The 71,701-nt window shown below is 39.2% G+C and overlaps 4 protein-coding genes across 5 annotated transcripts; all 4 read left to right on the forward strand.

Annotated features, from left to right (window-relative positions):
- Positions 1-16,907: 16,907 nt before the first annotated feature.
- LOC126603319 (uncharacterized) lies at positions 16,908-23,081 on the forward strand. 2 transcript variants are annotated; one of them, XM_050270129.1, is made up of 9 exons: positions 16,910-17,601; positions 19,315-19,521; positions 19,643-19,894; positions 20,865-20,931; positions 21,017-21,199; positions 21,349-21,440; positions 22,003-22,185; positions 22,267-22,403; positions 22,615-23,081. In XM_050270129.1, exons 1-9 carry the CDS (start codon positions 17,092-17,094, stop codon positions 22,799-22,801), a joined length of 1,818 nt encoding a protein of 605 aa, XP_050126086.1. In that variant the 5' UTR covers positions 16,910-17,091; the 3' UTR covers positions 22,802-23,081. The 2 variants fall into 2 exon arrangements, 1 of the variants encoding a protein (XP_050126086.1); XR_007616237.1 differs by lacking the exon at positions 22,615-23,081 and having other exon boundaries at positions 16,908-17,601; positions 21,349-21,444.
- A 3,717-nt stretch (positions 23,082-26,798) lies between these two features.
- LOC126603326 (histone H3.3) lies at positions 26,799-28,432 on the forward strand. The gene is made up of 4 exons (XM_050270137.1): positions 26,799-26,963; positions 27,481-27,629; positions 27,748-27,838; positions 27,929-28,432. Exons 2-4 carry the CDS (start codon positions 27,481-27,483, stop codon positions 28,097-28,099), a joined length of 411 nt encoding a protein of 136 aa, XP_050126094.1. The 5' UTR covers positions 26,799-26,963; the 3' UTR covers positions 28,100-28,432.
- Positions 28,433-37,226: 8,794 nt separating this feature from the next.
- LOC126603435 (pentatricopeptide repeat-containing protein At4g02750-like) lies at positions 37,227-39,658 on the forward strand. The gene is made up of 2 exons (XM_050270280.1): positions 37,227-38,180; positions 38,476-39,658. The coding sequence occupies exons 1-2, from the start codon at positions 37,385-37,387 to the stop codon at positions 39,429-39,431; spliced, it is 1,752 nt and encodes a 583-aa protein (XP_050126237.1). The 5' UTR covers positions 37,227-37,384; the 3' UTR covers positions 39,432-39,658.
- A 2,759-nt stretch (positions 39,659-42,417) lies between these two features.
- LOC126603436 (lanC-like protein GCL1) lies at positions 42,418-48,666 on the forward strand. Its single transcript, XM_050270281.1, has 5 exons — positions 42,418-42,746; positions 42,982-43,181; positions 43,708-43,819; positions 46,959-47,429; positions 48,030-48,666. The coding sequence occupies exons 1-5, from the start codon at positions 42,600-42,602 to the stop codon at positions 48,369-48,371; spliced, it is 1,272 nt and encodes a 423-aa protein (XP_050126238.1). The 5' UTR covers positions 42,418-42,599; the 3' UTR covers positions 48,372-48,666.
- The last annotated feature ends 23,035 nt before the right edge of the window (positions 48,667-71,701 follow it).

A 71,701-nucleotide genomic window follows, 5' to 3' on the forward strand; every position in this document is an offset into this window, starting at 1 on the left:
CTATTAAAATGTAACACAAAATATTGACGTGACTTAACCGTAACCGTTTAAATATTAGAAGAGGGATAAGAAAGATTAAAAAGGGAGATAATCCTACTCTGTCATTTTTACATGCAACCAACAACCTGAAATCGATGTCCATATTCTTTTTCTTTCTTTTTTTGGTTAAACTGGCTATATTATTAACCAGGGCAAAAAGCCAATTTTACAAAGAAAGTCCACAACCAGACTAACAAATGAGAGAAACCAACCACTCCTCAAAATACATAGGGTGAAAATGGGTTATAAAGATAAAGACGATGAAACAAAGCAGAATCATCTCCCATAAACACCCATTAAAACACTATACAGAGGGAGGGCATGGCAAACCATCTTTGTCAAGGATATGAACTAGCGAAGATGGGGGTCTGTTCACCCAAGTATCAACGCTTATCTTTGCTATCCTAGGCGACGCCATATATTCTGCCACCATATTCGTTGATCTAGGAACCTTAATTTTTCTGATTTTCCTCAGAGCAGGTAAGGCTTCCCAACTTCCATTTTTAATGGAGCTTTGCAAACATGATATTGTTTCTTTTGAGTCAAATTCTATCACTACATCCTTTATACCCAATTGCTTTGCCAACATACATCCTTCAAGAACAGCTATGGTTTCGGCAACAGAAACTTTTGGAGCTTTGAGAGGAGATTTTCTTGCTACTACAAACTTTCCACGAGCATCCCTTATCACAATACTTACACAAGAGATTGCATGAATAACCTGCATTGGAGAGATATTTTTATGATTGAAAACTATATTATATCTTGCCTTCCAAATATGCCAACATGTGAAAGCAATCTAGGCCATAGTAATTGCTTTCTCCCGTTTATTCCCCATTTCTATATTAATTAATGTGTTTAACCATTCGCTAAAAGTGGTGATTTCATTCTTATTCACCTTATAATTTAATTGACCTCCAAACCAAATCTGATATACCCATGGGCACAGGAGGATCATATGTTCTATAGATTCCTCATATTCCTTGCAGATAGGGCATATTGGAGAGTCTGAAATGTGTTTTTTTAAAAGATTAGCCTTTGTAGCAATCGCTCCTTTTAACAGTCTCCAAATAAAATTTCTAATTTTAGGAGGGGCCTCTAATTTCCAAATGTATTTCCATACCTGATTGCTGATTTGTAATGATGATGTGGGATGTTGAATTCTGCTTCTGATGTCTTTGCAATGTATCCAATAATATTCAGATATCACCGTATAATTTCCTCTATTTTTTCCCATAGGCCAAACAAGTCGATCATTGCTTTGGGGATCTCCAATTTGTAACTCCTTTATTTGAGAAAGTTCATGAATTGAAATCTTTGAACTTATATTTTCCAAGTTCCAAACTCCTGTATCTTCACATATTATTGAAGCCACACGCTGATTCCGATCAATGACTTCACCTTCATTTGGATTCGGATGCCTTGCAGGCAATGACGGTATCCATCTGTCCTCCCATAATTTGATAGAGTTCTCATCTATCACCTGCCAATGAGCTCCATTTAGTAACAATTCTCTTCCCTCCAATAAACTTGTCCATGCCCATGAGGCTCTACTTCCTTTCTTTGCTTCTAAGAACGAAGTGTTGGGAAAAGATCTTTCTTTCAGCACCTTAACCCATAGAGAACTTGGTTCATGGATGATGCGCCAACATTGATTTGCAATCAATGCCAGATTAAATTCCTGAACATTCCTAAAACCCATCTCTCCTAGTTGTTTTGGCAGACCAAAAGAGTCCCAATTTACCCAATGTATTTTCCTTTCATAATTTTTTTGATCCCACCAGAATTTAGCTAGCATGGAATCGAATTCCCTGTAGATTGAATTAGGGAATCTAAAAATATTCATTGGATAAATTGGGACCACTTGAGCAACTGCTTTAATAAGAACTTCTCTACATGTCTGTGAAAACAGACTTTGTTTCCACCCTTGTAGTTTCCTCATTAATTTCTTTTTCACAAATGTTAGAGCTTCATGTTTCAACTTCCCCCATATTGTTGGCATGCCCAGGTATTTCCCAGGATCAACCGTTCTTGGCATTTCCAAAATTCCACATAATTATTCGCCAAAATTATTCAAAGTATTTGCACTGAAATAAACACTGGACTTTTGTAAGTTCACCTTTTGTCCCGATGCAACGCAATATGCATTCAACAATTGTATAAAATTCCTGCAATTTTGTTGAGTTGCCTGTAAAAAAAATGAATTGTGTCATCAACAAAAAGTGTGATGCATGGTCCATTTGCACTGATTCGGATTCCTTGGATGTAATCTGTTTCAATGGCTTTTTGAATCAACGAAGATAACACTTCACTTACAATTAAGAACAGATACGGAGACAATGGATCCCCTTACCTCAATCCCCGAGATGGTTCAAATTTCCGGCATGGCTGCCCATTAACTATTACTGAGAAATTTATTGATCTGATACACTTCATCACCAATTGTATCCAATCTCTATGAAAACTCATTCTTGCGATCACAGCCTCCAAAAAGTCCCACTCTATTCGATCGTATGCCTTGCTCATATCCAGCTTTATCCCCAATTCAAATTTTCTTTTAGTTTTCTTCAATTCAAGAAAATGGAAAACTTCATGAGCAATTATCTTGAATTTGTCGCCCAATGATAAAAGCATTTGCATTGGGGAGATGATCTTCTGCAACCAAGGCTTAATTCGGTTTGCAAGAACTTTAGAAAGAACTTTATATGAATAATTGCAAAGGCTTATTGGCCTGAATTGATCCGCCCTCTCCGGATTTTGAACTTTTGGAACTAAAACTATGTGAGTCGAATTGACACTCTTAGGGCTTGAAATTCCGTTCACGAACTCCTTAATCATTCCTCGAACTTCTTCATTAATGATTCTCCAAAACGATTGATAAAAAAAACTCCTTGAAAACCATCCGACCCCAGTGCTTTAAGACCCCCCATTTGATAAACTGCCTCTTTTATTTCTTCATTTGAAATCTAACTGAGAAGACAAGCATTCATCTCCGTTGTAACAGATGGCTCAACACAGTCCAGGATTGCACCCCAATCTTTCGGCCCTTGAGTGGTAAAAAGACATTTAAAGTGATCTTCCAAAGTACTTCTAATCAGCCTTGGGTTTTCAACCCATTGTCCATTATTATTTTTTATCTTCACAATCCTATTTTGCCTTCTTCTTTGTACTGTTGACTAGTCGAAAAAAGACGTATTTGCATCTCTTACATGCAACCACTTAATTCTGGATCGTTGTTGCCAAAACTTTTCCTCTTGTTCCCTTAATCTGTCGATTTGTATAGAAAGGGAATTAATTTGTGCAACTTTTGCCTCCCAATATTCATGCAGTGCATCAAGTTGTTGAATTAAAGCTTCAATTTCTTCCATTTTCCTTCTGAACTTCATTTTACTCCATATCTTTAATTGCCCCTAACAAGCATTTAACTTTTTTTGCCATCTTTTCAACCAATTTCCATCACCATTTAACTTCCAGCAATTCATGATAATTTCTTCGCATTCTGCTTCCTTGGCCCAAAATGCCTCAAACCTAAACAAACTTCTTCCTTTTATCGCAAGAGGTTCCCAATCAACCAGAACTGGGTAATGATCCGACCCCATTACTATACAATGGGTAACAATAGTGTTTGGCTAGCATTCTTGCCATCTTTCATTCACCAATCCACGATCAAGTCCTTCCTCCACCAACTTTCCAATCCTTGTTCCCCACCAAGTTAAGCAAGGACCTTTAAACCCCAAATCAATCAGTCCCGCCTTATTTATGAAGTTCTGAAGATACCGTGGTCTTCCATGAAAAACTTCTCTACCTCATTTTGTCTCATAATCCCATAAAAACTCGTTAAAATCTCCTCCACAGAACCATGGCATGTCTCTGGGCCTGAAAGTAGTCTTCATCCATGTCCAAAAATTCGCATTTTCATTACGATAAGGGGTACCATACACCTAAGTAGCTTTAGTCCAGATTTGTGTTCCAATACGTTTATACTGGAATTAATAACAGATTTTGAAAAGAAAATTACTTGAATCTCTATAGAGTTATCCCACCAAAGGCTCAACCTTCCAGCACTTCCTTCCAAAGATATATCGAAACCGTAATTATAACCCATTCTTCGACAAATTCTTTCAATTCTGCGATTTCTCATCTTTGTTTCTAATAGAAAAATCACAGAGGGTCTATACTTTTTGACAAGCCCATATAAGGCTCAAACAGCCGTATCCAACCCAAGACCATGGTAGTTCCATAATAAGTAACTTATGGCGATCTTGCAGCTGTTTGAGGCCAGCCGCCACCGCCTTCATTTCTAACTTGTATCTCTGCTCCTTCTGCATTAGTTGCCATATCAAGATAAGCATATACCCCTTCTTGTTGTATAGGAACCTCATGCAAGTTTTCCTCTGAGAATAAATAATTGCCACCTTCCAAACATCCTTCTCGCAAGCTTTGTCTCATAACTCTCTTCATTTCACTTTTCCTTTGTGATGAACTACCTTCCCCTTTCTTAGCTTTCTTTTATTGAAAGCTGCACTTTTTCTTTCTCTCTGCTCCCCTTTTTAGACCCATTCTTGCAAAAATATTGTGATGTTCATCCCTTAATTGCTGTAACTCAACACTTGTTATATTGCCACTATAAGAACTCCGTAGTGGCCCAAAGGTTCTATCCCCAGCTTCTCTGCCTTCTTCAGATGTAGGGAGATTTCCCAAGCTACCCCAATTAGCTGAATCATTGGGCTTGGATTGACCCGTTCATAATCATTCATGTCCTCAATCATCTCCTCAATCTTGATTCCTCCTGATTATGTCCGTATTTTATTTGAAACATAAACCGAATAATAGGAGCTGGCATTGGTCCATGGGCATACCCACCACTCACAAAAATGTCAAGTGTTGAAGCTTTTTTGCTTCCCTCGTTTCATCATTATTTGGAATTTTGGATTCCTTTATTCAGTAGGCTTTTAGGGTCATTTCCTCTCTTAACCTTCACTTCCTGCTGCTAAGGGGTGCAACTCAAGCGGGTTGGGGGGATTGAAAGGTCAACTCAATCCTAATCCAATTTTTACGATTCGAGTTCGGGTTTGGGTTCAGGTTGGGTTTTATTCGGGTTCATTTGGGCTCGGGTTTAATTGGGTTAGGATTTACTTGGGTTAGGTTCAGGTTACCCAACTTTTTCAAGTTTAATCTTGTAACAACTTAGTCTCCACGAATTCCTAAAAAAATTAAGTCAAGTAGCATCAAAGCTAGCTAACTTTACATAAATCAATCTACTATAAAGCTTTAGGATTTAGAGACTACGAATATGGGCTGACTAATTAAAGCCTCTTATTCCCTAAAAGTTTAAGTAATTATAAAGGATTATTTATTAAAAAAAATATTAGAAAGGGCGTTGGTTTTTGGACTTGGCTCACTTGGGTGTAGTATTAGCATTAATTGATATTGATTACAATATGGTTAGATTGGGTTTAGTTAGTCGAGTTGGTTTGGGTAGGGGATGGACGGGCAAATGATCAACCCAACTCAACTCAATCAATGAACGGGTTGAAATTTGGTTGGGTTTTAAAGGATTATAACTAAAAAAAACCCCCAGGTTTAAAGTCGGGTTGGACATGGGCAGGTTCAGATTGGCCCAACTCAAGTTGCATCCCTACTGCTGCTGGCTGCTTTTCAATGCTTTAGAAGATACTTGATGTGCGCGTCACTGAATTATTTTTTGTTTGTGTTAGTGAATATGGTTTTTCTGTTCATACTATTGTTCCGGGTTCAAATCCGAACCCCTCCTCGTAAGCCTAAGATCCATCTTTTGTCGTTCAATATGTAGGTAGATGCAAATCCGAACTTTCTAGATATGTGTAATCCAATTTACTAAGCTTATGTGAATATATCACATAAGCCTAATAATTGGTATTAGAAAACCTCCTTTTATCAATGTCGTACAAAGGGACTTAATTTACTTTTCATTCAAACTTCCAACAAAAATGGTGATCGACAATTAGATGATTTTTCTGTCAACTGAGAAATATAAACTCATATTCAGGGTAATTTCAGGTAACACAAAAGGAAAAAAAAAATGTAAATAGTAATAGTTTATCATTTCGATAAATTAACAAACAAAAAAACCATGGCGTATATTAAAGTTTAGTGCGAGAATTAACTGTGGTGTACATGAAAGTAAAACTTAGATGCCCATGCTGCATGACAAGATATGTCCCCAAAAAGATGAATGATCGAACGTTAGTGTGTAAGGAAATCTTGAAAGAGTTCGCCTAATAAAGCGAAAGAAGATTACTACCATTGAAAATTGGAATGATTTTCTTAAAAGTGATACTTTTTATAAATTTTATGTCACTTTACAATTTAACGTTAATTTTCGTAATAACATTATAGAATATTGTATCAAAAACATAATGTGCCAAAGAGTCTATTAAAAGTCTCACTTTTAAAATAATTCCCTTTACATTTCTCTTTATAAATATAAAGCCATACAATGAGTTATAAGACCTAAAGACTAAGAGCTCGTTTGGATGTGCTTTTAAAATGACTAAAATCACTTTTAGAGAAAATGTTTATGGGTTCCAAATGCACTTTAAGTGCTTTCTACGAGAAGCATCAGTTATTTGCTTCTTCCAGAAAGCACTTTTAGAGAAAATGTTTTTGGGTTCCAAAAGTACTTTAAGTGCTTTCTACGAGAAACATCAGTTATGTGCTTCTTCCAGGAAGCACTTTAAGTGTTTTTCCAAGATTTATTAGCATTTTTACCAAGATTGTTTTCAAAAATATTTTCATCAAAAGCACTTTCAGTCATTTTAAAAGCACATCCAAACGAGTTCTAAAGGAAGAGGAGGAGAAGCTTGATATTTATGCATTTCATATCATTTTAATACAAGTCTAAATTTATATTTATCACAATTTAATCAAACTACCATTTAACTGATCATCTCCCTCTTGATTATGATGCCATATAATAGCACGTACTACTAACAAGATCAAAATTTCAAACCAAATAATGTGTCATCAATAGGGAATAAATGCGTTAATCAACGCTTAAGTAATAATCTAATCATTAATAACCACATTATTTAGTTTACAAATTTGATTTAAAAATGTGATTCTCTTAACATTATTCAAAGAATGTCAGCTAGACAATATGTATCATGCCGATGTTGCTTGCTATGCGTGAAGCCACATGTCCATCTAACAAGTATGTGGTTGAGACCACAAGACCAAGGCCAACCCTGAGGGGGTGCAAAGGGTGCGATCGCACTATAAGTGTCACAATGCTTTCTTAGCAGAGTTGTCAACCGGCGGTAGTGTCATTTATTTGGGTACGGGTTCGACTCCACATCTACTCATGTTTATTAATTTTGATTTTTTTTTTCCAGCTATGCTTGGTTTTCTTTCCTATTGGGCATTGTCCGGGTACCCATTTTGGGCCTTTTTTTAAGTTAGACTATTTGTTTCTTTTTTTTAATATTTGTAATTTAATTTTTTCCATTGTTTGTTTAAAAAAAAAACCATTTCTTTCATTATATAACATAACTTTTGCAAATAAATCTGCAATTAGTAATATCATAATAAATTAAAATTCTTAAAAGTTTAAACATATAACCTTTAAAAGCCCTTTTCTTAAAGCTTCAATTTTCCTGCAGTGCATCAAGTTGTCGAATTAAAGCTTCAATTTCTTCCCTTCTCCTTCTGAACTTCCTTTTACTCCATATCTTTAATTGCCCCTAACAAGCGTTTAATTCTTTTTGCCATCTTTCCAACCAATTTCCATCACAATTTAACTTCCAGCAATTCATGATAATTTCTTTGCATTCTGCTTCCTTGGCCCAAAATGCCTCAAACCTAAACAAACTTCTTCCTTTTATCGCAAGAGGTTCCCAATTAACCAGAACTAGGTAATGATCTGACCCCATTACTGTACAATGGGTAACAATGGTGTTTGGCCAACATTTTTGCCATCTTTCATTCACCAATCCATGATCAAGTCTCTCCTCCACCAACTCTCCATTCCTTATTCCCCGCCAAGTGAAGCAAGGACCTTTAAACCCCAAATCAATCAGTCCCGCCTTATTTATGAAGTTCTGAAGATACCGTGGTCTTCCATGGAAAACTTCTCTACCTCTTTTTTCTCATAATCCCATAAAAACTCGTTAAAATCTCCTCCATAGAACCATGGCATGTCTCTAGGCCCGAAAGTAGTCTCCATCCATGTCCAAAAATTCACCTTTTCATTACGATAAGGGGTACCATAAACCCAAGTAGCTTTAGTCCAGATTTGTGTTCCAATACGTTTTATACAGGAATCAATAACATATTTTGAAAAGAAACTTACTTGAATCTCTATAGAGTTATCCTACCAAAGGCTCAACCCTTCAGCACTTCCTTCTGGAGATACATCGAAACCGTAATTATAACCCATTCTTTGAAGAATTCCTTCAATTATGCGATTTCTCATCTTTGTTTCTGATAGAAAAATCACAGAGGGTCTATACTTTTTGACAAGCCCATATAAGGCTTGAACCGCCGTGTCCGACCCAAAACCATGGTAGTTCCATAATAAGTAACTCATGGCGATCTTGTGGCTGTTTGAGGCCAGCCACCACTGCCTTCATTTCTAACTTGTATCTTTGCTCCTTCTGCATTATTTGCCATATCAAGATAAGCATGTACCCCCTCTTGTTGTACAGGAACATCCTGCAAGTTTTCCTCTGAGAATAAATAATTGCCACCTTCCAAACATCTTTCTCGCAAGCTTTGTCTCATAACTCTCTCCCTTCCATTTTTCCTTTGTGATGAATTACCTTCCCCTTTCTTAGCTTTCTTTTCTGGTGATTGAAAGTTGCACTTTTTCTTTCTCTCTACTCCCCTTTTCATACCCATTCTTGCAAAAATATTGTGATGTTCCTCCCTTGATTGTTGCAACTCAACACTTGTTATATTGCCACTATTAGAACTTTGTATTGGCCCAAAGGTTCTATCCCTAGCTTATCTGCCTTCTTCAGATGTAGGGATTTGATTTCCCAAGCTACCCCAATTAGCTTTAATCATTGGGCTTGGAATGGCCCATTCATAATCATTTTTGTCCTCAATCATCTCCTCAATCCTGATTCCTCCTGATTATGTCCGTATTCTATTTGAAACATAAACCGAATACTAGGAGTGGGCATTGGTCCACGGGCATACCCACCACTCACAAAAATGTCAAGTGTTGAAGCTTTTTTGCTTCCCTCGTTTCATCATTATTTGGAATTTTGGATTCCTTTATTCAGTAGGCTTTTGGGGTCATTTCCTCTCTTGACCTTCACTTCCTGCTGCTTAGGGGTGCAACTCAGGCGGGTTAGGCAGATTGGAAGGTCAACTCAATCCTAATCCATTTTTTACGATTCGGGTTCGACTTCAGTTTTATTCGGGTTCATTTGGGCTTGGGTTTAATTAGGTTAGGGTTTACTTGGGTTAGGTTCGGGTTACTCAACTTTTTCAAGTTTAATCTTGTAACAACTTAGTCTCCACGAATTCCTAAAAAAATTAAGTCAAGTAGCATCAAAGCTAGCTAACTTTACATAAGTCAATCTACTATAAAGCTTTAGGATTTAGAGACTACGAATATGGGCTGACTAATTAAAGCTTCTTATTCCCTAAAAGTTTAAGTAATTATAAAGGATTATTTATTAAAAAAATATTAGAAAGGGCGTTGGTTTTTGGACTTGGCTCACTTGGGTGTAGTATTAGCATTAATTGATATTGATTACAATATGGTTAGATTGGGTTTAGTTAGTCGGGTTGGTTTGGGTAGGGGATGGACGGGCAAATGATCAACCCAACTCAACTCAATCAATGAACGAGTTGAAATTTGGTTGGGTTTGAACAGGTTATAACTAAAAAAAACTCGGGTTTAAAGTCGGGTTAGACATGGGCAGGTTCAGATTGGCCCAACTCAAGTTGCACCCCTACTGCTGCTGGGTGCTTTTCAATGCTTTAGAAGATATTTGATGTGCGCGTCACTGAATTATTTTTTGTTTGTGTTAGTGAATATGATTTTTCTCTTCATACTATTGTTCCGTGTTCAAATCTGAACCCCTCCTTGTTGGCCCAAGACCTATCTTTTGACATTCAATATGTAGATAGACGCAAATCCGAACTTTCTAGATATGTGTAATCCAATTTACTAAGCTTATGTGAATATATCACATAAGACTAATAATTGGTATTAGAAAACCTCCTTTTATCAATGTAGTACAAAAGGACTTAATTTACTTTTCATTCAAACTTCCAACAAAAATGGTGATTGACAATTAGATGAATTTTCTGTCAATCGAGAAATATAAACTCATATTTAGGGTAATTTCAGGTAACACAAAAGAAAGAAAAAATGTAAATAGTAATAGTTTATCATTTCGATAAATTAACAAACAAAAAAACCATGGCGTATATTAAAGTTTTGTGCGAGAATTAACTGTGGTGTGAACATGAAAGTAAAACTTAGATGCCCATACTGCATGACAAGATATGTCCCCAAAAAGATGAATGATCGAGCGTTAATGTGTAAGGAAATCTTGAAAGAGTTCGCCTAATAAAGCGAAAGAAGATTACCAGCATTGAAAATTGGAATGATTTTCTTAAAAGTGATACTTTTTATAGATTTTATGTCACTTCACAATTTAATGTTAATTTTCGAACTAATATTATAAAACATTATGTCAAAAACATAATGTGACAGATAGTCTATTAAAAGTCTCACTTTTAAAATAATTCCCTTTACATTTCTCTTTATAAATATAAAGCCATGCAATGAGTTATAAGACCTAAAGACTAAGAGCTCGTTTGGATGTACTTTTAAAATGACTGAAATCACTTTTAGAGAAAATATTTTTGGGTTCCAAACGCACTTTAAGTGATTTCTACGAGAAGCATCAGTAATTTGCTTTTTCCATGAAGCACTTTTAGAGAAAATGTTTTTAAGTTCCAAAAGCACTTTAAGTGCTTTCTACGAGAAGCATCGTTATGTGCTTCTTCTAGAAAGCACTTTAAGTGTTTTTTCAGGATTTATTAGCATTTTTACCAAGGATTGTTTCCAAAAATATTTTCACCAAAAACACTTTCAGTCATTTTAAAAGCATATCCAAACGAGCTCTAAAGGAAGAGGAGGAGAAGCTTGATCTTTATGCATTTCATATCATCTTAATACAAGTCTAAATATATATTTATCACAATTTAATCAATCTACCATTTAACTGATCATCTCCCTCTTGATTATGATGCCATATAATAGCAGGTACTACTAACAAGATCAAAATTTTAAACCAAATAATGTGTCATCAATAGGAAATAAGTACGTTAATCAATGCTTAAGTAATAATCTAATCATTAATAACCACATTATTTAGTTTATAAATTTGATTTAAAAAATGTGATTCTTTGAATGTGATAGCCCGTCCCTAAAAATTATGGTTTTTGTAATTTTAAAAATGTGAATTTGCGAAAATGCCCTAGAGGTGAAGGTGTTGTCTTTCATTGACCAATGTGTAGTGAGACGTACTAAATATTCTTTTAGCGTATTCCTAAAGTACTCGACGATATGAACGAGTTAGCACAAGCAAAATTGAATTTGGAATTACGAACCGAAAGTATTTTGAAGAAATAACTATTCTATTTATATTATATCAATGTATGCTAAATTAGGAGTACATGTGTGTGTGTGTGTATGTGACCGAAAGGGGGAAGAAAAAGAAAAGGAATGGGGGGAGAAAAAGAAAGGAGGATAAGGGAAGGGTTGCTGCCCAATCAGGAAGATGAGAGAAGTGAGGGACCAACCAGAGAAGAGAGCAAGGAGGAGAAATGTGGGAGAAAAGAAAAAGGGGAAACCAGGTTTCCCTCAACCCGTGACCCGACCCGGTGGATTCTCCCATCTCCGGCCACCTTGGACGACAACGTTAGTGTCAAAATGACTTTTACCACGAGGCCAACCGATCCCTCTTCCATTTACATGTGAAAATTGGATGGAAATTGGTGAATTTTGGGTAAAACCGTGCAAAAAGGGGGGCACACGGGTTAGGTTTCATTCCGCCATGATTGGAAGCTACCTCCTCCAAACCACTACAAACAAACTCCCCTCAACCTCAGGAACAAAGCCCAAGCACTTGTGGAGGTGTTGGAGTGAGCATGGAGGTCGAATTGAAGCACATCATTTTCTAGGGTTCCGGCGAGTTTGAGCAAAATTGGAGCTTTTCCCGGCCAAATTGGACTTGGTCACATGTATGAAAGTTACTCAACTCATTGAGATCTTCATTCCTGTAAATTTTGGTAATTTTTGGAAATAGTTAGATTTTCCGACGAGTCGGGGCGGCCAACCGCCATGTGCGGCGGCGCGTGGCCAAGAGACTCTCGATGCTAAATTAAATGCCCTAAATTCAGTTTTGATATCTGAATGTCATAGGTTGATCGTTTAAATCAAATTTTGTTACGATACTTGGTTTGGCCAAAATATGAATCGATTATCCGACCGTTGGATCGTCACCAAACTTGGATGCATTATAATACGTAATGTTTAAGGATCATAAGAACTTACAGATCAGGAATCCGAAGTACGGATCTTCCCAAATTGGATTTGTAAGTTCAAAAAATAAATGTTAACCACCACTTGGTTTTGGGCAATTGGCGGAAATCCGACCGTTGAATCATAATGACATTTTAGGATGTTGTTCTAGAAGCATAATGTGGATCTTTAGAAGTAATCGGAAATCTGTAATGCAGATCTTCCAAATCAAATCTTAGGGGTGTGTTTTATGTAAATTATGTATTTTATCGGTCAAAACTCTGAGATGTGATTTAATAATTGGTCATAGGCGATAATGGTTTGTGATGTTTCGACATGCGCACTAAGGAGTCGTAGCGCGGACCTCAAGTGAGTGGGCCTTTTCCTTTCCATCGTATATTATATATATATATATATATATAATTCCATAAACGTTTATAAATTGATTATGACTTACGATTACTGTGAATGCTTTGAAGTAATTATTGTGAACTACGAATGGCTTGATCCCTATTTAGGGTATGTAGGCAGTCTAACTACAATAAATGAGACTAAATAATTGAGGCAATAGCCTTGTTTAGGGAATTGAGTAATGTGAGGGACATTGGTGGAAAATATAAGATTTAACCTTATGTTTTGGTGGTTAAATATTGGTCATAAATCAGTTTGGGAAGAATCAGGAATGTGAAGTAAGGAAACGTAAGTAATGATAGTTAATTAAAGTAGTATCTAGTTGGGCTTATCATCGATAATTATTTCCGAAAATAAGTAGTTCGGGAGTAGGGCGTTACGGATTATGCATTTTATGCCATATTATATATATATTTGGGAATACTATGTTATGGTTGAATTTTGATTGCATCATGGCATATTCATATGTATATTACCTGCACATAATCATTGTAAATGCTTGGAAGCGCGAAGGTGAACTCAGGACACCTAGGTAAGTTCATGTGAATTTATGGTATTAGTTGACATTATGGGGTTATTGCATGACTATATTATGTCTTAAGCAACCCCGAGTTTATGGTATTAGTTGACATTATGGGGTTATTGCATGACTATATTATGTCTTAAGCAACCCCGACACGGTTGTACGGGTTGCCCATGAATCGTACATGTTATGTTGAGATGCATTGAGAGCTCATAAACCTCCACCCCGGTGTTAGTGCTCCCGCCCTTGGCCAGGGCACAGTCCTTCACGTGATGTTCACCTCCCGCACCTTACGCTCACCTTGGATCCAAGGTAGGTGCACAGTCCTATCGTACAGACCACTATAGGTGGTTCCGACTCGTAGGTGACCTGCGATTATTCGCACAGTCTTCACGTGATCGTAGCACTTGAGCGTATTTATTTATACCCAGTCATGTCGTACATACCACTTTAGGTGGTTCCGAATCGTGTGCAGATATACTTATTAAGCTATGGATAAAGTCGTATAAGTCACTGGAAGTGACTTCGACTTATGAGCTAGCATATATGATGAGATGCTAGCATATATGATGAAATGCTAGCATATATGATGAGATATGTTATGAGCTAGCATATATGATGAGATATGTTATGAGCTAGCATCATATGTCATACATGTCACTAGAGGTGACTTCGGACTTATGAGCTAGCCTTGATTGATGAGAAATTGATAAGTCGTACAGGTCACGTGAGGTGACTTCGGCTAGTATGTAATGAGATATTGATTCAACCGTACTTGATAGGTGGATCCGGCTAACATGCCATTTCACATTGGTTTATCTCACCTGGGTTACTTATTCTTGTTGAGATATTTGACGTGGCATAACTGTAAGACTATTATTTTGGTTATATTTTTCATTTATAGTCACGCCTGTTATTTTCTGGGAAATTATACAGGTATCACGACGAGGGGCTATTAATTTTGGTAGTTGGAATTGGTTTGAAAAGTTTTGTTTCACTCACTCACATTTTCTATTTTTGTACCCCTCCAGGTTCTAGCAGCAAATTTCCATATCGACGAGGATTCATGGCACTTTTCAGCACATATGTCTTTTTATGATGGTATAATCATTATATCACCTTACTATACTATACCTATGCTCTGTATCACGCATGAAATGGGTCCAAATCCGCTCACCGCGCACTCGTGTACCTAGGCACTCTTAGGTTTTAATTTATTCACATTTTATACATTATCACACTTTATGGCTTCGTCACCTTCCAGGTGTCGGCCAGGACGGCCCGATTCGGGGTCCTAGTGGACATTTCGGGTCGGGGTGTGTCACTTAACATTATCCAAAGAATGCTAGCGAGACAATATGTATCATGCCGATGTTGCTTGCTATGCATGAAGCCACATGTCTATCTAACAAGTATGTGGCTGAGACCCCAAGACCAGGGTCGGCCCTGAGGGGGTGCAAAGTGTGCGATCGCATAGGGCCTCGATTTTTTGGGGTCCCCAAATTCTAAAACCTCTATATATATATATATATATATATGCGTGAACATGATCACAATGCTTTCTTAGCAGAGTTGTCAACAAGTGGTTGTGTCATTTACTTGGGCACGGGTTCGACTCCACATTTACTTATGTTTATTAATTTTGATTTTTTTTCCGGCTATGCTTGGTTTTCTTTCCTATTGGGCATTGTCGGTAACCATTTTGGGCCCTTTTTTTTAACTAGACTATTTGTTTCTTTTTTTGAATATTTGTAATTTAATTTTTTTCATTGTTTGTTAAAAAAAAACATTTCTTTCATTATATAACATAACTTTTGCAAATAAATCTGCAATTAGTAATATCATACTAAATTAAAATTCTTAAAAGTTTAAACATATAACCTTTAAAAGCCTTATTCTTATATGACACCATTTAATAGAATACATGTAATAATAAGAATTGTTCATTCTTTTGATCACCGTTTAAACCATATAAGGGATCCCGTTTGAGTCCCACATAGGGCCTCCAAAATCTCAAGACCGGCCTACCCACGACAGTTGTGAAAAATTATTGAATTAATAATAACATTCATTGCCTCTCACTCATTGAGCAATTAGATACATAATAATTAATGACAACACTTTTCGATATGATTAATCACATTATGCAGAGTGTTTGTTTGATCTACTTTTTCCATTTTATATTAATATGGTTTAAAATGTTTGCATTCATGTTCATGCCAGATCAGTTTTCTTTTTCTAATTACAAGCGGTGATGTATATCAAATTCATATAAATTATAACAACGAAGATTCGACATGAGTGCTGAGATAGGATCCTCGCCGGATCCTCTTTGTGAGGATTTCGAAAATCCTTTAATTATGTTCATTCATCGTATCTTGTGCGGTCAATTTTCGTCAGGTACTGTTTGTGTTCAATTTTAAATAAAATAATTTAAAATGATTTCTGACCGTACATAGAATGAAAAGATATGATTAAAGGATCATTGGGATCTTCACAAAGAGGATCTGACGGGGATCTTATCTCATGAGTGCAGAGAAATGAGCACATTATTTAGTTAACTTGGCTAAGTCAAAATATGTAGTTGTTGGATGGCTCTGGCCAGCATCGACACCTCTCCATTTTTTTCCAGCAAACCCTATTGAAGTTTGAAAAACCATTGATGCTCTCCATTTGATTACTCATTTCTCTCTTGTTTTCTCTTTGCAAACGTAGATCCAATCAATGGGAAAGAGAGGGCGGTGTGAAGTGGAGTTTTATAGGGTTCTAGTGTGTTTATTTGAAACGGGCTTGAGCTATTGGACAGTTTTGAGTACTTTTTTCTTTTAAATAACGAGCGATAACGTATGCAGTTACTCAACTCGTTTGGACCGCTTTGCGGGTTCTCCTCGTCTCGGGGCCATTGGCCTTGAAGTTTCTTTTCTTTTCTTTCGTGTGGAGCCGGTTAATACTCGGGTAATCTAATCAGCTTTCTTATTTAAACACAAGATTGGTTGTATAATTGTTTTTGATAAAATGATATTGACATGTGAGACATGGGCTAAGGTCTGGTTTGGTACGGAGGTGAATCTGAAAAAAATGGCTATAAAAAAAAGCTGGGAGCTTTTTTATGTTTGGTAAACATTTAGCTTCAGCTTTTTTTCACAGTTTTGGGTAAAAAAAGCCAAAAACACAAAGCTGCAAAACCCAGCTTTGAAAAACCAACTTTTTCACATTTATTTTTCATAAAAGTTTACCAAACACTATAATACTGTTTTTTTCTTCAAAAGCACTTTTATAAAAAAGTTTTCCAAATACTCTGCTGCTTTATTTCACAGCTACTTATTCTAACATGACAGCAAAACAATTGTTTTTTTTCAAATGAGAGCAATATCAAACCAGCCCTAAGTATTCCTGGGAAGTCCACCTAACCACTCCCTCTCTCTCTGTCTCTCTCTCTCTCTCTCTAGCCCGTCTGTCTGTCTCTCTCTCTCTCTCTCTAGCCCGTCTATCTATCGTCTATAAACACTACTACACCATTTCCGATGACTTCTGGGGACCGTAATTACTGAAACTCAGGCTGCTTCCACTGCCGCTTAAACCCTGCCACATGTCCGAAAACGACGTCGTGACGCGGACGTTCCGGGCCCTGGTGGAGGGCGCCGACCGGAAGTTTGCTAGGGTTCGCGACGTGCCGGCTTACGGACGCCTCCACAACCAGCACTACTTCCACAAGGTCTTCAAGGCCTACATGCGCCTGTGGAAGTACCAGCAGGAGAACCGCTCTAAGCTCGTCGCCGACGGCCTCAACCGCTGGGAAATCGGCGAGATCGCCAGCCGGATCGGCCAGCTCTACTTCGGCCAGTACATGCGCACCAGCGAGGCTCGATTCCTCCTCGAGGCATACGTCTTCTACGAGGCCATTCTCAGCCGCAGCTACTTCGACGGCTCCACCGGTTCCAGAGGTTTCGGGAAGAAGGATATCGGAGTCCGCTTCAAGGAGTTGAGATTCTACGCCCGGTTTTTGCTCGTTTCCTTGATTTTGAACCGGACCGAGACGGTTCATCTTCTCGCCGAGCGGTTCAAATCGCTTGTTGATGACTGCAAAGCCAATTTTCGGGTAATTTCTCGTTGTTTTCTGGGCATTAGGATTTGTTTGGTGTCTGAGAAAGTGAGAAGTGAGAACCAATTAATCATACAAGTTATTAGAATATTTTGACTGGGTTCTTAATATTCTAGGAAATACAGTGCACTAACAAGTCCAAGATAAAATCTTTCTCAAATTTAAGGACAAATTTTCATGGTGGTTGCTGTGATTGGATCAATTGTGTGATTTATAGTTGCACTTCTGAATTTTGTTTCACATTTTAGATATATGCAATCTAGGGTCTTCTGTCTTCGGTTTTCAAGCTAAGATTCATTTCCATGTGTTAATTGTCATTTTATTAAGTGAAAAGGACCTGTCACGTAAAGTCGAGTGTTTCCATGCTGTTATGAAACTTATTAAAGAGATGTGAATTCCTCCTTAATGAAAGTGGTACCGCCAGCTGAGTTGTTCCGTGAGGAAGGCAGCTCACCAGCTCAGGTGGGTCTGAAATCCACATCATGTTGATGGGGAGATAAGGGAGAACATCTAGAAAAACCCAGTCGCCAATAGAAAGTCTCTTTTGCAATATACTCATGAGCTGGTTATTTTTTTGTAATTTAGAACAACTGCAAGCACATCGGGTAGCTAATTTTAAACATATGAGAATTTTGGTGGTGTATGATTGAAGCGCAGATCAAGTACAAATTGGCTAGATTTAAAATTTTATAAGTTGAGACTAAATTTAGCATCTCATGCGTACGGAGATGGAAATACTTTGTTGGATGTGTGGGCACATGAGAAAGGACAAGATTAGGAGCGAGGATATCAGAGTTAAATTAGGAGTAGCCGAAATTGAAGATAAGATGGGAGAAAATCGGTTAAGGTGGTTTGGACATGTGAAACGAAGACCTACAAATGCTCAGGTTAGAAGATGTGATTACGAGACAAAGGCTCAAGCCAAAGGGGTAAAAGAAGACCTAGGAAGACTTGGAAAGAGACTCTAAGAAAAGACTTGGACTACCTGGTTCTAACGGAAGACATGACGGGGGCAAGGCCTTCTAGGATTCATATAGCCGACCCCACTTAGTGAGATAAGACTTTGTTGTTGTTGTATGCATGCGGAGGATGATTTGGGGATTATGATGGAAGTGAAAATAATCAGGGACAAACCTGGAATGAAGTCAAATGATGTGTACACAGTATGGTGGGCTTGCCTCAAAATAGTGACATGTGATTTCTGGATATGTATGCATTGCTTAAAATGCACTGTGATCTATAGGAATGGTGCCAGTAGTTCAGATACAAGTGGGCAAAGTGACTGAGAGAAGCAGGTGGATTAGGGTGAAGTCAGTGGAATTATGCAGATGCACAGGGACTCTTCAGGTTTAGGGGTGGTTGATCTTGAGGTCCAACGCGTGTCTCTGGAGTTACTAAGTTGTTGGGTGAAGCAATTTGAAGTTGCGAGTCACCGAAACCCATTTGTTTTCTGCTTGGACTCTTTGAAAAATTTTGGAATGAAATAATTGAAAACCACATGCAAGAGTTAATCAAATTTTTACTGATGGAATATTTATGCATTCACTTATGTCCCAATTTAAATAGCTTATGTGTGTATAAGCTTTTATTTATGTCTTAGTTCAAACTTCAAATAGTTAACTTGTATTAGTGTTCCTCGAATAATTTCTTGCATGGTTCTTTCATTAGATTACCTGCATGATTTTGGACATTTGAGTTATCTTTTCTCAGGACACTAATTTTAAAGAATGGAGGCTAGTGGTGCAAGAAATTGCTCGATTTATGAAAGTTGATACGGCCTTTATGAATGTCAGGCCATTGCGATACTCTACCTTGTTTGATTCACATCCAGCATCTCTTCCATATGTTGCTCGTTTCCATGCAAAGAGAGTCTTAAAATTTCAAGATGCATTGTTAACAAGCTATCACCATAATGAGGTAAAAATAAATGATTGTTTACATCTTTAATCATTGATTTTAATTCATTTCGGAATTGATTATAATATACAGCTGTCACAAAGGAAAAAGTATGTGAATGTCCATGCATTTTGACTTGCAGGTCAAATTTGCTGAACTTACAATGGACACCTACCGAATGCTGCAATGTTTGGAATGGGAGCCAAGTGGGTCTTTCTACCAAAAGCGTCCAGTTGAACCAAAGGAGAATGGTGTTTTTATTGAACACTCTGGGGCTTCTGCGGCATCTGGAGTAATTGATATGAACTTGGCTGCGGACATGACTGATCCAAGTTTACCGCCAAATCCAAGGAAAGCTGTTATCTATCGGCCATCTGTGACACATTTGATAGCGGTTAGTGCTAAAGAAATTTACTGTCATGTTTGTTATTTGAGGGCTGTGTCTCTGGAACTGTAGGGATCTGCTTAGAGCCTTGAAACTCATGTTCTGTGATGCATGAAATATGCACATTCAAAATGACAAAAAAGTAACAAAACTACAAACAGAAATGGAAAAATCCAAAATATAGGACACAAGAAAAAAAATGTAATTCTATATTTTTATTCTATTTGGCATGTTAATTGATTTACAAAAGGTATGGCTGATTTAAGGTATATTAATAAAATTTTGGTCGAAGCCTCACGTCTATTTTGGTTTGAAAACAAAAATATTGAAAAACTAGTTACATGTATTTTAACCTTTGCTTTGTTATCATTAATTCTGTGGTAAAAGAAGAAACACTAGAGTGTGAGCCTTCATGTCTTACTAGTCCCTACTTTGTTAGTTGAAATGCCAATGAATGCCCCGGCCCCTTGGTCTCCATTTCATTGGTATGATGAGGGTTTTGGTTGATGAAAAGTATATTTTTACCAAAAACAGGAAGAATCTTTTTATTATTTTTCTGTACTACAAAAATGAGCCCAAGTCTTCACATTTTTTTTCTTTTCATTTTGAAATTGGCCGATTGTGTTGGAGTTCATCCTGGATGTGTGCACCCTTTCTTTTTGCAGGTTAAATATAGGGATGCATCCCATGGATTCACATGTTTTGAACACACAATGTCATGTCATATTTGTTTAGTCAGCTTTATCATGCGGGGTTCTTTAAACCTTTGTTTGAAAAATGGCATTGCCAATTGCACTGTTCGTTCATGTACCTGCAATAGAAGTAATGGTGTAATGTTTTAATGCAACTACGTAGTGTGGGACCATTAAATATTGGTTGCTTCTTTGCCAGTGAAAATTTTCAATCTATCATATACATATTTATTTTCTTTTTTCAATGTTTAGTTGCCAATGCTGAGATGTTATTGATGCATTGGCAGGTGATGGCTACAATATGTGAGGAGCTTCCTCTGGACAGTATATTGCTAGTTTATCTGTCAGCCTCAGGTTTGGTTTCGTCGGATAAATATCAACTCATCAATCATCATGTCTTATCATCCCAGATTAGTAAACTTGATGATCAATTGTGCAGGGAAGGTTGGTCGCAGTAATGCTAGTCAGGTGTACAGCTCTGGAGGATCACAGAAGTCCTCAAAAAACAAAGCTCCTCTCCAAGATCAGAATAAGTTTCTGCCTGAATCATGTATAAATAACAAGGGAGAGTCAAGTGGCTATTATGATCAATATCTGTGGTTTGGTCCTAGAGGAAATGGTGGTAGGTTCCTGTAATGCATCCATATGCTGCCTTGTTTTATTTTGGCTACTTTTGTGCGCAGTAACCTGTTTAAGTCATTTATTTATTTGTTGTCTTCCCTATGTTATTGTTCCACTCTTATATTAGTTTTACGTTTTTTTTAATTTCAGGTTTGAATAACCTTTACCCTGGCGATATAATTCCTTTTACTCGTAGACCTCTTTTCTTGGTAATAGATAGCGACAACAGCCATGCATTCAAGGCAGGTTTGTCAAAACTTGTGCATGAATTCTGTGGTTGCATGTTTTTACAGTGGAGTGTAGTTACAAATCAGATTTTCTTCCTTTATCCCAAAATGTTTTTTAACATTTTATGGTTATTGTTTTAATTTCATTTTATGGGGTCTACATTTCTTTGTTCTTGGAGTAAGTTTTGAAATGTTGAGAGTAAATTATTAAGTTACTGGAACCAGCAATGTTTTACTCGGTAATTGTTATTGGAAACACGTACATCCCTAACAACCTTGAAGCCCTTCTGGCTCAAATATGTTTTGGCATCTAACTTCAAAGGAGTGTCGATGGCTAGTGAATCTTTCTAGTGTTGCACTTGTGGAAAAGTCTTCTGATATATTGGCCCTCCCATTCCCTCCCTAAATGCCAACTTCTGTTCATGGTTCTTGGTCATTTTGATGGGATTGGAGAAGGTTTCTCCATCTTATGGTCTTCGTTCATTACCTGATGTTTGAGACGGTGGATTGAGTTGATCTGCATCTGAGCGGTGTTTGTCAGTGAAAATACTTACATTCTGCTGATGAATGATTTCAGGTTTTACATGGAGCGGAAAGAGGAGAGACGGCTGCTCTGCTTCTTTCACCTTTGAGACCAGCATTCAAGAATCCAGCTGATGCTGATTTAACGCAAAATGGAAGTCAGTTTACCTTTTTCTTGACTGCTCCCTTGGCAGCATTCTGCCAATTAGTTGGATTCTCCTCTTCTGATACCGAAGCAGTAAGTTAATTGCAAGGACTGCAGTACTTGCTGACTGTCCATTTTATTTTAGTTGTTCCAATTGATTTTTTCTGCTTTCAGGAGGTTTATAGCAATGCTGAAAGCATACTCTCGGCTGCCTTCTCTGAGTGGGAAGTTATTCTTTGTACAACAAGAAGCCTCGATCTGGTATGGGCACAAGTTCTATCAGATCCTTTTTTGCGGCGACTTATTCTGAGGTACATATCTTCCCCAGTCTGCCAAGGAATATAAGGCAACAAATATCTGGTTCTGTAATTTGTTATGTTTAGCATTGTCGCTATCTTACTGCATTTGCCTTAATGATGGGAAATGAGAGATAATAGCAATTGTCTTGGTGTTTCGTTGTTTTAATTATTTTGTTTAAAAGTCAAAATAGCAGAAATGCTTACATAATGCTCCTACTTCCAGATTTATATTCTGCAGAGCTGTGCTTTCTTTCTTCTGCCCTCCTGAAGATAGGGAGCAGCATTTGCCGGTTTGCCTACCTCTTCTTCCCAATCCCGTTTCTCCAGATTCTGAAGTTGTGCGGTCTGCTGTCCACAGGCTTGCAAAGCACCTCAGCGTCTCTGACTATTTTCACTTTGTTGACACATGATTACCTAATTAGATAGTAAAGCTAGATAGTAAAGCTAGATTGTAAGTATAGGTCTCCTGGATCCGGTGTGACCACAGCACAGATAAATGAATTGGCTTACTGGGGGGAGGGGGGTTTGAGAAGATACTAATCGGCTGATGTGTAATGGGTGCTGTTATTGTGTTTAGGTTGGTGTCTGATCCTTATAGGGTGTGAACTTTTCCATGTGAATCTTCAAATTACATATAATTGTCAATACCTTTGTAAAAGAAAATCAGCTAGTGAAACAAAATTTAAATTATTTTAACCTCTCATGACGCCGATTTTAACGGTCTTGTTGAAGCTTATGGTTCTCAGAGGAATTTTTGAATGGCCTCTGCTACTGCTACTTCACAATGTGATTTGAGTTTTTTGGCTTGTATTTTGTGTTTTGTATTTTGTTTAAACACCTTCTTTTTTATTAATTTATTTGTTTAGTGTATTTGAGGGAGTTGGAAAGGGAAAGTCTGGTTTGATACATTTGATAGAGATTGCTCCATAATAATGTACTAATAATACCGTATTTTGCACAACTTTGTTGGCTGGATTTTTCGTACACTTATTTTTACCTTTTACATACTCTTATTAATTTTTTGCTATTGGTCTTCTTCATTTTATTTAATCCAACAATCAAAAATTGAAAGAGGTGTGTGAAAAGTAAACTTCTCATACCTAACCCTCCCTCAAAGAGCAAGTGGCTAAGAGCAAAGAGCTAACCGCTAACAGTTACCAACAGGACTAATGGCTCGTTTGGTATTGTTGTGTTTTGAAAAAAAAAATTGCTTCTGCTGTGTTGTGAGGGTAAGCTCATTTTTGTTGTTTTACGTTTTAAGCTTTTTTTCACCCAAAACTGTGAAAATAAGTTGTTTTTAAGTGTTTATCAAATACCTTTTCTAGCTCAGTTTTTTTTATACCCACTTTTTATAAAAGCATCTTAGTACCAAACTAGTAATACGAGAGCACATCATAAAGAATGAGTGTGGATAGCATGATCTTTTTTCTTTCATAGTATGTAGTACGTACTGCTAAGGAAAATCATGGATTTATATATATATATATATATATATATATATATATATATTTTTTTTTTTTTTTAATATACGATATTATTAATTTTATAGGGTAAAGAGAGTGGACCCAACCTCACAAGGGTCTTAGCTATAAGAGCATTTCCAATGGGGCCCTATATAGGACTGGAAAAGTGGTGGATATAGCTTATTTTAGAGCTCCGAAAAATCTTTGGGGCTTTATAAAAGAATTTCTCCTAATGATGAGCTATTTCTTTCGGGCTCTATATATTTATTTATGTAGATTTGATTGCAATAATAATTTTTTTTTTTGTGTGTGTCAACTTTTTTTAAGTTGATTTTTGAACGTGTTATTTTAATTTTATTTATTTATTAATCTTTAAACCTAAAAAAGTTCAAACTTTGACAAAGTTAGATTCCATCACTTATGAACCGTTTGTTAGATTATATTCTCTTATCTCAATTTCATTTGTTGAAACAAACCCCTACTTCGCCTTCTGAAATAATTTGATTTTTATGTACAACACAACAATTTACCTAGCACCAATTGGTAAATTAGTATCACATAATTTTGAAAAACATATTTGAAAATTTTACCCACCAATGTTGATGAAATCAATTTGAAATTTCTTATGGAAGTTAAAACAATCATTAATTAGCTAAATTACAATAAATTACAAACAAACACAACCAAATGTTTCATCACATAATAAGGGGCATTTTAGGACTATAAAATTTTGTAATCTGAGTCATAAAGCAAATTTAATGAATTTTTTTTTTTGTTAAAACCCAATAAACGGTTTTAAGTCAAGAAAATATATATATGATGTGTTAAGGGGGAAATCTAAACTTTTAGATTAATAAAAGTGAATTTTAAGGGGGAAATCTAATTTTTTAGATTAATAAAAGTGAACCTTTTTAGTAAAATAGCTTAAATCATTTTATGTCTTAAGCATTAAACATACAAAAAAAATGTGGGAGGATCTTTGGAACAAAAATATGTAAGAAAAAAAAATTAAAAAAAGAATAAAATGAGAGTATAAGTATTCGCAAGTAAAGGGAGAGTGATAAAATTTGGCTAACATGAATTGCTACTTTTCTCGTGGGACGCACTGTTTTTTGGGCTAGATGTAGACTAATTTTATGTTATCCAAAAAAGGAAGTTGCTAGCCAAAGTGGTGGATCGAATCCCATTTTCTGGCTCATTGGGGATGAAATTTTTTCACTAAGGTTTAAAATGTAGTAGCCTCATAGAGGATAAAGCCCCCATTGGGGATGCCTCTAATAATTTGGTTCATATTTATTTTTGGCGATAATCAAACAAAATATCTCTCACTTACAAATAGTGTTTAAAATATCTGTATTAGTGGAAATATCAAAATGCAAATTTATGAAAATATCAACGGATATATCGAATAAATATATCGATATCGGTTGCTTTCAATGAAAATGATGGAAATTTAAAATGAGACTTTGGGGATTGTCAAAAAATTATTTTAAATGAACAATATCGAGCCATATTCATATACATTATCCAATCGAAAAAGCTAAATATAGCCCGCTCAATAATTTATTAATTTTAAGTTTATACTTTAAATTGATTGGTTAATTTAATTAACCTACATTTGGATGTTTTCAATTCCAATTGTTGAAGTTGAATAAATTATTGTATTTGAGGAGCTGTGTCCCAAAAAAGGGCTAAGAGGGGGCTACATTTGGCCATCCTAATGACCCCTTGACCAAATAATGGTGACTCCATAAAATTATAGCTCAGTCATCGGTTGAAGATGAACTTTTGATCAAATCAGACCATTTTTTGGCTTTTGGACCTTTAGAATGGTTGGATCTTACATACAATGTGTACTACTGAGTGAGATGTAGTATTGTAGTCAAATCCTAAACTAAATCACAAAAGGTCAGCTTGTTGTTTCCTAGCTTTCCAATTTAACAATTACTTATGAATTTAGCACTTGTTAAAATATTTTGCAAAATAGTTAAAAGCATTCTTTTAGCGATCTGAAAATTAGTTGTCTACAGCACTTGCCACCATCGCATAGAAATCATGACACCAAACCAAGGCGAATAGGGATTGTGAGTGCGGCTTGGTTCCTAAAGAATTTGTACTTGAGACGTCTTTATTTTATTTTTTATTTTAAATATAGGGGTCTTTTAATATATATTGATGATAGATTAATCTTCCTTAACATGCACTTCTAGTAACACATGTGGCAGTAGCATACTTTTTGCTTCGAGTCAGATGGTATATCAAAAAATTAATGTGATGGTGAGAAATGCATCCGTGATTCTATTCTTTTAATTAAGAAATTCTATTATTGTTAAAGGAATTTGCACCGTCTCAAATGGTACCGTTTGGTACGTGGGACGGGACGGGACGGAATGGGACGAGTCGTTCCGTTCCACGTTTGGTACGCTTAAAAACTGTGGAACAGGTTGTCCTATGGGACGAAATTTGGCTGATTTTTCGTTCCACCTCTTCCCCTTGGAACGACCCCTTCCACATCTGTGGAACACAAATTTATAACATTTTATGACAAAATTTCTCCTTATCTTTTTCAATATTTACATCATCTGTTCCGTCCTGTTCCGTTTCGTCCCGTCCCGACTGCGTACCAAACGGTACCAAAAGTCACTCTACAGTATAATATTAACTTTAAAATTAAAAATTCCCACCTAACATTTTTCATTTTTTTGGTTTTTTGGTGAACAACATTTTTCATTTTTGCCGGTAACTAACGGCAACGTTTTTCCCTTCCAATAATTCAACTCCCCGTTTAAAACAAAATTTTGCAAAACTTCGTATCCATATGAAAATAAGTCGACCAATAGGAAGCCAGAATTAGTCATTAGGGATCCGCGTCACCAACCTAAAATCGAATCACAACCGCATATTGAAAGTGAGAAAACACAGCTACGCCCATTCATAACCGTTAGATACCACTAAGAGAAAACACACGGATAATGAATCGCATCCGTCGGATCTCCCAGAGAGTTTACAGTCGCACGTATATATACCCCTTAACCTCTTAAACGTTGGAATCTTTGGTTCATTCGAAGACGGAGAAGACCGAGATAAACAGAGCGCCAAGCAAACAAAGGTTCGAATTATGTGTTAAATTTTCAAATATTTATTTAATTTTTCTGAACCTAAATTAGGGTTTGCTTATCGTTCTCGATTCGGTTTGCTTATGAGTTTGATGTGGATTTAGGTTTTTTCTTGTTTTTTTGTTTTTAATTGCATTATCGGAGTTATAGTTTCTGATTTAGGGTTTACATTGCTATCGTTTTTTTATGTGAAGATCTAGGGATTTGAGGTTGTTTATGGTATTTTAATGTTATGGTTTAGGGTTTTACATTGTTCGTGGTAGTCCAATGTAAAGATTAGGGATTTGGGACTGGGTCTTCTGGGTTCTTTGTTTGGTTGATGCTTTGGGATTATCGGAAAACCTAAGATTTCTCTAAATGTTATTTGGATCCGTAATTGTAGCAGTTATGTTTGGTTGCTCGGAATATTTGCTTCATATTTTTGCCTGAAAAACAGAGGGTTTGCTTTTGGTAAAAAGAAAGAGTTTATGTGATTCAATGTATTGCTCTCCATTTTCTGTATGTGTTTAGATGGCCCGTACCAAGCAAACTGCTCGTAAGTCTACTGGAGGAAAGGCTCCCAGGAAGCAACTTGCTACCAAGGCTGCTCGTAAGTCTGCACCAACCACTGGAGGAGTCAAGAAGCCCCACAGATACCGCCCTGGTACTGTCGCTCTTCGGTAAGTCAATTGACCCTCTTTCTTTTGTTGGTTCATAATTTTCAAATTTTATTTTGTTGATTCTTAATGGGTATGCAGTTTAGGCTGAATTATGCATTGTTTGGAATGTTTTGTGTAGTGAAATCCGCAAGTACCAGAAGAGTACTGAGCTCTTGATCAGGAAGTTGCCATTCCAGAGGCTTGTTCGTGAAATAGCCCAGGATTTCAAGGTATTATTGTTTGAGCTGTTATGGTAACTTGGTGATTTGGTTATGGTTTCAATGAATAAATGTGCTGATATGGGTTTTGTGTCTTTGCAGACTGATCTGCGTTTCCAGAGCCATGCGGTGTTGGCACTGCAGGAGGCTGCTGAGGCCTACCTTGTGGGTCTGTTTGAGGACACCAACCTTTGCGCCATCCATGCCAAGCGGGTTACCATCATGCCGAAGGATATCCAGCTTGCCAGGAGGATCAGGGGTGAGCGTGCTTAAGTGATGCGCCTGTCTTGCAACGTTGAGGGCTGTTGTTATGGCTGCAGATGGGATTGAAGGGGTGGTATGTAAAATGCATCTGTGGGCGGAAGGAGGTGTTTTTGTGGTAAATGATATAGGGGTGGGGTAGGGTTTGGTACAAGATGTAGTGAATATTATGGTTAATGCAAAAACAATCTTTTAAGAATTGCTCTTCTTTTGGTTGGTTTGTATTGTAGAATATGTGGAACCTGCGTCTGTTGGTCCAACATTTAATTTGTGTTTTTTTGTTCATTTGGTTGTCTGCGGCCTGACTGTTGAACAATATTTCGTCTAATCTAGTCTAGTTTGTTATATCTCCTTGTTCCGTTATTTGTTGTGGGCGTTGGATGATTGGTGAATAACACGTTTTGGCCTTGCATCGCATCCGTATGTTCATGTTCATCAAAGATTTGTTGAATCGTTGTAACCAAGTGTCTACTCTGTGTCGTTATAAATTCGATTTCATGTCTCAAAAGTACTGCAAGGGAAGAATGTTACTGTTAGACTCTAGTACTAACACTACTGGAATATAGGGAACCGTCAAGGATGGGAAGGTCTGATTCTCCTGGAAAGTACAACTCAAAGGATAAAAAAATATCATTAGTTACTGCATGTTCATTTCAAGTTCGAAGTACCATTTGTACAAATAAAAATCCTCCACCGTTGCCACCACCTACAACTGCAATCACCAACCTTACACCTCTGCCGTCATTACCACAACGGTTTTTGCCATTGCAACCCCTGCCACTGCCATCACCGCCACTGCTAGGCTGACATCACTGCTAACTCTACACCTCAACTACGACATCCTATTATTGGCACCACCACGATACACACCCACCATTAACGCTGTCACCATGGCAACTACCCCTGCAACTATCGTTGCCACTACCCCCACTATTATATTTATTTTTGTCATTATATATAATTATCACTCTTATATTAAAATTACTTAACCAAAGAGGCGAAAAGAGTCTATTTTTCATACTTATAGCACATAAAAAATACAGTTTATTAAACGCTTAAGTGCTTTATTTTACAATTAATTATTCTTAAAGCATAACAAAATCAGTTTAAAGAACAAAAGGCATGGCCCTAAGTTGGAACATTAATCCCTATAACAGTTCCGGCAGACTTATCAAAAGTGGAAGCTTGAGTAGCTCAGGAACGTCATCTCATAACAGTTTCTAGTTCTTATCGGTCCACAAAGAAGCATAATACATACAACAACAACAACAACAACAAAGCCTTTTCCCACTAAATGGGGTCGGCTATATGAATCCTAGAATGCCATTGCGCTCGGTTTTGTGTCATGTCCTCCATTAGATCTAAGTACTCTAAGTCTTTTCTTAGGGTCTCTTCCAAAGTTTTCCTAGGTCTTCCTCTACCCCTTCAGCCCTGAACCTCTATCCCGTAGTTACATCTTCGAATCGGAGCGTCAGTAGGCCTTCTTTGCACATGTCTAAACCCATTTTGTGTACGTGTTAATGCTTCACCGCCCAACATTCTGAGCCATACAGCATCGCCGACCCTATTGCCGTCCTATAAATTTTTTCCCTTGGGCTTCAGTGGCCTACAACGGTCACACAACATGTCGGATGCACTCTTCCACTTCATCCATCCAGCTTGTATTCTATGGTTGAGATCTCCATCTAATTCTCTGTTCTTTTGCAAGATAGATCATAGGTAGCGAAAACGGTCGCTCTTTGGTATTTCCTGATCTCCGATCCTCACCCCTAACTCATTTTGGCCTCCATTTGCACTGAACTTGCACTCCATATATTATGTCTTTGATCGGCTTAGGCGAAGACCTTTAGATTCCAACACTTCTCTCCAAAGGTTAAGCTTCGCATTTACCCCTTCTGAGTTTCATTTATCAACACTATATCGTTTGTGAAAAGCATACACCAAGGAATATCATCTTGAATATGTCCTGTTAACTCATCCATTACCAACGCAAAAAGGTAAAGACTTAAGGATTGTTGATGCACAAAATCAGTGAGGACTTTGGTACAACAGAAAGTATTAAGTTTGTGATATTCGTTAGATTGCTCCGGTCATTAGTGTGGATAAGTATGTAAATGGATAAAGATAGGAAAGCAAACACAAGATGTACGTGGTTCACCCAGATTGGCTATGTCCACGGAGTAGAGGAGTTCTTATTAATTGTGAAGGGTTTACACAAGTACATAGGTTCAAGCTCTCTTTTAGTGAGTACAAGTGAATGATTTAGTACAAATGACATTAGGAAATATTGTGGGAGAATGATCTCGTCATCACGAAACTTCTAAGTACCGAAGTGTGGTATCGTCTTCACTTGCCTTATCTGTCTCATAGGTAGATGTGACATCTCCTCTGGAAGTACTCTTCCTTCATCCAGGGGTGGTATCTTTAACTGATGGAGATGCACAAGGTAATGTATCAATTTCACTTGAAGCTTACTTGTAGTTTCAGGCTTGGTCAAGCGTGATACAAACCATGTAGTAAGAGTCCCCCAAGTCGCCGAGCTAGGGGATCTGCTGAAAGAGGTGACAGACAAGGTAAGCAATTAAAGCTCCAAGCAATCAGTCCCAGATCAGAAGTTTGATTTCGAGTTCCGGCTGATTGTTCTCATTCTCCCTATCTTGCAGGCAGCATGAAGGATAAAAAGAAGAAAAAGGAGAATAGATGATATGAGATACTTTTGCTTTTGAAGAAGTAACTTTCCACAGGCTTATTCTTGAACTGGGCTGGAGGGTTTTCTGGTTTCCTCCAGAGTATAAGGTTGACTGAAGAATTTGAGGGTCAAAACAAGTCCATCAAATCTAGAGTACGTTCGACCCTGCTGATATGAGATACTTTTGCTGTTGACAAAGTAGTTGATGTATCGTCATGTGTTCTGTTACGCTTGTCTCCACATGCTTCCTTGTATCCTTCTCACTTTCCCTATCTGTTCCTCAGGCAGATGTGGTATCTTCTCTGGAAGCATAAGATGTTGAAGATGAGTACTCGAGAGCAATGCTAGGTAAGTAATCAGGTAAGGGGTTCCAAGCAGTCAGTTCCTGACTGGAAGCTTGATTCCAAGTGCTGACTGATTGCTCTCTTTCTCCTTGTCTTGCAGGTAAGAACAAGGCCAAAGGAAAAGACAGGGAAAAAACATGATATGGGATACTCTTACTTTTAACCCTGATGATATGAGATATTCTTGCTCTAGTGGAGCTTGTTTGCAAAGGTATTATCGGGGGGAAAGAAAGTTGAGTATTTCGAGAGGCTTCGTTGGGAGTGCCTTCTCAGATATGAGGAATGGTTGAGCATTTTTGCAGGTCTGCCTGTCCGTTGAAGATGGAGGTCGACATATATAGGAGTCTCCCTAACAACAAGTAGTAATGCTATTCCTTTACCCTGCTTGGTCATAGCACGGTGGTGGGAGCTGCCAGCTTCACGTGTGTCAGAGTACTTCGAAAAAGTGGTCTGTGGTATCTGGAAAGCTGATGTTGCGTGTGAAGATTACAAACAAGCTTTATCCAAGGAGATCTGGCTCTCGAAGTTGAGAAAGCGGTGCCTCTTCGGTTTTCGAACAAGCAATCCTGTCGGGGATCTGGCTCTCGAGATTCGGAGAACGGTGCCTTTTCGATTTTTGAGAAAGCAATCCTGCTAGGAGTTTGGTTCTCGAGATTCGGAGAGCGATGTCTCTTCGATTTTTGAGAAAGTAATCATGTTGGGAGTCTGGCTCTCAAGATTTGAAGGGCGGTGCCTCTTCGATTTTGGAGCAAGCAATCTTGTTGGGAGTGTTTTCTCGAATATGAGTAAAGGTTGGGCATGTTTGCTAGTCTACCTTGCCATGGAGCACAGAGGTTGACACACAGGGACTTTCCAATTATCCAGCAGTGGTGCTGTTCCTTTACCCTTGTGGGTAATAATATGGTAGCTAGACCTTCAAAATTTATGTGTCTAAACTTTGTTAGTGTTGTTTCTTTACTATTCTTTTACCTTTCTTGGTCATAGCGATGTAGTGGGAGCTGCAAGCTTTACATGTCTAAACTTTGTCAGAGATCTTTGGCAAAGTTATCTGTGGTACCCATGAGCTGATGGTGCATGTGGAAAGTGGATGATTGAACAGTAAGATTCACGTGCTTTCTACTTCACCAGAAATCTTCAACAGAATGCCCGTAATTTCAGCAAAGTTGAGTGTGCATGTGACAGGTGCTGACAAGGCTGAAAAGCAGGTGCCTCTTCGATTTCTGAGATCGGCCCTCATGGTCTCTGAGCAGCCCAGCTTTTGAGAAAGCAAGCGCCTCTTCAATTTCTGAGATCGGCATTCGTGGTCTTCGATCAGCCCAGCTTTTGAGAAAGCAAACGCCTATTCGATTTCTGAGATCGGCCCTCATGGTCTCTGAGCAGCCCAACTTTTGAGAAAGCAAACGCCTCTTCGATTTCTGGATAGGCGCCTCTTCGATTTCTGAAGCTCCGTCGAGTGCAGATTTTTATAAAGGCTGACATTAAGTTCCAAAGCACACTTGAATCTCCACCAGTAGAAGCTCCCTTCTTGCACTTCTAAGATCTTGATTTGTCCGACCTCTTCTCTCTTCAACACCTTTGAAAATGTTTGGCCCATCCGACCGTCGTTTTGACTTGAACCTTGTTGAAGAGGCAACCACGCCTTCTCCAGATAACATATGGCGCCCATCCTTCTTATCCCCTACTGGTCCTCTTACCGTTGAGGATTTCGTGATGAAGAATGATATGACCACTGCGGTGGTGGCTAGGAACCTTCTCACTCCCAAAGATAACATACTACTTTCCAAACGGTCTGATGAGTTAGCTGTTAAGGATTCTTTGGCTCTGAGTGTTCAGTGTGTAGGTTCTGTGTCTAATATGGCCCAACGCCTATTTGCTCGAACCCGCCAAGTTGAATCATTGGCGGCTGAAGTGATGAGTCTCAAACAGGAGATTAGAGGGCTCAAGCATGAGAATAAACAGTTGCACCGGCACGCACATGACTATGCTACAAACATGAAGATGAAGGTTGACCAGATGAAGGAATCTGATGGTCAGGTTTTACTTGATCATCAGCGGTTTGTGGGTTTGTTCCAAAGGCATTTATTGCCTTCGTTTTTTGGGGCTGTACTGCATAATGAAGCTCCAAATGATCAACCTCTGATGCCTCCTCCTTCTAGGGTTCTGTCCAGTACTGAGGCTCCAAATGATCCCCCTCCGGTGCCTTCTCTTTCTGAGGCTCTACCGACTGCTGAGACTTCTCCTAAGCAACCTTTGTAAAGGCTCCCTCTTGTTTGTTTATTTTGACTCATGTATATGTACATATTTGTAACTTATCGGAGATATCTATAAATAAGCTTTGCTTCATTTCAACGTATTGTGTTAAATACATCAAAGCTTTCTTCACTAAGTTCTTTGATTTTTTCTTTTGTTGAAGCTTGTATGTTGAAGCTTTGTGAGTGGAACATGTAGGTTGAGGTAGTGTTCCCTTAATTTCCCGAGTGAGGAAAACTTCTCGGTTGGAGACTTGAAAAATTCAAGTCACTGAGTGGGGTCGGCTATATGAATCTTAGAACGCCATTGTGCTCGATCCTGTGTCATGTCCTCCGTTAGATCCAAGTACTCTAAGTCTTTTCTTAGAGTCTCTTCTAAAGTTTTCCGAGGTCTTCCTCTACCCCTTCGGCCCTGAACCTCTGTCTTGTAGTCGCATCTTCTAATCGGAGCGTCAGTAGGCCTTTTTTGCACATGTCTAAACCACCGTAACCGATTTTCTCTCAGCTTTCCTACAATTTCGGCTACTCCTACTTTACCTCGGATATCTTCATTCCTAATCTTATCCTTTCTTGTGTGCCCACACATGCAACGAAACATCCTCATCTTCGCTACACCCATTTTGTGTACGTGTTGATGCTTCACCGCCCAACATTCTGTGCCATACAGCATTGCCGGCCTTATTGCCGTCCTATAAAATTTTTTCTTGAGCTTCAGTGGCATACGGCGATCACACAACACGTCAGATGTGCTCTTCCACTTCATCCATCCAGCTTGTATTCTATGGTTGAGATCTCCATCTAATTCTCCGTTCTTTTACAAGATAGATCCTAAGTAGCGAAAACGATCGCTCTTTGGTATTTCCTGATCTCCGATCCTCACCCCTAACTCATTTTGGCCTCCATTTGCACTGAACTTGCACTCTATATATTCTGTCTTTGATCGGCTTAGGCGAAGACCTTTAGATTCCAACACTTCTCTCCAAAGGTTAAGCTTCGCATTTACCCATTCTTGAGTTTCATCTATCAACACTATATCGTCTGCGAAAAGCATACACCAAGGAATATCATCTTGAATATGTCCTGTTAACTCATCCATTACCAACGCAAAAAGGTAAGGACTTAAGGATGAGCCTTGATGTAATCCTACAGTTATGGGGAAGCTTTCGGTTTGTCCTTCATGAGTTCTTACGGCAGTCTTTGCTTCTTCATACATATCCTTTATAGCTTGGATATATGCTACTCGTACTCCTTTCTTCTCTAAAATCCTCTAAAGAATGTCTCTTGGGACCCTATCATACGCTTTTTCTAAATCTATAAAGACCATGTGTAAATCCTTTTTCCCATCTCTATATCTTTCCATCAATCTTCGTAAGAGATAGATTGCCTCCATGGTTGAGCGCCCTGGCATGAACCCAAATTGGTTGTCCGAAACCCGTGTCTCTTGCCTCAATCTATGCTCAATGACTCTCTCCCAGAGCTTCATTGTATGACTCATTAGTTTAATACCCCTATAGTTCATGCAATTTTGTACGTCGCCCTTATTCTTGTAGATAGGCACCAAAGTGCTCTTTCGCCACTCATTTGGCATCTTCTTCATTTTCAAAATCGTATTGAAAAGGTCAGTGAGCCATGCTATACCTGTCTCTCCCAAGACTTTCCACACTTCGATCGGTATATCGTTTGGGCCCACTGCTTTTCTATGCTTCATCTTCTTCAAAGCTACAACCACTTCTTCCTTCCTGATTCGACGATAAAATGAGTAGTTTCTACACTCTTCTGAGTTACTCAACTCCCCTAAAGAAGTACTCATTTCATATCCTTCATTGAAAAGATTATGAAAATAACCTCTCCATCTGTCTTTGACCGCGTTCTCTGTAGCAAGAACCTTTCCATCCTCATCTTTGATGCACCTTGGTTTAGGTCCCTTGTCTTCTTTTCCCTTGCTCTAGCTAGTTTATAGATATCCAACTCTCCTTCTTTGGTATCTAGTCGCTTATACATATCATCATAAGCCGCTAACTTAGCTTCTCTCACAACTTTCTTTGCCTCTCTCACAACTTTCTTCACCTCTTGCTTCGCTCTTCTATACCTTTCACCATTTTCATTGGTCATATCCTTGTATAAGACTTTACAACATTCCTTCTTAGCCTTCACCTTTGTTTGTACCTCCTCATTCCACCACCAAGATTCATTTTGGTGTGGAGCAAAGCCCTTGGACTCTCCTAATACCTCTTTTGCTACTTTTCGGATACAACTAGCCATGAAATCCCACCTTTGGCTAGCTTCCCCCTTTCTATCCCACACACACTGGATGATTACTTTCTCTTTGAAAATGGCTTGTTTTTCTCATTTTAGATTCCACCATCTAGTCATTGGGCACTTACAAGTCTTGTTCTTTTTTCTCACTCTTTTGATATGTACATCCATCACCAACAGACGATGTTGATTAGCCAAGCTCTCTCCCGGTATAACTTTGCAATCCTTACAAGTTATACGATTCCCTTTCCTCATTACAAGAAAATCTATTTGTGTTTTTGACGACCCACTCTTGTAGGTGATCACATGTTCTTCTCTCTTCTTAAAGAAGGTGTTGGCTAAGAAGAGATCATATGCCATTGCAAAATCCAAGATAGCTTCCCCATCCTCGTTTCTCTCCCCAAAACCATGGCCACCATGAAAACCTCCATAGTTGCCTGTCTCCCTGCCCATGTGTCCATTTAAATCTTCTCCTATAAATAACTTCTCTGTCTGGGCAATTCCTTGCACCAAGTCTCCAAGGTCTTCCTAAAATTTCTCCTTCGAACTCGTATCCAACCCTACTTGAGGTGCGTACGCACTAATCACATTGATGAGTTCTTGTCCTATTACAATCTTGATTGCCATGATTCTATCTCCTACCTTCTTGACATCTACAACATCTTGTGTCAAGGTCTTGTCCACAATGATGCCAACACCGTTTCTTGTTCTATTTGTGCTCGAATACCAAAGTTTAAACCCTGAGTTTTCTAGATCCTTTGCCTTAAGACCAACCCACTTAGTTTCTTGTAGGCACATAATATTTATCCTTCTCCTCACCATAACTTCCACTACTTTCATAGATTTTCCCATTAAGGTTCCTATATTCCACGTTCCTAAACGCATTCTACTCTCTTGAACTCTACCCTTCTGTCATAGCTTCTTCACCCTCCCCCATCCAATAGGATCAAAGTACTTCTTTTGTGTGTCCTGTGTAAAGTTGATAGGAGCATATGCTCCCAAACAACTTTGAGTGGAGTCGTTCGAAAAGAAGTTTCTATGGCCCCCTTGCTCATTTAACACTGCATCCGAGTGCCGATGGAGATACAGCGACCCTTGCTCACTTATCACTGTGCTCGGGCCACACAGCGCGCCACTTACGGGTGACGCTCTAGCTTTAGCGCGATTTCGTTCTGGATTCATTTTCATAATGATTCGACGTAACCGAGGAGTGCCGGCTGTCGATTACCTGAGGGTGTGTTTGGTACGCAGACGGGACGGAACGGGACAGGACGGGACGGGACGGGACGGGACGGGACGGAACGGAATGGGACGGGACGGAACGAAGGTGTAATTTTTGAAAAAGACATGGGGTATATTTGTCTTAAAATGGTAAAACATTGTGTTCCACAGACGTGGAACAAACCCGTTCCAGGGGGTGGAGGTGGGACGCAAAAACACCCAAAATCTGTCCCGTGGAACAGCCCGTTCCACCCATTTTTGGCGCACCAAACGAGGGACGGAACGCCTCGTCCCGTTCCGTCCCGTCCCGTCCCACGTACCAAACGCACCCTGACGCCCTTCCCCTCCTCCTTTACCCGGGTTTGGGACCGGCAATGTAAGATAAACTTACACAGGCAGAGTTGCATAATACATAAGTCCTCATAATTCTCGGAGATTTGTCAAATTTTCCAAAACTATCCCAACCTTATTCACTGAAGGAAAGTTAATAAGGGGTTTTGCCAAAGCCGCTAATAATCATGTTTACGTTGCCTGTTTAATGCGATTTGTTCGATTTCCTGTCCGTGTCCGTGCCCATGTCAATTTCAGTGCAGATACTTGTTGCATCCTTCACTGCTTGATTTCTCCACGGTTGAAGCTTTTCTCAACTTATGATGTATATACTTGCAATGTCAAGATTGGTGTGTTATCACGAGCGGGAAAGATTGAAGCCGCCCGCCAATTGTTCGATGAAATGCCCACAAAAGACGTAGTTACATGGAACGCCATCATTACTGGGTACTGGAAAAATGGGTATTTTGGAGAGTCCAAGAGATTGTTTGGGCTGATGCCTGTTCGGAATGTGGTGTCCTGGAATTCCATGTTAGCCGGGAGTGTCGAGAATGAGATGGTCGACGAGGCTTTCATGTACTTCCGGGAGATGCCAGAAAGAAATATTGCTTCTTGGAACGCTATGATTTCGGGGTTTGTGAAATGTGATAGGCTGGAGGAAGCTAGTAGGATATTTCAAGACATGCCGAAGAGGAATGTTATTTCTTATACTGCAATGATTGATGGGTACGCGATGAAAGGAGAGATAGAGCGGGCAAGGGCACTGTTTGACTGCATGCCTCGCAAGAATGCTGTTTCTTGGACAGTGCTGATCAGTGGGTATGTCGAGAACGGCAAATTTGATGAAGCACGGGAATTGTATGAGCAGATGCCGGAGAAAAATGCGGTTTCAATGACAGCTATGCTCACGGGGTATTCTAAGGAGGGAAAGATGGAAGATGCGAGAGCATTATTTGATCAGATTCAGCGCAAGGATCATGTCTCTTGGAATGCAATGATAACAGGTATGCCATGTGCAATTACTCATCCATCACGATATACCTAAAATTTCTTAGTTGGGTATTTTACTTGAGCTCGTTACATTGGTTTGCTAGCACTTACTAGTAAAATTAGGTCAGCATCTGCCTCGTCTGATGTTTAGGAAATGTTACTTTGAGTTTCTAAAGCATTGTCCTAATTTAGCAGGCTTTCACTTGTTCAAATTTTTTTCGAGACCTTAACTAGTTTGTTGTGGTTGTGTCGGTTTTTAAAGCATTGTCCTAATCACTTGTCCCCTGACATGCCTGTTTTCATTTACAGGCTATGCACAAAATGGCGGTGGAGAGGAAGCACTGAAGTTACACTCACAAAAGCTTAAGATTGGTCTGCATCCAGATAAATGGACCCTTGTTTCGGTTCTGACTGCCTGTTCTAGTCTTACATCTCTTAAAGATGGAAAACAAGCTCATCTGCTCATTATTAAACATGGATTTGAATCAAACCTCTCCCTATATAACGCTTTGATTACCATGTACAGTAAATGTGGTGCAATCCTTGATGCCGAGTTAGCGTTCAAACAAATTGAGTGTCCAGACCTCGTCTCATGGAACACCATTATTGCTGCATTCGCACAGCATGGTCTCTATGAGAAAGCTCTTGATTTCTTCAACCAGACTGTGGTGCACGGCTTCAAACCAGATGGTATAACATTTCTTAGCTTGCTATCTGCCTGTGCGCATGCAGGCAAGGTAAATGAGAGCTTGAAGTTGTTTGATTTGATGGTCAGCAGCTACAACATTGCCCCTAGATCGGAGCATTATGCTTGCTTGGTTGACATTTTGTGTCGAGCAGGCCAGTTAGAGAAGGCTTGCAAGATGATCCAAGAGATGCCATTTCAAGCAGACTCTGGAATATGGGGCTCTCTTCTTGCAGCTTGCAGCGTTTACTTAAACGTGGAAATAGGGGAGCTGGCTGCAAAGAATATATTACACTTGAATCCTCGTAGTTCTGGGCCTTACGTCGCGTTGTCTAACATATACGCAGCTGCTGGAAAATGGAGAGATGTTGCAAGAATGAGAAGTCTGATGAAAGAGCATGGAGTGAAGAAGCAACAGGCACAGAGCTGGACAGAGATTGGGAATAAGGTGCACATTTTCTTGGGAGGGGATGTATCTCATCCAGATATTGATAAGATTCATTTGATGCTCAAAACGATCAGTCTCCATATACCTGCGGATGATTTTGTAGACATTACGTTTCATGGAGCTACTAGGTAATGAGTTCACTGGACTAAATGGTTCCATTTCTTCCAATGTAGACTTTGTAAAGTTGTGCATGAAGCCTTAACATGACATGAAACTGCATAAATTTTGTTTTCGCTTTGTGGCTCATGTCGGGTCATGTTGATTTTGGCTTTCAGTTTTCATTTTTTTTGAAAACTTAAGAGTAATTATCAAAAGCTTTTTCAGTTTTTGAACAAATTGAAAATATAATAGTTCTCAAACGGCTCATTAGTATGTCGATTCATTTTCGTATGCTGATTGGGCGAGATGTTCTTAGGATAAAAGATGAACGTGTGGTTTTCGTACCTTTTTTTTCGGCCATTCTCTTACCGGTTGGAGTGCTAAGAAGCAATCAACAGTGGTTTGAGAATCAAGTAAGTGTACATTTATTTGGCAATGTATGAAAAAGCCTAAGAATGCCTTCAACACGTCTCTTTTCGTGTGATGTGGGGATAGGGGCCCTAAAACCATAATCATATATAGTTAGCTTTAATATAATCCTATTATGCTGTACTCTGAGCACTCAACTAACAGAGAAAACCCTAACATATTCTCCCCGCCTATTCTAGAGCCATGGTTCAATTAAATTATGACCACTCACTGTTTGATCTTAATCCAATGGCTGATTTACCGTATTTTCTCCTTCACCATTAAGTTAAAATCGAATTCAGTGCCCATAGTTTTTATAAACCGAAGTCTAAGAGAACGAGACTCTCGTATATTCTCAAATAACATATCTATGAATGCTTATTGTTTATAGGATGCCTTTTGTTTTTTGTTAGCAGCAGGACACAACCAGACCATCTTGTCTCAAAACAGGCCTACATGTCACATTGTTGAAACATAAGAGCAAGTCCAACCCTATCCTTTAGGCTGGCACCCAAAAAAACCCCTCCACCCCTAAAAATAGGCTAGCTCAAAGTCCAAGCCAGTTCGTAGGCCGGCCCAAAATGGGCTGAGGTAGAAACTGGCCTATCTAGCGTCATGCTGACGCCAACATTACGTCAATGGACAATATACAATTTTTTTGCATCAGGCGCGTGGGAAACACGCGAGCGTGGGTGCGTCTCCCCGACACGTTGCCCCCGCGCTGCAGGCGCACTAAAAGGGCGCAGGACATGGGCCACGTGGCTAAGCCTCGGTCGTTGGATTTCCAACGGTAAAAAAATTGAAATTCAAACCCAACGGCTAGTGATGTGGCACAGTTTGGACCGTTTGATTTTCAGATCAACGGTCCAAATTTTTCAACCAAAAACTTTAAAAATAAATAAATAAAATGTCAGAAATTAATAATAATTTTTTATAAAAAAAAGTCAGAAAATAAAAATAAAAATATTATTTTAATAAAATGGACTAGGCTATTTAGTTTTAGGGGTGAAGATGCACTTGGTCAATTACTATTTATTGGAGTGGATTAAATGGACTTTAGACCAACTTATTTTTTAGGGGTGGAGTTGCTCTAATGGAAGGATCCATTTTGGGAGTTGGAGTCATGGGTCCAAAATAGTGATGCTAAAGAGTTTAAACTTTTAAATTATTTTTTTTTTTTCAAATATATGATGTAGTAATTGATGGTTAGATTTTTTAAATTATTTAAAAAGAAATCCAAACCGTAAACCATTACATCATATAATTACAAAAGATAGTTTAATATGTGGCCCTTCTACTATTTTTCAAGGAGTATGATTTTCTCCCATCTTTTTTCCCTCCCCTTCTCTTTTCTTTTATTTGATCGGTCATAATTAAACCATGTTAATATTTTATATTAATTTTTTAATAAAAAGAGAAAAACAAAATATATAATATGAGAGGAATGAAAAGAATGAATTGTAAAGAAAATGAGAGAGAATCTTAGTCCATTTTTCAATCCAAAATGTTCATGTTGACATTGACTTTTTTGTTTTATAATACTCTAATTGTCAATTCACATCACATTAAAACTGTGTATCATTACAACCTGAATTATTGGGGAATCAGGTCCCCACAACTAACCATATCAACTTATCTTTGTTTTTGCATTTTTTTATTCGTGTAGGAATAACAATAAGAAATAATTTTACTTGGTGACTACATTTTAGTAGTATTTCATTTAGACTTATACGTGAAATGTTTTTTTTTATTTGATTCTAATAAATTAAAAATTCGATATTCGATTGTTATGATGGGTGTATTGTAGAGCTTCACCATTCTTTCCCATCCCTTTATGTAATAACGGATTTATAAAACCATCTTTAATCTTTGTGTTAAAATATAAAAATTTTAATTCAAAAAATTTAGATTTTAATCTAGAAATATATTTTTCTTCTCCAACGGGTTAAAGGTTTATCTCCATGCCGTCCGATCAAAATGGAGCCATTGGGATTGCACATGGGTGACCGACAACCCTATCAAGTTGGGCCCCACTTCTGCACATCAATGCCCCCTTTGCCTTGCTTTTGGCGCGTTGCTTTTCATTTGCTCTCCTTTTCTGGCGCGTTCACGCGCATGCAGTGGATTAGGGCATTTACCACAAATTAATTTTAACCCAAAATTGATTTTGAACCAAGAGTTAGAGCCAGTTGGGGGGAGATTTAAAATTTAAATTTTAAGTTCTAATCCAAAGGTTGAAATGAGTCTAATGGAGATATAAAATGTCTTAGAATGAGTATTTACACTTTTAATTAGTTGAATAGTTCTCAAATGGAAACATGTAACATTTTCATCTAGGCTGAAAAAAATTACTGAAATTTAAAATTCATTGATAACATTAATTTAATTAATTTTATTGTAAAACCTCAACTTTCCTAACATCTCTCCCGTCAAAAGATAACTCACATCTATGCCCCCAGAAAAATAAATAAATGTGCATTTCATCATTGGAGATAGCTCTAAGAAATACTGATCCCTTTTTAATATTTTTTTTTTTGTAATGAATATCCTTTTAATTTGACATTATTCACATGCACCCAACGCTAATATAAATATTAGGATAATTTCGACTTGTTTGGTTTAATAAGCGTACTTGGTTCGCGGGGAATCATCTCCACAGTGCACCGCGGCTCCATATAATCACACCTCCACCCCTTTCCCTCTCTCCTTCCTCCTCTACATAACAGTAAGGAATACTCTGCTGCCGTACGTGAAACTCAAGCCCATACCTGAAGGAAAGTCCAGAGAAACGACATGTCGTTTGGCGTGGAGTTTGCCCCTTCTCGGGAGGAACACGATGATGCCAACAACGAACGGCTGGATTTGGTCGATCCAGCGGCTCCGACCTTGTCACCTTCGAGCGGGACTTTTCTCAGAGCGGCGGTGACTCTCAAGGATCAGGTTTACATTTACCTGAACTCTTCAAATTATTTATTTTTAGCTTAATCTTGCTTAATTTGCTCCATCATTAATTAACGAACTAAAACCTTACTGTACAATTTCCGAGCTTTATTTATTTATTTATTTAATTATAAATGATATTCTATATTAATACGAGAGGAAGGTGATAACCACCCGAACAATCCACGGCTTGCTATTTCCAAATTTTAGTTATTATTTTTTTTGGGGGATATAGGTGGTGCAGGCTACGTGGGAAGGAGGGCATGATTCGGGTACGCCTACGGGTATGGTGTTGGATCCGACAGTTTATACGGGTCTTCTTGGTACGGCTTTTACGTGCTTGAGGTCGTACGAGGCCGCCGGTAACCGGCAGGACTTGGTGCTGTGCGCTGAGATCGTCGACAAGTGCCGGGCTGTCGCAAGTGCGTCAACCAGGTAATAATTATTTTCCCGAACAAATCGATTATAACCTACGCGGAATGGAGGAAGCAATTACGTGACACATTTCGGTCTACAAAATGTCAAGGTCTTTGTAATTCCGTTGTATTATTACACTCGCTGTCTTCATAATTCCGTTGCATTTAAGTTGCTCTCGTATAATACGTATTGTTCTAATATCTCATGCTACAGTACACTTAGAAAATGAGAAAACTTGAATGTAGTAAGCAAGAACGTGATTTTTCAACTAACAAAGGTCAACAAGTTAGGTGATTTGTTGGAGCTTAAATGTCAGAAAAGACGTTGTACAAGGCGAAAGTGATATGGTTTCGTTCACTTAGTGTGTTTTAGTTTTATGCCTATTTGCAGTGAGAATAAATCAAAAGAGAATAAAACATACAAAAAACATATCGGTAGCAGAAGAGAAAACGAGAGTGTGATATCCCTATCGAACACTAATTAGTGGCAAAAGGATATTTTAAGCAGCGAGTCTTGATCGATTTGCAATTTTGTTTTTATGCAGGCACGTGACTTTTTTATGTGGTAGAGGAGGAGTGTACGCCCTAGGAGCTGTGGTGGCCAATTTGATTGGGGACCATGAAAGACGTAACCTGTATTTGAATCTGTTTCTTGAGGTATTTATTTCTAACTGATATTGCCATTCTGTTGCCTTTTTTAGTATTGTCAAAGCTTCTATCACCTATGTTTGTTATTTGGATACTTTGTTGATACCTCGAGAAATATCAAATATGGAAAGTAGTCTAATTAGCAATTTTAGTTAGACTTGGCAAACGGGTCGTGTTTATCTTGTTCGTGACGTTTTCGTTATCTTAACATGTCGTGTCATGTTAAACCCCTTATATTAACGAGTTCTTAACAAGTGACTTGATAACGACTCAATTCGTTAGCTCGTCGTGTCATTCTGTGTTAGGTTAACGGGGCATAGAATAAATTGTCGTGCCTAATGACTTGAGTCTTGTTCGTATCGTTTTGGTATCATACTTTTTATTTTCGTGTTGGATTACTCGTGCAAGAAATTGTCAAGCCTAATTTTAGTCCATTAGCAATGTCAAATGTCAAATAGTGTCGATTTAAACATTTAAATGTAGGTTTACTTACAAGGAATAGGAACTTGAATCATTTTGAATCTTGAGTGCCATGCTTTTGCTAAAATATGGGTAAGAAAATTGTTTCTCCTGCCTTTATTTACACATAAGAAAACAGAAAAGTGCAAGACCTAAAAATAAGAAACCAGAACGATTATGAGAAGGAAATTTCTCTTCTAAATACTTGGAAATTTCATCAGCTCAAATGGTCTTCCCGCATTAATTAATAAAAAATAATTTTTGTAATTAACATCTTTTATTTTTTATTTTTTATTTATTGTGAATTCATTGTGAGTCGAGTTCCCTACATTCAAGTATTATTGTTTAAATCTTCTAGTCTGTCAAGTTGAGTTTCTTGAAAAATCATGAAAACTTTCCATTCACTTTAACAAGTAATCTATTCTCTCTCAAAACACAAGTAATCTATTCTCTTGTTAATTAGGAGCTGATAAAATATCTCACAATCTTATCATGGATTTCTCTCAATTATCGGGTCATCGTTGTCATGAGATTACCAATAATTTTCAAACAGAACCAAAGTGCTAACTTAACATACAAGATATGTGGGAATATGCTTTCCATGTGATGCTTTACTAAAGAATGATGCTTTTATTCTCTTTAATCTTTCATTTTCATGGTATCAGAATTAGGTTTCGTCATGGTTCTGAGACTTGTTGACTATCAAACCACCACACTATTTGGTTTAATTTTGTGGCTCCTGCAAAAAGAAAAAAATTGTTAGCTTTTGTTAAGAAATGTGTATATTTCTTAGAAAATACACACACACACACACACATCAAGTGATTTATTGTCATCAAAATTTTAAATATATATTCCTTCTCCAAAACCAACCAAAGTCATATATGTTACTTGTACGAAAATGAACCCAACTTGCTATGAAACCTTATCACCTTAACCTGATTTGTTTTAATTAATTCTCTAATTAATTGGACTTTGGAGCATCTACTTTGTGAAAAGGATGCGTAATTGCCTCGTAAAGTCTAAACAAAGTTATTCCTTTTCTTTTGGGTTGTGTTCTTGTAACTTATCATTGTATTTATAGGAATTAGTCATGTACTTTCCCATGGGAAAGCTAATGAATAATGATTTGGGGACTTACTTAGTGCTTGCACTAAGGAATCCTCACTACGCCAAAAGAGGTTGGTAGAATTCACACGTATTCATTTAAATTAAATTTAAGATAAAATTACGGTGTTGTTAGTGACGTTACTACAAATTTATTAAAAAAAATTCAAACCAATGAAATTATAGTAACAAAACCCTGAAATTATAGTTGAAATTTCCTCGTGTGGACCTAGACCTAGGTAGATAGGTGGAAAGATATTTGCGGTATTGCTGTTGTATGTCTGTGGATTTCAGAAGTGCATGTGATTTTAACTGATGGTTGGACGCCATACGACTTTACAATGAATATCAAATAGTGCCAAAGATAATACCCAATCTCTCCACCAAGTTGGTGACCAATGTGATCAAAAGCTTCCTGCCAAAATATACTCAGATTTTCCTTTTGTTGAACTTTTGTTTATTTCTAGGCGCTAATAAAAACACATGAAACTCATGTTTTAAAAGGCGGAGGTGTTTCATGGATAGCTTCCACCTTGGCGTGAGATGTGAGGCGAAGCCTCACGGGATTTAATTTTTTTATAAATACATATAATATAATACTTGTAAAATAATTAATCAACAATCAAACAAGCACTCAAGACCAAATTGAGATTAGAATACTAAAAAATTTACTTGACTTTTGAAACAAATTATGTTGGTGTGGAGAATTTTGAAACAAATTGAAGTACGAGATTCGGGTAAAATTGAAATATGGGATTGGGATTGGGATTGAGAATTTAGGATTTGCGGAATTGGGGAATTGTGGAATTGGGGATGGAATTGTGTCAACCGTGATTGGGAAGATGGGAGTCGGGTATTGGGATGGGGAAAGAGGCTCGGGGTTATAATTTTTTAAAAATAAAATTAGACTTGGCCAAAACGACGTCGTTTTGGGTCAATTTTTTTTTAAAAGATTGGGTCAAAACGGTGTCTTAAATTGAGCCAAGTATTTAAAAAAAAAAAAACTTTTCTTTTATTTGTAGTCGTCTTCTTCGTGAAGACACCGCCTCTGCAACTAAAGAAAACCAGAGGGTAGTCGCTGCACCAAAGCCCAGTTTCGACTTCAGGATCTCCAAAATTTCAGGCAAGATTTCGGCCGCCTCAAAATGCCCTAAAGTACACCTTAGCCTCATAGGTGCACCCCGACAAGCCTAGGCGAGTTTTTCACCGACTCCCACAAAGCAGAGGCGAAATTGCTCCCGCCTCGCCTTGCCTCAAGGCCGCCTAGGCACGCCCCAATGCGCACTTTTCAAAACACTAATTTTACGAAAAGTGCGATTAAATGCCTCTTAATTATTATGTCATCAAGAGTGGTAGGATACCTTCTATATTGGAAAAAAGTCAAGATTACGTGTCTATTACTTAAGTTTGTCCAAGGCTATATACACATTTCTCGAAAGTATTTTCAAGCTGGATGGTTACTTTGGATTGATGTGTTGCCAACGAATAATATGACGTCATAAATTAGTTACATGAGAGAATCTCTCATTTGTAGCTCTTGTATTGTTTTCCCTCGCTTACCTATTTGGTTGACTATGTACAGGTGGCACAAGAGAAGGCCCTGTCTGTTGGGCCGGAGGAAGGTGGTTTTGGAATGTCGTACGATCTTCTCTACGGGAGAGCTGGGTTTTTATGGGCAGCTTTGTTCATAAACAAGTATCTTGGACAAGAAAAGTTGCCAAATAATCTTCTAATGCCTGTTGTGGATGCTGTGTTAGCTGGTGGTAGGGCAGGCTCATCTCATAACCCGTCCTGCCCGCTCATGTTCAGGTGGCACGGGACTAGGTATTTGGGGGCAGCCAATGGCGTGGCTGGAATTTTGCAAGTGCTGCTTCACTTCCCACTTTGCAAAGAGGATGCTGACGATGTGAAGGCAACGCTTAGATATATGATGGCTAATAGGTTCCCTCACAGTGGAAACTACCCGTCAAGTGAAGGAAACCCTAGAGACAAGTTTGTGCAGTGGTCTCATGGTGCAGCTGGCATGGCCATAACCTTGTGCAAGGCATCTCAGGTTGGTGTGGCAGCTCTTTTGTAAATTTACTCTTCTTAACGCATTTCTCACATTCGGTAGTAAAAGTAATTGGATATATGTTTTGATGAGCGAGTTGTAATGTCAAAAGATCAATCGGTTTAGTGAGACCTAGTATTCACTTTGTTAGATGCAGAAAGTCCTTGGTTCAAATATCATGTATGACATTTTCCAAATTAAAAAAAGAAACAACAAAATTCGTGAGAACTAACTATAAGTCGATGTGCATAACCCTTGACCATAATATTGATCAAATGAAGTTGATGTGGTAACTAAAGTCGATTATTTTTTAGATACATAAATTAACAGTTGATTGAAATAATGCGTGTTTTCTATTTAGACTACATTTAAAGACCACCATGTTAGTAAATGTGGGTCGAAAATATAGTCCCTTCAGTCGATTACCTAATTTATTTTCTGCAAGATGTGCTGAGAATTGTTTGTTCTGATCCTTGACCTTTTTTCATATATCCCAAATTCTCAAAGTTTGTTTCTAGCACAGAAGGATGGTCATTTTATGTGCGTATTTTCTGCCTGTCTGCAAGACAAATGAGTTAACAGTTGTTCCTTCACTTTCTTCAGGTGTTTCCAGGTGATCGGGAATTTCGCGATGCTGCAATAGAAGCAGGAGAAGTTGTGTGGAAGAACGGTTTACTGAAGAAGGTAGGACTTGCTGATGGTGTGGCTGGGAATGCCTATGCCTTCCTTTCTCTGTATCGTCTGACTGGAGAGAGCATATACGAAGAGAGAGCAAGGGCATTTGCAAGCTTCTTGTATCATAATGCCGGAGAGTTTGCGACTGCGGGACACACACATGGGGCCGAATATGCCTACTCTCTCTTTCAAGGTCTTGCCGGAACAGCTTGCCTCTGGTTTGATCTTTATATACCCGAAAATTCTAGATTTCCGGGTTATGAACTGTAGGAAATTGTGGAAAGTTACATATTGTTATAAGATTTATTAGTATATATGTTTCTATCCTGACATGTATATAGAGATGTGTACTCTAGTAAGAACTGAGAAGATGAAATCTCTTTTGGTGTGAGATTAATTCTGTAAGACGTCGTTGCGAGAGGAGTCAGTTGTGGAAAGGACATTTGTTGTTAAGTGTTCTAAGTCTTACAGAAATGTATATGTAAAGCAATTCGCTATTCACAGAAGAATTTCTAACAGCCCTTGTCTAATTACGCGGGGTTGTAATAAACTGCTTTGCTGACTACACTAGGAAATGACAACTGTCATGAGTAGACATCTTTATCTTTACGCCCCCTCAAGCTAAACTTGGAAAAACCAGAGGTTCCACGGGAGAGCTTCAACTGAAGAAACAGAAACCTGTTTTTGGACAAGGATTTGGTATGAATATTTGCGATTTGATCTTGATTATTGACGTATTGCGCTTGAAGAAGATTTGGAAGAACAAATTCTTGAATATAATGGTAATCGATCTCCACATACTTAGTCCTAGCATGGAATATTGGATATGAAGCAAGATATATTGCAAAAATATTGTCACAGCAAATGGTAGGTTTGTGGGAAAGAGGAAGGCTAAAATCTTTGAACACTTTTCAAATCCAAGGTGATCTCTATTGCAGTGTGTGCCAAAGATCTACATTCTACCTTAGTAGATGAACGAGCCACTGTGGGCTGTTTCTTGGCACTCCAACTAATAAAATTAGTGCCTACAAACACATAGAATCCACTAGTGTATCTCCTATCAAAGGTTCAGCCAGCCTAATCTGCATCTGAATAGGCTAACAAATTGAAAGATCCCTTTTTAAACCAGAACCCATGAGAAAGTGTAACTTTGAGCAATTGAAGAATCCTTTTGGCTGTTTGCATATGAATGTCAATAGGAGTGTGCATGAATTGGCATACTTGATTTACTGCAAAGGAGATATCAGGTCTGATCCAATTAAGGTATTGTAAACCTCCTACAATGGACCTGTACTCTGTTGGATTTGGCAAAGGTTGACCACTGTGGTCCAGTTTAGGTTTCTGCAGTAAATCAAGTAGATATTTTCTTTGATGAAGGAATAGACCTATGGACTTCCAAAGTCTATTGTAAGGGTCCAATTCTAGGAAATTACTCATGCATTTACGCATTTTTTTATTCAACATTATTTAGGATCTTATACTCAAGGGCGGATGCCTCAGGATCACTCGAGAAATATGCATGTGAAGGTCTTCTAAAGATCTTCCGAATGTTTTGTATGGATTCTTTGTGCTCATCAAGTATTTATTGTAATGCCTACTAGGCATATTTAGAAGGGTTGCGTCAACAACGCTGGATGAATTCTCTCGATATCACTCATTAGATTGCTTCGGCATATATCGATATCTATTGACATGCGTACAACATGGTTTGTCTGACGACAATAAGCCCACCAAGTGTTTGATGAAATACCTCAATGAATAAACTGAAAAAAGATGTTGCCTTGAACTCCCCAATGTGAGAATTCTGAACTCTCCTCTACTTATATCTATGATAAAATCTTACCACGTTTTGTTTATGACTTTTAATTCACTAATGAGACGTTCTTGAGCAAAATTAGAGGACGGGGAAACCATAATTTTTAATATTAGCGACCGAAGTTCAAATCAATGTACACAAATTCAGGCACTATTGCTAACAGGACATTGGGCTTTTGTCCCGTTGGGCCTTGGGTATCAGCAATTTTGATAGCTCGATAGAAAGATATAAAGCCCAAGTTGCAAAGGCCATTATTACGAAGGGTTTGATTATATAAAGAGGTATTCTGTTGCGTTTGTAATCATAGAATTGTAAATGACGTTCCTTGTTTTAATTGATTAATGAAATATTATATAGAAAGGTACTGTTGCTCCCTGTTTTCAAGAATTAGTTATTATAATTGACGCTTACTTGTTATTTGCAAATACTGAGGGATCACTCTTCCACCAACTTATATTTAGCGTTAATAAATCTGCTTTTTAACCATGCTCACGGTATTTTGGAGGAACATGTGGTCATGGATGATTCTTGACTCCACAAACTTCGTGTTGATAAATTCTTTTTTAATGACCATCTTTTGAAATTTGGAGGAGGTATACGCATGGATGATTATCGACTCCACTAAATCACTAAATGTTAAGGTTTATTTTAAATGTCAATCATTGTAACTGAGAAAAAAAAATGGTGGAGAAATTTAGAAATAAAAAATGTAAGGAAAGAGAATCGGATCACCTGGTCCCTCATAATTGATTCATTCTTGATATTTCCTAATATTTAGGTATTTGATTACAGATTTTAAAGAGAAGTTAGCATTTACTCGATTTCTTAACTGTTAGTAAACAAATGAGAAAATTTAGAAGTGAAGTGATTCTCATTCATATATTTTAGCATACACAAAAGTCAAAATCTAAATGATTTGAATTCTTATTCCTTGTAAGTAAACAACTAAATGATTATATAATTCCTGTTCGTGGCTAGAATTTCCGTCGGGGATGTCTCCTAGCCGACGAGCACACAGCTCCCCGAGAGGTTGGCGCCGGTTGATGCTTTCTGTCGGGCTTCTGCTTCACTGGCGGGCTTGTTGGGCAAGGCTTGTAGGGCAAGGCTGATCGTCTTGCAACTTCCTATCTTTGTGGTTTATCAAGGGGTTTGAGAGCTTTAGAAAGGGGGGTAGGGAGATGAGTTTACAGAAAGAGATCGATACTACAGCAAGCTTAGGACAAGGTAGCAGAGCTATTACAAGGGCTTTTGGTGAGAGTTTATCCCGAAAGGGATGAAGGCTTGGGCTGACTACAGCTTCGTTTGAAGGAAAATTTGGCTTTGAGCAGAGTTTGTGCTTGTATTTGTTTGTTTGATTGAGTGTCTTTATCTCTGATTTCTCTTTCTTCTTTTATAGACACTTCGGCTTGGCCTCCTGTAGCAGTAATCTTGCCCAAATGCAGCTTGAAGGGTAGTGACTCATCAGCTATTTACTTGTATTGCCACTGTAAAGTGCTTTTGGGCTGATTAGCTGGCCGGTCTATACCACTTGGTCTCTAGGCAGGTGAGCAAGTGGTGCAAATGATCTGCACCTAGTCAGGAAAGGCCTTTTCTGCCTTCTGGGCTTTGGCTGGGCTTCGGGCTTTTCCCCTTTCCAGACCTCATTTTGGGCTAACTTCTTCTTGAGCCCAAAGTTCAAGTTTTAACCCAAACAGTGCCCCCTTTAATCAATATTCAGACTGGAATTCCAGGCGCCAATATTGATTGAAAAGCTCCCCATTAATACCCACGTCTCTCTCTCCCGGGATTCGCACACTTTTCAAAGATAATCATCACTTTCCTGCGGTCATTCCACTGACTCACGAATCCTCTGCATTCTTAGCACGAAATTCCTCTGCAATTGAAAATTTCCTAACTTCCCAGACGTTTTACTTTTCTAAATCTTTTAACTCTCTTCTGCTCTTTGCCCGACATCTTCTACCCTTGTCGTCTTCCTTGTCGTTCCTTTTATAAACTTTATCAAATGGCTTCAAGATCCAGCCAAATCCATCTATCCTATGAATCTGGCGAAGGCATCGCCACTTTGCGCCGTTTACTCAACGGACTGCATCGCCCTCGGGCAGGTTTATATTCTGAGCTTTTCTTTGAAGTGCATGCGGTACAATCGTTGGGTCCCGCATGGATTTCCCGGGTCCCTGTAGTGATAGAGGACAATATGCCCAGGGATAATTGGTTTTCCCCAAATCCCTTTTTGGCTAAGTCGGGCATTTCCTCATCCAAGTGGTCGTCATATTGTCAAGGCTTTCCTTTGATGAATGATCCGACTTGGGCTCAATGGGTTGATGAACTAGAGCCAATTTTTAAGAAAAAATGGATGAATAACGACATTTATGAATTGATAATGCTCTAAAAAACTACCATTATTCCCAAGCCCGAACTGCTTGCTTCTTCTCTTCTTTTCTGGAATTCGGGCACAAACACTTTTGACTTCCGTATGGGTCCCATGTCTCCGACTGTTCTTGATATGGCCCAGGTCTTCGGGCTAAGGCCATCGGGCATGATAGTGGATGTTACTCAAGACTGGGTTCCCCCCTCAATTGCTGAAAGCTCAGGTTCATCCGCCTCTTTCCTTTCCTTGGAATATAATGCTGCAACCTTCAAGAGTTACGGGACCTCCGTCAAGGGATTCATCCCTTTCGTAAAGGAGAATTTTGGAGCAGATTCTTCTCATGTTGATAAAGATCAAGAGCACATGTATTTCCTCTTATACTGGCTCAACAAACATGTCTTCCCCAATAAGTCTAAAGGAGTGAAGGTTGAATGGATCCCTTTGGTGGAAGCTCTTCATAACTTTGATGATGTAGCTACAGGTCCATTCCTTCTTTCTCATCTTTACCATCTTTTTTTCGAAATGACTCAAGGCGAGCCATTTGAGACTAACCTGAGTGGACCCATATGGATGATACAAACATGGCCTCAATGGTACTTTCCAGAGTTTCGGGCTGCTAACTTAGAGTTCCCAGAAGGTGTGGCCCCTGCCCGAATCCTAGCTGAAGCTGCTCCTATCGATCACTCCACATTCGCCTGCTTTTACTTCTTCAAAGTTTGTAGGACTCGATCAGACTTGGAATGAGGCGCGTCAATCTTGAGGAGATATCCTTGGTTTTCTGACAAAGCCTTTCAAGATGCTCATGGGGAAGATGCCACCTCCTTTTGTAGGGAAAAATTTATTAGTTGTATTCAACCGAGAGACATGGCCTGGGGAGTTCAGGGCAATCGATATGATCGAGGGTTGGATGTGTATCACCCTAACTTTTGCAGCAGGCAGTTAGGCTTTAGGCAAGCCATTCCCGTCCCGTTCTTCGACTATGTTCATTGTGGCACTTCCTTTGGTTTATCATCTCCTTCCGAGGTGACCTTTCGAGCTGCCCGACGTAGTCTTGAAGTCATAAGTCAGGCTGCCCGAAAGTCCATCATTCTCAATTTTGAATGCACTTCACTCTTCTCTTCTTGGTGGGAAGAAAAATGGACCAAGAAATATGGAGGAGACTTGAGAGAGACTCATGATCGCCTCTTCAGTCAACTTTCTCTCAAATCATACCCCAGTTCGGGCGAACTTGAAAATTGGAAGGAGATGATCCAGGAGAAGAATCGGTTACTTCTGATAGGTATTTCTTCTTCTTATCTTGATTCTATATCCCTTCTGAAGCCTTTTAAATTTTACCTTGCTTGATCCTGCAGCCCAAGTGGATGTTGAATCGGTACCCATTGAGTCTGAGGATGACTCAGTTGATGCATCAGTTCTTCATGGAGCTGCGGCAGAGGCTGAAAGACGAGAAGCTGGAGAAGGTGGGGATGTTTCTGAAGATTTAGGGGTTGAAGAAGAAGCGCCTGAAGTCACCACCTAGGTGTCTAAGCGAAGGAAAACAGTTGTGATCGAAAGCTCAGATTGTGATCCTGCATCCCCACCTAAGACTAAACGACCAATTCCTACTAGAAAGAGTAAGAGAACAAGAACCGTCCAAACTCTCAAGTCTTCAGCCTCATCTGCTCCAGTTTCTGAGGCAGGCAGAAATAAGCAAAAATCTTCAAGTGAGTTTTTGTTCTTCTTTATCAGATTGCCACCCTTCTTCTTTATCTAACTACCCTTATTTTCCTTGAAAACAGGACCTCAAGCATCTAAGAAACCAACCATTGCTTCTAAGGAGGAACCATTAGAAGCTGAAATGCACAAAAAGGCTGAAAAATTACGAAATATCACCCTCAAAGAACTTGAGGTATAGTTTATGTTTATGTTTGCATAATCTTTCCTGCTTCCACAAAACCCTGAGCATGATTACTTGAGTCAGGCTGCAAGAGAGGAAAAACTCCGTCTGCTCGAGGCCTCTTCGCCACTTGCCCGAGAAACAAGCCTCTCTCCTCCCCGGGTTAATCCTTCAGAGGTGCATTCCCTTCTTTCTCGAACCTTGGGCAACTTTATAGTTTCTGGAGTTAATGCCTGAACCTTTCTCTTCTTCTATCTTCATCCAGGTCGGGGTATCTGCCCCCTTTCCTAGTCAAGGTTTTCCTTTGAAGTCTTTGATTTCTCCTTCTGCCCTGGAGGCAACTCCATCTTCTCAATTTGATCCATCCACATGAGTTATGTTGCACTTTGTGGATGAGGACAATAATTTGGTGAGTAATTGTCCTTACATTGACTTTTTGTGCATTGCTTCCATATTAACTTCTATTCATATTTCTTGCAGCCTTCTCCATTATATGAACCACCATAACCGTCAGTGGTAATATGTGATGAACCCATAGTCCCTGAGATTCCTGTGCCCTTAAGGGTAGCGGTTTTGCAGGTGTTTGCTTGCCCGACGGTTACCATCAATGAACCTCTTTCTTCTCGGGGTCAAACTCAGGTATGGAGGTATTTTCTTCATGTTTTCCTCTTACAATCTGCTTATTAACAATTGTTGCTATCCCTGGATACTTCTAGGGCATTGTCGAAGGTTCAGGCACAGCTTTTTCTTCCCCTGTCAGTGGTAGAGAGTCTTCAACTCAACCATGAATTGGTACTCTTTTTTGTGAAGCCCCAAGGCTCAGTCAGGTATATTTCTTCTTCCCAAAGCTTCCCTTTGCTTCAAACTGTATTTTTGTCTTAATCTGGTCCTCTTTGGTCTTTGCAGCAAGTTCTGAAAGAAGCTTTTCTTCCTTGCTTAGTTCGTAAATCAAAGCTCCCCGGCCTCATTTAACTTTTGGAAGTGCCGGGATTTCCCATCCTGGAATTGAGAAGACCGGGAAGACAGAAACTGCCCCATCAGTAGGTACTACTTCATTAGAGGAAACTGGAGTGCGAAATCCTCCTCCTTCTTCTTCATTTTCAAAAACTGCTAAGTTGCTCGAACTTTTTGAAGAATTCGGGCAACTTGAGACAAGGCTGAAATCTTCAAAGCATTCTGCCGTATCGTCCGGTCTTTGAGAGCAACAATGAGCTTTCCAAGAATGGGCTAGGAAGGACTTCTTAGCTTCGTTCAGCCTCAAGGCTCTTCATGATATAGAGAAGGTTACAATGGAGCTGTTCAAAGCCGGTCAGCTATCCAAAACTCAACATGATTCATTTCTCTCTTTCTTCGAGAACCTAAGGGCTTTCCAGGATCAACATAAGAGAGCTGAAAGACAAGCCAATCGTGTAAGATGTTTCCAGGAGAAAGAATCAAGTACTTCTGCTCAGGTCGAAAGATTGATGGATGATTGTTTGCTGACAAAAGAAAGGATGGGAGTGGTGACTTCTGAAATCCAGAAGCTAGAGGAACAACTGGTTGTTCTTAAAGCTGAGCAAGCAACTCTTCTTGGCACCCTCAAAAATCAAATCGAAGAAGTAAAGAAGTCAAACTCGGAACTAGAGCATACCAGGTCTCAACCTGTAAATAACCATACTGTTTTGGCTGAACCTAGTAGGATTTTTGCCATCATGCAGACATATCATTCTCGAATAATCACCCTGAGTAAAGATGTAAAATTATTAAACTAGAATCATTTGTAACCCTTCTTTTAGCAGAATGAACATGTATTTTGTCTTTTGCTTGCTTTGCTTCTGGCTCTTGTCTGAACTTTATTTCGGGCAACTTTTTGCCCCCTTATTTATTTTCTTCTTTCTTCTGCTTCCCTCACTAATACCAATTTTGGGACATGATCATGATCCCTTGGTCCCCCTTATGGTACTTTTATTTGAGCGAGGGTGTTGGGACAACCTAGGATCCACCTCTCTCCTCTGTCGTAACAACTGATGACCCTGGCTTCCCCACCCAAATTAGATTGATCGTGTTGATAGGGGATTCTAGGAAAGGATTGGTATCAACCATCATACTAGCTTGGGGCTTGTCAAGCAACAGCTTTCCTTTCACTATAAGGTCTGAACTGGACACAATTGGTTATAGAATGGTTGAAGGTATAGTGTAACTTACAATACTTCTTCCCCCTCAGCTCTTCTACCTTGGGCATCTTTTTAGTACTATCGGGCAAAATTACTCTTGCCCGCACCAGTTCTTCATAAATCTCAGGTGCCTTGGTCAGATCGAACGAATAACTCTAGTACTTGGGAGGTTTCATAGGGACGAAGCCTCCATTGTTCATCATAATTTTCTGGTCTTTGATGGGTTGAACTAACCCTTTTACCATTAATGGTTTGAAAGGCGTGGTCATCTCAGCAGCACACACCTCAACTCCCTATCTGTAATGGCCATCTTCATGCTCTGGCCCGGTTTCTCCTACCTCCACACGATGAATTGCAGCTTTGTTTTTGTAGAAGGGAGGAGCTTTGGAAGTATGCTTCACTTGCTGCTCTTCTAGCAACAACCTTTCATACTTTGTGGCAACAATTACCAATTCCTGTAGCTCGTTAAATTGTGTATCATAAAATCTTTTCCTCAAAGGTAATCTCAGAGCCCTTTGAGCAATTGATATGAGCTGAGCTTGGTTAACAAGGAATTGGCATCTCATCCTCGTCTTCTTGAACCTCATCTTGAAGTCCTCTGTGGACTCATGTTCGTATTGTTTGACTTTAACCAGATCATTAATAGTCATTTCTGGTTCTATTATGTAAAATTGTTCATGGAAGGCCATCTCCATCTGCCCCCAGTTGGCAATAGAGTTAAGGGGAAATAGAGAATACCACTGAGATGCTAGTCCCACCAATGAATTCCCAAACAACCTTAACTTGTAGTTTGGGTTGTCTTCATATGCCACACAATGATTGGAGAATTTGAAAATGTGGTCTCTAGAGGACACACTGCTGTCTTCACCTGTGAACGTTGGGAATGCAGGCATCTTGAAGTTGAGAGGAAATGGATTTTGCTCATCAACGTATTCAGGATAAGGCTTTTGATAGGTAACCCTGAACATTGGGCGAGCCCGTGGTTGAGCATTTTGAACCACTGTCCTCCTTAATTCAGCAAACTCCTCCCTTAGTTGTTGAGTAGCTGTATTATTATTCTGGAAGAGAAGGGCATACTTGTTCTTCGGGCTTCGGTCATTGCCCACGAATGCTTCCTTCTTTGATTCAGGCTTTCTCCAGTTGGCTCCTCCTCCCTTATGAGCCAACGGGGGTGGCCTATAAGGAAGAGGTTTATCCGAAGTTGTGGAGCTTTCTTTTCTGCTGGACTCTCCTGTTGTTATGGGCATCCCATACTTCGTCCTTTCTTGCTTGCTTTGCTTCCTATTATTAAATGATAATAATGGGAAGCTAGGAAATTCTTTCTCCAGAACTGGTTCAATCACGGGTTGACTTCCTTCAAGAACTACTTTCTTCTTTCCCTTATCCTTTTGTTCTTCTAACAGTGGAAATAGGGGAATAGCTGGTTCACTTCTGATGGTAACCTGGCTCATCCCCCTTCCCTTAGCACCTTTTGGAGTGGAAAACTCCAGATCTAACCTTCTCTGTAGATTCCCTGTTAAGGTACACAGTCTACTGACTTCCCCCTTGGTTTCCAAAGAGATTTTTTCCATACCCCTTAATACTTGTATCATAGTAGCCTGTAATTCCTCATTAGTTCCTCTTCCTTCCGACTTTCCGGATGAAGATGGGTTTTCCAGGACCACCTGTTCTGATGGGGAAGAAGGATTTCCTGATTGATTTGCCATTTGTAGCAAAGGTTGAGAAGAACCGTCCTTTGTATTCTTTCTGCAAAGTTTATGGCTTTTCTTTTTGGACATGCAAGATCAAAACAAATGAGGTCCCATTGGGCGTGCCAAAACTATGTTCGTGGCTAGAATTTCCGTCGGGGATGTTTCCTAGCCGACGAGCACACAGCTTCCCGAGAGGTTGGCGCCGATTGATGCTTTCTGTCGGGCTTTTGCTTCACTGGCGGGCTTGTCGGGCAAGGCTGATCGTCTTGCAACTTCCTATCTTTATGGTTTATCAAGGGGTTTAAGAGCTTTAGAAAGGGGGGGTAGGGAGATGAATTTACAGAAAGAGATCGATACTACAACAAGCTTAGGACAAGGTAGCAGAGCTATTACAAAGGCTTTTGGTGAGAGTTTATCCCGAAAGGGATGAAGGCTTGGGCTGACTACAACTTCGTTTGAAGGTAAATTTGGCTTTGAGCAGAGTTTGTGCTTGTATTTGTTTGTTTGATTGAGTGTCTTTATCTCTGATTTCTTTTTCTTCTTTTATAGACACTTCGGCTTGGCCTCCTGTAGCAGTAATCTTGCCCGAATGCAGCTTGAAGGGTAGTGACTTATAAGCTATTTACTTGTACTGCCACTGTAAAGTGCTTTTCAGCTGATTAGCTGGCTGGTCTATACCACTTGGTCTCTAGGCAGGTGAGCAAGTGGTGCAAATGATCTGCACCTAGTTAGGAAAGGCCTTTTCTGCCATCTGGGCTTTGGCTGGGCTTTAGCTGGGCTTCGGGCTTTTCCCCTTTCCAGACCTCATTTTGGGCTAACTCCTTCTTGAGCCCAAAGTTCAAGTTTTAACCCAAACAGTGCCCCCTTTAATCAATATTTCTTACAAGTTCTAAGGGATCGACATGAGGCCGTTATGCTCTTAAGTTTTGAACAATTGATATTATCTACACTAAGAGGAGGGGGTGTGCTTAGCCTCACAATGAGCTAGTAATAATGTGATTTCAATTCGTTTTTGGTGGGAATCGAACCTAAGACCTCATGCTTACTAATGAAGAGGAATACCACTAAATCGTAGTACTAAGTGAGGGATCTGACTCTTTGCCCTAATGAGCCACACACACTTTATGACCTGATTTTCTTGTAGTGCTACTTGTGGGAAGTTTATCAAGGCATATAAATCTTACTAGCAATTAATTAAGGTCCGGTTGGTAATAATTTTATTTTTAATTTTTTAATTTTTTAATTTTTATGTTTTTGTTTGAGATATGCTCAAAGTATATAGGAAAAAGGAATAAAGAAGAATGGAGGATGGATAGTCTTAATAGATGAAGAAGAAATAGGATAGAAAGGTACACACAAATGAATACTCAAAATAAAAAATTATTTCAAGCTGTTTTCACAATCAACATTTTATTTTATTTACATTTTTCTTTATGTCCTTCTTTTCCCTCTCATCACCCTTTTTAATTAATTATGTCTTTCGTATTCTTTCTAGATATCACAAGCACAAAAATAAAGATATTTTTAATTAACACCTCACGTAATATTCGATACATCTCGCATAATTACTCGTTTACCTAAAGTGAAATAACTGTTTAACCCATAAGATTTTAGAGAATCGGAGGACCAGCCCATTGATTCCATCCTGGAGTAGTGATTCAGAGAAGGAATCTTCAAAAAATTCCACAATCCATGGCCTATAAGAAAATATGGCTGATACCTTGTGATGTATTACTTCTCGATTGTTCATTGATTGAATTACTATTAAAGTAGTACACTTATCAGTAAATCAAGATAAAATACATGTATAAAGTTAAAATATGAATTACATCGGATGAGATATATGGATTAACAACTACTATCATTAACTTGTTTTTTTGTTTAGGATGACCACTTCAAATACTATATTATAAAAAACGATTAACACAATTGAATAGAGAATATGAGCATACAATTAAAATTCCCAATTGACACTAATCTTAAAGAGTTTGATGTGAGATTTGAATGGAGAGTGGGGTGTATTCGGAGAGTGTGAGTGTAGGGGTAATATCAAAAAGTATGTGGAGTGTATTAAGATAAATTTTGACAGCTATTAGATCCATCCCATTGTCCTACTTCTCTACCCACCTTATAACCTCATCCGAAGTTAAAAAATTTAAATGCTATTTCCTCACCCACTATTATTTCTAAAATTACCCCTAATGTACTATATCTCCACCCACTATTATTCTAAAAAATTGAGTGTTATTTCCCCAACAACAAAGTCTCATATGACGATAATTTACTAGCAAGTGAATGACCCTCAAAATACTTTGTTTCTGTGTGATTATGCACTCCAATAACTCACCAATATACAATCATCCTTCATTGCTACCGTCTTACCCTTTAATTGGAAAGGGCATCCATTCTTTTTCTTTCCAGAATTCCTTCTATCCTCATCTTTATGTCTTTTTTGTGAATCGATGTACATATTGTCTATTATTTTCACAACCTATAGGCTTCTGATAAATTTTCAAGCCCACCTTATTATTATACATCTTTTAAGGTCCTTATCGGCAGTGGCGGACCCAGGATTTCGAGGTTAGGAAGGGCCACTCACAAATGTTAAAAGAAAAAAAAAAATTTAAATCGATAGTAGTTACAAAACTGTTAACCAAAACATCATAGTATATATATGAAAAGTAACCAAGTCTGTTTTGCAAGATCATATTGGAGAGTTTCCAAGTTAATTTCCATAGAATCCACACAAGTTTGTTTTGAACTAGTTTCATTGTTCTTTGGACTCTTTGGAGACGGTTCTAGTATCTCAAGTTGTGTTTTTCTTTTGAAATATCTTTCCATAATTGAAAAGTAAAAAAACATAGATTGACTAACTTTAAATTAAAAGAATTATGAACATATATGCTAATTTTACAAACAAAAACAAATTAGGCAATAGTTAAGAGAAATTGCAAGACATCAATTTAATCATAATTTATAAACAAAAAATTGTAAGAGGAATTGAGAGTAAAATACATAATTTGGGTTGTTGACCAATTAACTAAACTCCAATGTCTTTTCTTTGGAATGATGGAATAATGGAATTCTTTAATCTGCAAAAAACATATTATTTATTAATTAATTTACAATTGTAGATGACAACATATATGAATTAGCAAATTGCAAAACAATTAAAAATGACAACTTTGGAGATTCGAAGTTCATACCTTTGAGGATCATGGAAATTGAAGACCAATCGAAAAGCAATACACATATATCAACCCTAACCTAGACTGGCATATTGCAGTCGGCTAGAAACTTGGAGAATAATAAAATACTAATTTTTAGTATTGGGAAAAGGAATAGAAGTATTGGAAGTTGGAATAGGTAGGCTTTAGAGTTAGACTAGATTACATAAATATCCTTAAAATATTTAAAGAGGGCTGGATCTTTTGTCTAGGAAATTGGAATGGTTTAAGTGAAAAAGTCATGGAAGTGATAAAAAAAAAGTAGTACTAATTTTATTTTTTATAAACAAAAGTAGGATGGGCTTAGGACCACTGTGGTCCTCTGGTTCCTCCGCTCTTGCTTATTGGTCATTTTAAATTTGTAATTAAAAATTTTATTAAAAAGAGAGGGGAAATAAAATACTGAGGTGAGAATAACAACACTATAAATTTTAATTTAGAAATTAAAATATGATGTATATTAAGTATGTAAAATGTAGTCAATAAAATTTGAGATGTGTATAAAACAACCCAAAATAAAAAGTAAAAATTGAAAACGAATTGTTACGAAAGGAGTCTTAATCTTCTTACAAATCGCTAAATGCTAATCCTAATTATAATTGTTCGGTCATTGGTCAGCAAAACACACAAGATTATCACTGACATCTTTAATATATTCCGTAGTCAAATGACTTGAAATGTCATTCTAAATTATGGGGACGTGTCATTCTAAATGATGGGACTGATGCCTTAACCGAAAAGGTTTGCATTCTTCTTCCTCGAAAGGGAAAGCTGCAGCAGCAGCAGCTCCCTTATATTTTGCTAACTGAAAAGAAAGTTTCCACATCTCTGCATGCGTATGTATAGCTGTCTGTTGTGCATTACGTAGACAGCTTGTATGCTAGAAAACAAAGAAAGAATAAAACACATGACTTAAAGTTAAAAAGCCAATTAAACTCTTGGTCTATACCAAGCCTGCGTCCAATCAAAAGATCATAAGAACTCAAGGAATTGTCAAATAGTGAGAGCTTAGCGATGGCTGCACGCACAAGTGTTTGATGTTACAGAGAAAAAGGCTTTGTGAGGGGATATGTCAAGGTTCTAAAAGATGTTAGGCGCTAGTCGGGCAGCAGGTTAGGGCTTAGTGTCTAGGCGGACTAGGCAGATTTAAGTAAATCTATTATATTTCGTGTAAATAAGTGTTTGTTTATATTTAAAATATATAAAATAGAATGACATATTGTTGATCCTAAAAACTACCAAGCCTACGTGGCGTGCACACTGAGTAACTAATGAGCTAACTACGTCATTCGGTTGATACAGGGCGTGCCAACTCGTCGGCTGATGAGTAAAATGTGTTGATATTGCGTTGAGCACGCGGCTAACTTCTCGATCTTGCGACTATGGCCGAGGAAGGAATATGTCTCGGCCTTCGGGTTCTAGAGCTTGAAGACAAGGATGCTAATTTTGCGAAGTTCATGGTTTCGGTCACAGTGATTATATTTGTAAGGGTATAAGCACGCCGAATCGACACCAGAGTATAGAGGCATAGATACTCAAAACAAATATATGTCTTGATGGTAAATGTGGTTCGGCCGTCAGAATGCCAAACTCTAAAGCATACTTATGAGTATCCAATCATAAAACAACTTGCCGTTCAATGTGCCGAGCCCTAGTAAATTGTAACAACTCACCTCACCAAAAAGGCTAATGAGATGACCTCTGCCAACAAAGACCTGAAAGTCTTTCTCGACCGAGACTTGGATAAATAACCAGTTGGCCTCGACGCAATGCTGTTTATCCAAACTGAAGGTGTTCCACGATCGGCTAGTTCTACGGCAATAGTGTTGTTTATCCAAACTGAAGGTATCACCAGTTGCCTTCACAGTGTTGTGTTGGCGGAAAAAGAAAATAAAAATCTCAAGGTAGTTGAGAGAGTTTGCGTTAGGCGATTTGTGTGTTGAATTGGATGGGGCTTTGAATGATGCATTCCTCCTTCTATTTATAGTAGCAAACCTGCTTCTGATCGAATCAAAACTATACTCGGATTAGGACTCCTTACCCCGATCTAATCTTATCTCGGCCAGTTCTACTCGTATTAGGACTTTGAACTCAACCCTTTATCAGGCCGCCTTCATTCCCAAGTTTCAGCATCCTTATCTTGCCGAGACTTCTTATTGTATCAGGATTCAACTACCTCATCCTGATAGGACATGGCCGGCCCCTGAGCAAAGCTTCTGGGCCGAGAACAATTCTAAACTCGGCCCAAACCAGTATTTTGGGCCCAAACATTGCCCCCTCGCTTCTGAGGTCGTCGATCTACATTCCTTGGTTCGAGCCTCGGCTTTGAAGAAGCGAAACCGACCTAAAACAAACATTGAACCCTTTTGAGAAATACCACCATGCATATTTATGAGACATGATCTCACGATCTTGATTCTCCCAATCGTCCTGCCACGTGTTGTTCCATTGGTTAACCTAGTAGCCCTTAATCATGACCCTCGAAAACGTGCAACAACCGAAACGTCTCTTTTACATTAAATCCGTCACAACACACAATCGTGCATCCTCAAACCGCGAAAACCTCAGTCTTTTTGCCTGGATTATTTGAATATCCACAATGATTAGCAACTTTCCCGCTTGATTCTATCCCCAATTTTGAAAATTAGACATTAACTTCCTTCCAAAATGCCTATAAATACCTGAATCCTTTCCATTCGTACTTTACGTTTTCCAAAACCCTTGAAACCTTCTTGCCATTTTGCTATCAAAATCCCAAAAAACCCCAAGCTCTTAACCCAAAAATCCTCGAGTCTTCATCAATGGCCTTCTTCATCTCCCAGCTTTCCGACGAATGCAACAAGTGTAAGGACTTCATTGACCGGAGCGCCATTAAGACTCTGCGCTTCGAGAGTGATTTAAGCGCCACTCATCAAATCCTGGGACCACTTTTTAAGGATGCAGTGCCATCGTCCATCACCAACCTTTTCAAAGACCACTGCTTGACACCCTTGCTGCAAGGGTTTGATTGGTCGAAGTGGTGCCTGACGAAGCCCCAAGGCGCCTGGCCTTCGACCAACGCGACCTGGGTTGAACAGATGGAAAGATTCTTTGGCAAAGAATGGGAGGCTCTTGGCATCCACGACGCCATTAAACTTTCAACCATGGAGATTGCTATGGATAAAGAACTCCTTATGGCAACTCTGAGTTTTTGATGCTTGGCCACCAACACCATGATCCTTCCCTTTAGCCCTATCACCCCTACCATCCTTGACATCTTAGCTATCCTTGGGACTTCTCCCTCTGGCATCCCAATAGATGCCGCCCTTTTTGGGTGCCCGTCGAATCTCAACCTTAAAGCACTATTTGACGAACGAGCCTTCGAGACACTGAGCCAAAAAGGTTAAGAGCCTTCAAAAGAAGAAGTTCAAAAGTTGCACAAGAACTTATTCAACTATAACACCCTCATCTTTCATTTTGTTGGCCGAGGGGAGGCGAGTCTGCAAAAAGGAGGGCACAAAGCCTTCCTATTTTACTGGTACAACAAGTTTATTTGTTGTACCAAGTCAAATAAGTGCTTGGTTGAAAATATGCCGGTGGCTGAAGCCCTGGCTAGTGGTCACTCCCTGGTGCTTAGTCTAGGTATCCTCGCCAACCTTCTGCACTGTCTGGCTGAAACGACCATCAACAAGATTGACCCGTACCATAATGGACCTCTCTGGGTATTCCAACTCTGGCTGCAGGTTTATTTTTCCACACTTCGGCCAAAGATCCCCAATTTTCAGTCTACTGTATTGCTCGGCCTTCAGTTGGCCTCTCGACTGACACCTCATCACCGGGCTGAATAAGTCTTCAAGTACTTCTTCGGCCTAGATGTCTTCTCAGACGATGAATTTTTGATATGTCGTCGTCAAGAGTACCTTTTTTTCCATCAGGCTTTCAACATCAACATGGAGTGAAAGTGAAGACGTTGGTCTTTGTCAAAACTGGGGGTCTTCGTGATAACACACGACCTTTCCCTTGGCTGTGACGCTCGCCGAGCAAGCTGAGAGGTCTACCACCCCCACTTTGCTGCTCGACAGCTCGGCTACCTCCAAGGTTGCCTAGTGCCTTTACTTACTTCTCGCTCATTCCTAAGTCGAGGATGCATCTTTGGTTCCTCAGAGAGGGAGTGTAGAGATACCGAGAAAGAGTTTCAAGAATGGTGCAAAAAATTTCATCTCCGACCAACTGCTCCTGAATCTCTCGGTACTGACACCTTCAACGACTGGTGGGAAGGATACACTCATGACTTTTTTGGCGCTTCGGTCGAAGACGTGGTCAACAAAATTTTTGGCGACCGACCCACAAAAACTCCTGCCCCTTAATCCAAAGAGACGACCCAAGGTATATGGCTACCTCTACCTTTATTCTTCAAACACTTACTCGATTTTACAAACTTGATTTTGCTTTCTCAGGCGATCGAGTACTGAAGCAAGCAGACGTGATCGCCGCGGCTGTGGCCAGGAAAAAATTACCCTATTCATCCAAGAAAACTAAAACTGCTGCGCAAACCCCACCGAGCAAACGACTTTGCCAGAAAACCGAGATGGCAGGTGAAGCTCCTCGTCCCATAAAACACGTCAAGAAATTGGAGAAGAAAGGAAAATAGGAGATTCACATTATCTCTAGCTAGACCACGGAAGTGACCACTCCTAGTGCCTCTCCTCCTGCTCTGGTTGTCAAGGCCTCGACGGAGAAGCAGCCAACTCCAACTAGCCCAACACCCCAAATTTAACTCGTCCCTAATGTTCCTGAGGTCATGGCCGAACGAGTTGCTGCACCGTTACACCCATCTTGGAGGAGGTAACCCCTTCGGTAGGGAAAAGTCTCCCTAACAATCTAAAACAATCAGCGATCATCTTGGAAGATGTATGATTATGTTGTTGGTAACTCCATTCTCTCATTAAATTCAAAAGTATTAATAGCTTTTTATTTCAAGATGATGAGAACGATGAGATTCGATTGGCGAGTCGCCCTCGGCTAACCAAACCTCCTTCCATTGAGCCTTTCCCTGTGGTTGAGGCGACTGACAGGACGATTCTCTTGCAGCCGATCGTGGAAAAAGGTCTCATGTTGAGCCTAAAGCGACGACATAAACACCAATTCACCCGCAGGATCAAGACCTCGACATTCCTCCTCAAGAAGCGACTTCGACTTTTGTAAGACTCGATTACTTTCTCTTGTTAATTTTGCTATAACGAGTCTAAACTGAGAAAAATATTACATGTCAGGTGCCCAATTATTCATTTCACTGAAAATTTTATACGCCGAAGGGTGTTATCTATATTTCCTGGCCATCTTAATGGCTGTCGAACGTAGATAACCTTCATCAGCCGCGTGAATTGAGAAGCAGTCTGAAACATTAGGCTCGGCCATTAAGCTCTCTAGGTTCGAGCAATGAACCAGGAGACATGGCTGAAGTCTCCTCTCGGCAGGTCTAAAAACAAATTCTCTCTGTTATATTCTTTTACGTTTTCCTTTTGCCTAAATTCTTTTCATGTGCAGCCTTTATGGGAATTTGAGTTCGGTGCTCTTCTTTTGAATACTTCGGGAGTGGCTGGCCCTTCGGTAGCTACAACTGGGTCATCTGTATCAACGGACGAATCAAATGCTCTTGTTAGGCTGCAAGAGCTTTTGTCTCTCTCAACTTCATAAGTTATCGAACGCCAGGGCCTCGACTCAGTGGGTGCATGTCTGAACGATCTCGCAGCTGATGGTCAATTGAGCACTAAAGCTATCACTCGAGCGTCTTCTACCCTGGAATGAACTCGAGAATACTTTGGTATTTTTAAGAAAGCTCTTCAGGCCGAAGACGACTTGAAAGCTGCAACGGTCGTTCGAGAAGCTCTTCATCCAAAGGTCAAAGTTTTGAAGGCAAAAAAAGAAACACTGGCCGACCTTGACAGTCAAATTGTCGAACTCCAAAAGCGAAGGTCGGCAGTTGCTTTCGAGCTTGCAAAGGATTTTGAGTTGAGCGGCAAATCTTGCTTAACCGAATACGCGGCTAGCGTGAAGCGAGTCGAACAACTGAAGATGGATAAGAGGAATCGGCAAGCTGAGGTCACCATGGGCGAGGTGAGGTGGTTGTAGTTGAAGGCCATTCTTGAATCTCTCATTCCTTCATCACCCTAGAATTACTTAGTTGTAAACTGATCGACCAACTCTATTTGTACATCCTTTTGCAAACTTAATGAAATGAACTTTTATTCCCACATTTCCCATGTGATTGGATAATATTTCTTTAAAAACTTCCTATTGATTGGCAACTTGTGAATTACACCAATTCAATCCCTAAGATGGTATGCCCCATTGCCAAGAACTTTATGAATAACGAATGGCCCTTCCCAATTCGGCGACCACTTGCCGAACCTGGGGTCTTTAATTCCTACGGGTAGTACAGTTTACCAAACCAACTCCCCTTCGCCTAACGTTTTTTGTCTGACTCATTGATTATAAGCTCGCTCGACGATTTTCTTTTATGTTACTAATAAGTTATAAGCATCAAGCCTAGCTTTTTCTAAATCTTTTAACTCTTGTCTCATGGCCCGACTGTACTCGGCACTAACAAACTAGTTTGTTTGACTACTCGCAACGAGTTTATACTTAGCTAGACCATCAACATTGCGTCGTGTCCATAAGTCAACGCGTATGGAGTCATTCCAGTGGTTGATCGTAGAGAAGTTTGATAGGCCTATAACGTTTCGTTTAGCTTTAGATGCCACATACCAGGCTTTTCTCTCACCATTTTTTCAAGAATACTAATCAAAACTTTATTACTTGCTTCGGCCTGCCCGTTTGCCTGCTGGTAATATGGCGTAGACTGCTCAAGTCGAATTTTCAAATTCACCATATACCCCTTAAACCTGTCGGATATGAAGATAGTACCATTATCTGTTATGATTGTTTCTGGTACGCCGAATCTAGTCACGATGTTTTATTCTACGAAATTACAAACTTTTTTAGACGTTAGATCGACATATGACTTCGCTTCGACCTATTTGGTGAAGTAGTCCGTTGCGACAAGTATCCATGCATGCTTTGCGGACCCGGAAGATGGTGTAATTTTTCCGATTACATCCCTGGTCCATCCTCTGAATGGCCATGGTTTAGTGACCGAATGTAGTGATTTGGCCGGGACCCTCTGTATAGGACCATGAATTTGGCACTGTACACATCCTCGTGCGAACTCAATATAATTCTTCAGTATACTTGGCTAGAAATAGCCATGTCGGCGAAGCAACCATCGTATCTTTTGGCCAGACTGATGAGCCCCGCAAATTCCTTCATGAACTTCTGCGATTACTTAGGCAACCTTTTGCGTTTCGAGGCATAACAGTAATAAATAGTCATCAGCTTTTTGGTATAATCGTAATTTATGGCATGGACCTTTGTCCGTTGGTCATGTTTTCGCTGGGGTTATCAATATATCGCATAATGGCCCTTCTCCAATCGTCTGGTAATGCCTCGACAACACAAACCTTAATAGTTTCTTTCCATTCTAACTACGAAGGTAAGGACATGACATGTGTACGGATCATGCAATCACATTGGAGAACTTGCTGATTAATCAAGGCTGAGTGTGCTTGTCGTGATACAGTTATTTCTCAGCCTAATTTGCCCCCCAGGAGTTGTGCTCTGGAGGCTATTTGAACTAATTCATCGACATTGGTGTTATGAACTCGTGAAATGTGTTTGAAAGTAACGCCGTCAAAAGACTCGGCCAAATAGCTGGCAACTATGTGGTAGGGCGCCAGAGTATAACTTATGCAATGAAAAGTCCCATTGAGTTAATTAATTACAAGTTCAGAGTCACCAAAGACAAGGACATAAGTCGCCCACAAATCGTGGAGTACACCAAGGCCGATGACAAAGGCTTCATATTAGGCCTGATTATTCGTACAATCGAAATTGAGCTTGAGAGAAAAATACCAGCGGCTACGAGTGGGGGATTGAATAACAATCCCAATGCCAGCCGAGATTAAAGTACTAGAACCATCAAAGTACATCGTCCAGTAATTATCACGTGTTTCTACCAAGCTGATTTCAACGTCATTGCCCCCGAACTTATACGGGGAAAGGTGTTGGGCCAAGAAATCGGCCAACGCTTGGCCTTTGACAGCTTTCTAGGGCATATATTGCAAGCTGAACTCACAGAGGGCCATCGTCCACTTGTCGATTTGGCCCTTTACGATTGGCCGAGTGAGCATGTAACGAATGACATCGGTCTGGACGATGACTTGAGTGACTGACGGGAGCATGTAATGTCTGAGTTTTGATGCAGTGAAACATAGGGCGAGACAAAACTTCTCGACAGTGGAGTAATTAATCTCTGGTGGGTTAAGATTTCGGCTAAGGTAAAAAATGGCCTGTTCTTGCCCAGCGTCATTGTCTTATGCAAGAAGGCATCCGATGGATTCTTCGGCCACCGAGATATATACCTTAAGAGGTCTGCCACATCGTAGTGGGACGAGGACGGGTGGAGTTGTTAGGGAGACCTTGATCTGTGTAAATGCCTCTTGGTGTTCTGCACGCCATTCTAAGATGTCAGAATCCTTAAGTTTTAAAAGTGTGGAGAAGGCTTTCATTTTCCCGGCCGAATTAGCAATAAATCGACGGAGAAAGTTAATATTGCAGAGCAATGATTGTAGTTGTTTCTCAGTCGTTGGGGATGGAACGTTGATGATTGTGTGAGCCTTGTTGTCGTTTACCTCAATACCACGATGATGTACGAGGAATCCTAAAAAATTGCCAGCTGATACGCCGAAGGCACATTTGGCGGGATTCATCTTAAGATTGTGCCGGTGCATACACAGGAAAGCCTGATGGAGGTCAACCAAATGTGTCTGCCGATGTTTTGATTTGATTACAACATCATCGATGTAGACTTCGACGATGGTACCAATCAAATGATGGAAAATAGTGTTCATGGCTCGTTGGTATGTGGCACCGGTGTTCTTGAGGCTGAATGGTATGACGACCCATTTGTATGTGCCGAGTGCCTCGGGGCAACGAAAAGCGATTTTATGGACATTAGCTTCGACGATGAAAATTTGGTTATAACCAGCATGTCCATCCATAAAGGATAAGATCTTGTGGTGTGCCGCTGCGTCGATTAAAAAATAAAAAATTGGCATTGGATACTCGTCTTTAGGCGGTGCCAAGTTCAAATTTTGAAAATCAATATAGATGCGCATGACATCACTTTTCTTTAAAACGGGGACGATGTTCGCCAACCATTTGACGTATCGAGCTGTCTGAATAAACCCAGCTTTTAAAAGTCGAACGAGTTCATCTTTTATGCTGAGTTGTACTTTGGTCGAGAATTGTCGAGGTGGTTGGCGGAATGGTTTACACCCAAGTTTGATGCGCAATGGTTTACACCCAGGTGTGATGCGCAATTCATGTTCAACTAGTGTCGATCTAGACCAGGCATCTCATGGTAACTCCACGCAAAACAATCCTTAAATTCTTTAAGCAAATTACAAAGCTCAAGTTTTACATGTTCGGGTAACAAAGCACTAAAGAACAAAGGCCGTGGCTCTTCGGCTGTTCCAACATTTATTTCCTCTAATGGATCTTTAACTTAAGGTTGACTATCCTCGAGCTCGGTCGGTGCAGCCTGAACTTTGTCTAGTGATAGTATAGGGCTGTTGTCTAATTCTGCCAAAAATTTGATTAAGTTGATGCCCAAATTTGGGTGTTTGGAAATAGCGTACCAGTGGGCCGGCAGTCATTCCATGGTAGATGAAACTGCAGCTCGGCGTCTGTCCTGTCTTTCTTTAGGCATCAATGTCAGCGATCAGATCGGCCAACCCAAGTCTCGGCGAATCCTAATGGACAGTCTTGGCGTCTACCTCGATCGCTTTCTGGACTGAAATTCAAGTAGGTCGCCCTTTCTCGTTCAAACCCTGTAGGGTAATATAACTAACATAGTCATCGTAATACCGTGCCTGAATCATATTTTTTTTAGCTATTTGGGTATGTATTTTCCTTGTAGCATTAGGAAGCAATTGACCCCTATTTATAGGACCATTGGGTGTGTATTTTTTCACGCACACAATTCCTTGCTATGGGCTTGCTTGGAGCTTTTACTGTGGGTTTTGCTTGTTGCTGCTGCTTGGAGCTTGTTGCAGTGCATCATTGTTTACCATGTGATGTTGTGCAAAAGACTGCAGCATGTTTATGCTATGTAGTGCCTTTTGGTCACAGTATTCTCGTGGTAGTGATGTTACTGTGCGCATCCGTTGTTGTTACTGCCGTGTCCTTCTTGTTGCTGTTTGGTGTGAGTTGTTGCTGCTTGAAGCTTGTTGCAGTGCGTCACTTTTACCATGTGGGGCTATGCAAAAGACTGCAGCGAGTTTATGTTGTGTAGTGTCTTTTGGTCATAGTTTTCCTCGGTGGTGACATTGCCGTGTAGTGCAAGAAACTGCTTGCGTAATCGATGTAGG

Source organism: Malus sylvestris, chromosome 15, assembly GCF_916048215.2.
Source record: "Malus sylvestris chromosome 15, drMalSylv7.2, whole genome shotgun sequence".
NCBI classification, from domain to species: Eukaryota; Viridiplantae; Streptophyta; class Magnoliopsida; order Rosales; family Rosaceae; genus Malus; species Malus sylvestris.

Coding starts and splice junctions, on each gene's coding strand:
- LOC126603319 (XM_050270129.1), top strand. CDS start 17,092: ATGTCCGAAAACGACGTCGTGACGCGGACGTTCCGGGCCCTGGTGGAG. Junction 20,932..21,016: donor AGTTTATCTGTCAGCCTCAG/GTTTGGTTTCGT, acceptor TCAATTGTGCAG/GGAAGGTTGGTCGCAGTAAT. Junction 21,441..22,002: donor ACAACAGCCATGCATTCAAG/GCAGGTTTGTCA, acceptor GAATGATTTCAG/GTTTTACATGGAGCGGAAAG.
- LOC126603326 (XM_050270137.1), top strand. CDS start 27,481: ATGGCCCGTACCAAGCAAACTGCTCGTAAGTCTACTGGAGGAAAGGCT. Junction 27,630..27,747: donor CCTGGTACTGTCGCTCTTCG/GTAAGTCAATTG, acceptor TGTTTTGTGTAG/TGAAATCCGCAAGTACCAGA. Junction 27,839..27,928: donor AAATAGCCCAGGATTTCAAG/GTATTATTGTTT, acceptor GTGTCTTTGCAG/ACTGATCTGCGTTTCCAGAG.
- LOC126603436 (XM_050270281.1), top strand. CDS start 42,600: ATGTCGTTTGGCGTGGAGTTTGCCCCTTCTCGGGAGGAACACGATGAT. Junction 42,747..42,981: donor CGGTGACTCTCAAGGATCAG/GTTTACATTTAC, acceptor TGGGGGATATAG/GTGGTGCAGGCTACGTGGGA. Junction 43,820..46,958: donor ATTTGAATCTGTTTCTTGAG/GTATTTATTTCT, acceptor GACTATGTACAG/GTGGCACAAGAGAAGGCCCT.
- LOC126603435 (XM_050270280.1), top strand. CDS start 37,385: ATGCGATTTGTTCGATTTCCTGTCCGTGTCCGTGCCCATGTCAATTTC. Junction 38,181..38,475: donor TTGGAATGCAATGATAACAG/GTATGCCATGTG, acceptor TTTCATTTACAG/GCTATGCACAAAATGGCGGT.